General features: G+C 39.8%; 1 protein-coding gene and 1 long non-coding RNA gene across 2 annotated transcripts; one reads left to right on the forward strand and one right to left on the reverse strand.

The window, feature by feature from the left end:
• Nucleotides 1-4,459: 4,459 nt before the first annotated feature.
• kek2 (kekkon 2) lies at nucleotides 4,460-55,367 on the reverse strand. Its single transcript, XM_002051593.4, has 4 exons — nucleotides 54,028-55,367; nucleotides 45,747-45,789; nucleotides 25,685-25,719; nucleotides 4,460-11,239 (listed from the first exon to the last, which is right to left on the reverse strand). The coding sequence occupies exon 4, from the start codon at nucleotides 10,435-10,437 to the stop codon at nucleotides 7,636-7,638; it is 2,802 nt and encodes a 933-aa protein (XP_002051629.1). The 5' UTR covers nucleotides 10,438-11,239; nucleotides 25,685-25,719; nucleotides 45,747-45,789; nucleotides 54,028-55,367; the 3' UTR covers nucleotides 4,460-7,635.
• On the forward strand, nucleotides 21,811-22,484 carry LOC116651575 (uncharacterized). Its single transcript, XR_004304585.2, has 2 exons — nucleotides 21,811-21,922; nucleotides 22,239-22,484. It is a non-coding gene; the product is annotated as an uncharacterized lncRNA (long non-coding RNA).
• Nucleotides 55,368-72,089: the final 16,722 nt, after the last annotated feature.

The following is a 72,089-nucleotide window of genomic DNA, read 5'->3' on the forward strand; positions in this document are numbered from 1 at the left end:
AGATCGACGGCGAAGTTATGTCGCTTTGAAACGTCATATCTCCAAGATTTTTTTAGAGCGGCGGAGCTATGTCGCTTCAAAACGACATAACTCCATAACCACACGATTTTTTTTGGGAAAACTTTAAATGGCTATATCTCGGCCAAACAAAGCCCGATAGCGGCCAAAAAGGGAGGGGCTACTCGGCGAGGTCCGTAGAATACGACAAGATCGACGGCGAAGTTATGTCGCTTTGAAACGTCATATCTCCAAGATTTTTTTAGAGCGGCGGAGATATGACGTTTCAGAGCGACATAACTTCGCCGTTGATCATGGCGAGATTATGTTGTGAATATCGTGTTCACAACCACTCGATTTTTTTGGGAAAACTTTAAATGGCAATATCTCGGCCAAACAAAGCCCGATAGCGGCCAAAAAGGGAGGGGCTACTCGGGGAGGTCCGTAGAATACGACAAGATCGAGGGCGAAGTTATGTCGCTTTGAAACGTCATATCTCCAAGATTTTTTTAGAGCGGCGGAGATATGACGTTTCAGAGCGACATAACTTCGCCGTTGATCATGGCGAGATTATGTTGTGAATATCGTGTTCACAACCACTCGATTTTTTTGGGAAAACTTTAAATGGCAATATCTCGGCCAAACAAAGCCCGATAGCGGCCAAAACGGGAGGGGCTACTCGGGGAGGTCCGTAGAATACGACAAGATCGACGGCGAAGTTATGTCGCCTTGAAACGTCATATCTCCAAGATTTTTTTAGAGCGGCGGAGCTATGTCGCTTCAAAACGACATAACTCCATAACCACTCGATTTTTTTTGGGAAAACTTTAAATGGCTATATCTCGGCCAAACAAAGCCCGATAGCGGCCAAAAAGGGAGGGGCTACTCGGGGAGGTCCGTAGAATACGACAAGATCGACGGCGAAGTTATGTCGCTTTGAAACGTCATATCTCCAAGATTTTTTTAGAGCGGCGGAGATATGACGTTTCAGAGCGACATAACTTCGCCGTTGATCATGGCGAGATTATGTTGTGAATATCGTGTTCACAACCACTCGATTTTTTTGGGAAAACTTTAAATGGCTATATCTCGGCCAAACAAAGCCCGATAGCGGCCAAAAAGGGAGGGGCTACTCGGGGAGGTCCGTAGAATACGACAAGATCGACGGCGAAGTTATGTCGCTTTGAAAAGTCATATCTCCAAGATTTTTTTAGAGCGACAAGATCGAGGGCGAAGTTATGTCGCTTTGAAACGTCATATCTCCAAGATTTTTTTAGAGCGGCGGAGATATGACGTTTCAGAGCGACATAACTTCGCCGTTGATCATGGCGAGATTATGTTGTGAATATCGTGTTCACAACCACTCGATTTTTTTGGGAAAACTTTAAATGGCAATATCTCGGCCAAACAAAGCCCGATAGCGGCCAAAACGGGAGGGGCTACTCGGGGAGGTCCGTAGAATACGACAAGATCGACGGCGAAGTTATGTCGCCTTGAAACGTCATATCTCCAAGATTTTTTTAGAGCGGCGGAGCTATGTCGCTTCAAAACGACATAACTCCATAACCACTCGATTTTTTTTGGGAAAACTTTAAATGGCTATATCTCGGCCAAACAAAGCCCGATAGCGGCCAAAAAGGGAGGGGCTACTCGGGGAGGTCCGTAGAATACGACAAGATCGACGGCGAAGTTATGTCGCTTTGAAAAGTCATATCTCCAAGATTTTTTTAGAGCGGCGGAGCTATGTCGCTTCAAAATGACATAACTGCACAACCACTCGATTTTTTTGGGAAAACTTTAAATGGCTATATATCGGGCAAAAAAAGCAAAAAGGGAGGGGCTACTCGAGGAGGTCCGTAGAAGGCGAAGTTATGTCGCTTTAAAACGTCATATCTCCGCCGCTCTAAAAAAATCTTGGAGATATGACGTTTCAAAGCGACATAACTTCGACGTCGATCTTGTCGTATTCTACGGACCTCCTCGAGTAGCCCCTCCCTTTTTGGCCGCTATCGGGCTTTATTTGGCCGAGATATCGCCATTTATAGATCAGAGAGGCTTTATAAATAACTTGAATTATTCGTTTCAGCTTGAACGTCATTAATTAATTAATTAATGCTAACACTTCACTAATTTTACCTATAAAGAGCGAAGCCGTTGGATTACCCAAAAGCAGAGCAATAGCTTGTCGCAGCTTTGCCTTGAAATCTACATTTAATGCACACTCATTTCCTAAACACACAAACATTTTATAACAAGCATTAATTTTAGTTAATAACTTTATAAGGGGAACTAATGCATGAGTCCGGCCAGCACACATCAGCATATCAAACACTTATTCACGCATCCGCTTCATTGTACCCACGCAAACACAATCACACACACACGCACAGAATCAAGGATTTAGCATTTTTCACACACAATGTTTTAGGCACGCCTAAGACCAGGGCCTAGCATAAGACAGTTGGCCCCGAGCCGTTAGGCATAAAATAGAATTGAAATAACCATACGATAAGCTCAATTTGTGCGCAGCTTTAGTGGCGCATTAGCCATACATAAAGCAAAGATAGCCGCCATATAAGCTGACTGTCGGTGTGCGTGTGTGTGCGTTGATGTGTGCGTCACTTCCGCTTGTAATTGTAGTTACAATGTCACAATCACTAGACCATATAAACGCAAGCAAACAACACTAGAGCAAGAGCCGAAGATGTCGACAGCACGCACACACACAGATACGCAAGCTCACACCCGCACACACACACACATAGATATAGGCGTAAACAACACACAGCGCGCACGCACACGCACACACACAGACATACACATGCATTTGGCCATGGTCCTGGCGCTGGTCCTGCTTCTGGCTTTTGTGTACGCTTTTAAGTGGCACAGCTCGCCCACTTGGGCGCTTTATTAGCAAAGTGAAACTTAGACAATGCCAGGCAGCCGCCTCAGTCCTCGGCTAAGTTTCGTCCTCGTTGCTCGCACTTGCCACTTTGTAAGTAGCCCTAGCCACATACGCACACACACACACACACATAGCAGATACCAGGGAAGACAAGAGCAACTCTCAGCCACAGCATTGCCTTGGTAATATTTACAAGTCACTTGTTTTTATGCCTACATTAATTATGCGCGCTTTTGCCTTTTGCCTTTGGTTTTTGGTAACTTTCGGCTTGTCTTTGATTTTGATGCCGTTGCCACAATTCCTGGCAGGCCTTGGCTTTGGTTACGCTCCGCTCCGCTCTGCTCAGTGGCTCTTATTTCCTTGGTCTTCTTTTTGTTTTTGCCAGTTTTTTTCTTGGCTGTCATCGCAGTTCCGCTCCACCCCACTTCACTCACACTGGATCTGGTCATATTTTTGTTATTTTAAAGCCCGGGCTTGTGGATTCTTCAATAAATTTTGGCACTCATGTCTGTGGTATGTGTTGGTGGCAACTCTGAAACTTAATTGGATGCCGTTCAAGTTTGTCGCTGCTGCTGCCGCTTCTGCTTTTGTGCAGCCCTCTGTGCCCATAAATGTCAGCCAGGTCGAGCTGCATTAACTGACCCAGTTGAGCTCTATCCATGGCTTTGCCCCTTTTACCCACGAGTGCCCTTTAATGGGATTATTGCGCAGTGAAACGTATAATGCGTCAGCCTCGACACTCTCTGCATTTTGCTGCTACTTTGAGCTGGTGGCAAGTAGTTGCAGTTTTTGTTTCTGTGGCCTTGCTATCATGTGCAGTTTTTGGCAGACACTGCGTATGCGTAATGTGCGCATCTTAACTGTGCATCTGTCCCATATATACAGATTTAGTGCTGCTTAGAGATTCTCTTTAGAAACCACTATCAATTTGTATGTGCATTTAGAGTATTAAATTGTTGTACAAATCTATATTTATTACACCTCTGCTAATGCATTAAATATCTTGTTTGGCTCATGTGTAATGCACCTCCAGTTTTCCAGATACCTGAATGTAACTAAGTCTACGGAAATATTCCTGCTGGAGACAGTATTTATATAAACTATATTAACAGCTATATATATTTTAGCTATTAACTATACATAAAATAAAATGTCGCTAAGCACAAAACTAAATCTACCCTCTCTCCGTGATTAACTGTTTCTTCAAAATTTTAACATATAGTTGTGACCAGCCTTACATTGATTCGTAATAGTCAAAAATTTTTCTTTAAATTATTCTCTCTCTCTCCCTCCTTCTCAATCTCTTGATGAGATCCACAAATCACTATTGCAGCTTTTCTTGTCCGCACTTTTCCACGGTTCATTTCACTTTTTGCTCGCCTACTTGACTTTTCGTTTGCATTTTCACCGTCATGCGCCATTAGAATTTTTTCAACATTTTTTAGCTGCATTTAAACCGCAGGAAACCGAATAAATAAGGCTGCAGCTTCGATTTAACAATGAAACTTAGCAGATATTAGCATATTTAGCGCTCTGTAATTAATAATGCATTATTTCATTTTTATTAAATTCTTCAGTTTAATGCGTTTTTATTTGGTTTCATTTGTTCTTAATGCTTTTTACAATTTGCTTCTTTTAAATTTATTATTAATTTAACTTAGAAAATTAATTTTTAGCTTAATTTGTGTATGCGTTTGTGTTTAAGTGTGTTTCTTTGTGTGTTGTTTTATGTGTTCTCTCTCAATAATTAATTCTCATTGTTGTTGAAATATTTTGTTGCCATTTATGGCGTTTCATATTTATTTATTTATAAACGTTTTCCATTACCTAACACTAGCTTAATGTGTTATTTTTATTTATACACCTAAAATAATCATACTTATAATTATCCACCTATTTTTTTAAAAGTTTTTATTTTCGCACTTGCCTGCAAATTCATTCTTAAATATTTGTTTTTCTGTGTATATTAGTTACAGTTTTCTATGCTATTTTTAATTTTTTTTTGCAGTATGTTCTTGTTATCCGGATTTTCAGTTTAATTTTCGGTGCATTTTGCCAACTAACTCACTTGGTGAAATTAAAACTAAATCATTTGCGTATATAGCAACAGTAAGTGTGCGTGTGTGTGTGAGTATGTGTGTGAGCTTCTGTGTGAGTGTGTGTTTGTGTGTGTCTGTGAACAAGGTTTACATCTAATGATTTACTATATTTATTTCATGTACAATATTTAATAGTGTGCTTAAATGATTGCTTCTGTATTTCAACAGTTTTCTGCAGTTTTTTTTTTTTAATTTTTCTATTGCTATTCGTTTTAGTTCTTACAACATATGAAATTTGCTTTCCTTTTGCTCAACTTTTCACCTTCATCGTTATTAGTTTCAATCTTGAAATATTATATTTACACAGAATATTTAGAAAATTGCATGAAGACTTGTATTGTAATGAAAACTCAATTTGTAATTTACCCCAAAAACATTTTGAAACGTATTTGGATAATGAAAAACATTTAAACCTGTTAATATACTTATTTTCGGACAGAACGTTATTGTTTTGATTCTGCAAATGTTGTCAATAAAAATGTTTTAAATTATTTTAAATTAAATTTGAACAAATGCAGCTAAAATATTATTAAGAACGCGTTTCAAAACTATATAATATTTAAATCAGTTAAAATAATTCTATGTACGTTTTATTTTTAGAATATATGAAAATTTTTTAAAAGTTGTTCGTCACTTTCCGCTTGAATCATTCCCTTTGCCATTTTTAACACTTGCTGTAACTACATGAACTTACATTGTTTAAACATTATGTTATTTGTTAAAATTAAGCAGTTTGTTCTTAAATTTGTATTTTATTTTACGGCTACTTATTTACGATATCTACTGCTCTGTTACCCGGAAATACCTGTGCTCTGTGTGGCAAGCGCCTTTTCGAATTGATATAAGACTTGTCCGAGAATTTGTTTGTTTTGTGAGAGTTGCCTTAAAGCTAGTCAAAAAAAAAACCTGAGGAAAATGTGTGTCAATGTCTTTACTTAGGACAAAAACAAATACAATAAATAATTTAAATACAGCTTGGTGCTGCTGTGGCCCAAATTAAAATTTCATAAACTAGAGCACAATACAAAAGGAAACCCTTAATGCCACTCGCGATTTGGCCGGAACACTTGGCACTTCAGCTACACGGCATCCGCCTTCTGGCTAGGATTCAACAGCACCGTGTAGGCCACTTGAGCTCATTCCCAGTTCGGTCCAGGTTTGAAATCCTTTGTGTCACCAAGCAGGTGTCGTCATGGCAACAACACACGAGACACTTGAGTCTGGAGTGCGCAGACGAGTTGCCACTGCATTGGGGCTGCGAGTGGAGCGGGCTGGGGCGGTTGTAACATGTGACATGTGGGCACAGGCAAGTCAATTGTCAGCCAACAACGCCGCCAAAAGCAACTCAATCGGCAAGCAAACAAACCCACAACAAACTCATACAAACACAGGCACACACAACACAACACAACAATAGTAGGTATAGGCCTAGCATTTCTTTTGCTTTGCTGGTTTCTTTTAAAAAGGAACATTTTGCGCGGCCCTTTTTTATGGCTTGAGAGCCCGGGCAAGACGCTGAAAAGTTTATATTAAATGAAAAACTTTTTCAATTACATCAACGGAAATAAAATGCTGCCAGCTTGCCACTCGAGGCACGCATAGCCATAGCTGGACGGCCGGGCGGCACGGTACAGAAGCAGGAGTCTGTCCTAACAACAACAACAACAACAACAAGCACAACAATAACAACTGCCAAAGCTGAAGTCAGAGCCGGGGCTAGAGCCGGGGCTGGAGCCGGAGCCTTTTGTTTAGCGTCGCGTCTTTGTTTTTCGGCTTTATTAGGTTAGGTCGCCTCTGCCCTTTTGTTATACCCTTGCAGCGGGGACAAGCAACTTGCGCAAAAAGTTTGCCAACAAAAATATTAACCATGGGGTCACAAGGTATATATACAATACCATTAACTTTTCCTTTCAAGTTCTTTCTATAGGGCATTGAACTTTCTAAACAAATGAGTTACTAATTGAACCTTGATCAGTTTCTATACAAAATAAATTATTTTGACTATCGAAATATTTTTTAAAATATATTTTAAAGTAAAAGAGAAAAAAATTGGACTTTAAATAATTTATCGGGCTAACTTTTCAGGCAAACAGCAGCAAATGTCTACCATCTCGGTGTACCCTATTCCAAGGGCTCATTCTCATTCCAGGTTTATTAAACTTTTTGTCAATTCGGAATACTCTATTATATGAGGTTCATTCTGTAAGAGCATATTAAATTCGGTTCACTTAGCTACTTGTCAATTCGGAATACTCAATTTTAAAGGAATATTCGGCAAGCGCATATTTAATGCGATTCACCAAACTTTTTGTCAATTCGGAATACTCTATTATTGATGTTTATTCTGCAAGGGCATATTTAATTCGGTTCGCTTAACTTCTTTTTGTTTTCTTCTGCTGTTGTAGTTAGTTTCAGGTTGGGTTGAGTTCTCGTCTTTTGTTTTAACTCGGCGACTGTTGTTTCATCAGTTTGTTTGTCGTGAGCTAACTGCATGAAAATATACGGATACGGATACGAGCACAAACTAAATTTATTTAAGCATGCGCATGTGTGAGTGTGTCATCAGCGCGCGGCTATTTACAGTGCCACTGAATCGTCTAAGGCAGCATCCTGGCCGGCAGCAGCGCCACGTTGTCAAATGTCGCTAGTTTCCTGCGCATCACCCACGTAGCCCTCATCCGGACTGTCCGCCAGCGGTCCATTCAGCTGCTTTAGCTTAGATGCATCCGCTGACTCCGTGCTGTTGCCGTTGCTGTTGCTGCGGCCAGCACAGTCCGTCTCGGCCATGGCCGCATTCGAGCCACTGGGCGATGTTTCGCTCTCGTCCAGCTCCGGTATGGTGGCGCTGCCGTTGACCGCATTGCTCTCCAACGTGGGTGCAGGCGTCGCAGCTGCTCCTGCTGCTGTCAGCGCTGGCGTGGGGGATGGGCTATGGCCGTAGCGCAACGGCTGTGCATGATAGCCAGGCAGGCAGCTCGGCCACTGCTGGAAGGCTGGCAACGGCAGATCGCTGCTCTTGTAGCCCTCGGGTGGCGAGGGAAATTGCTGCTGCAGCTGCAACTGTTGCTGTTGTTGCTGCTGCTGCTGCTGATGCTGCTGGGGATAGCCCTCGGCAGTAAAGCGTACGTTCGGTAACTGATACTTTTCGTAGGCAACGGGAGGCGCGCGCTGTACAAATTCCGCCTCCAGGCTATAGCGCAGGCTGGCATTTTGTGCAGCTGCCGCAGCCGCAAATTGTTGCTGCTGCTGCTGCTGTTGCTTATGGGCGCGATTATGTGGAAGCGTGCGGTAAAAGTTCTGCTGCGGTTGTTGCTGTTGTTGGTTGTGCGGCGCGGCTGCCACCTGTTGGACCAGGTGCGCGCTGCTGTAGTCGTAGGCGTAGCCATCCTGGCCCAAAAAGCAAACCGGATTCAAATGTACATCCACCTGGTGTGGCGATGTGGCTGCTGCTGCTGCAGCTGCTGCTGCGGACGCAGAGTTCAGCACCGATTTCAGCTGCATGCCACGCGGCAGGGTCGTCATGGCGGCAGCGAAGCGTGAACCCATGCCCAGCATAGTATGCGCATGGGGCGTGGCCGTGGCCAGCTGATAGCAGCCCTCATACTGCCCACAGTCGCTGGCTGTCTCATAGTCTGCAGCGCCATCCAGCGAGACGGCCGTCTTCAGCTTGTGCTTGACACTCTCCGCATCGTTGACCAGATCTGGGTTCTTCTCCGGGTAGTTGCGCAGCGACGCAGGTGGCGAGCAGTAGGCGGCAGCCAGGCCGTTGCTCAGCAACAGCGGGGGCGAGCCGGCAGCAGCTGCCGCAGCGTTCATTATGTTCACGTTGAGCTGCAGCTGCTGTTGCTGCTGCTGCTGGTGCTGCTGGTGCTGTTGGTGCTGTTGATGCTGCTGGGCATGGGTATGTGAATGAGTATTTGGCGTGGCATAGAGCAGTAGATTTTGTTTCATTTGACCGCCAAGAATGAGGCCGCCAGCGCTGCCAACGCCGACATTGGCAGAACCGCCGGCAGTGCCATTGCTGGCCTTGGTGGGTGTCAGATTGTCGCTGAGCAGCAGCCCGGCGCCGCCGTTTAGGCTATCGCCATCATTGAGTATCGAGGCGCACTTCATCATGCCGGTATCCTGGCTGCTGGCATTGGTCGAGTCGGTGGCGCCAGCAATGCTGGTCACCTGGTCGCATTTTTTACGCTTGGCAGGCTCCGTGCCACGCTTGCACTTGACCACAATGGTGCAGAGCAGCACGGCAAAGATGATGCCGCCACCAGCACTGCTGGCCACAATGTAGTTCATGTAGTCGCGCGGAAAGGAGACCTCATTCACCACCGGCGGCTCCTTGATGATCACGCGTAGCGTATAATTGCTGAACGTGGTACCGGCTATGTTTTGGCCCACGCAAGAGAAGGTGCCATTATCCTCGGCACCCACATTGTAGATGAAGATCTCGCTGCGTTTCTCCTCAGCGCCACTGCCGCCGCTTTCGTCTATATAGTAGTACATGTGCAGATTGTCCAGCAGACTGTCGTTGCTCATCACCTGGCCATTGAATAGCCAGAGCACCTTCGGCTCGGGTATGGCGCGCACCAGACATGTTATGGACATGTTGCGGCCCTCGCTGACCTCCGTGTAGCTCGATTGCGGACTGACCTCGGGCAGGCACGCGAGCTGTGTCCGCTGCAATCCCTTGATTATCTGACCCTTCAAACGCGCCGGCTCCATGCACTTGGGCTCCTCGGCCAACGGCGTATTATGACTAACCAGCCAGCCGTATACGTCCAGCAGGCGGCAGTCGCAGTTCCAGCGATTGCTATGCAGACTGATGCCGTGCAACGATTTGGGTAGTATATGAGCGCCCTGGATGAAGGCAATGCGATTGCCATCCAGGCGCAGCCACTCCAGATTGTCCATGCCCACAAAGGCCTCGTTCTCGATGCGCTCCACCTGACAGTTGGATAGCTCCAGGGTGGTCAGAAAAGACAAATGCCTAAAGGCTGAAGTCTTTAGCTCGCGAATAGGATTGCCGCTGAGCGAGAGGCGCATCAGCGAGCTGTAATCTTGGAACGTTTCGCTGGGCACATGCTGCAACGCATTCTCGCTCAGATCCAGCTCCACCAGATTGGTCAGTCCGCGGAATGCCTTCTCGTGTATGCGTATCAGCTGATTGCGCGACAAATAGATCTTTTGTAGATTGAGTAGGTCCATACGCAGGAAACGCTCGCTCTGCAATACCTGAAGTCCGTTGCCGCTAAAATTGAGCACCTGTGTGCCCGGATCCATGCCCTCAGGCAGGCTTGACAGCTGCTGTCCGCCGCACTCAACCGTCTGCTTGCCGCCCTTCCATTTGCATACACAAACATCCGGCGGGCAGGCCAGGATGCACTGCACCAGCAGCAGCTGCAGCAGCAACGGGAGCTGTAATTGCAATCGGCGTGGCATTGTGTTACACAGTTTGTCTATTGGCTTTGTCTAAGCTTTATGAGTTTTTTGTTATTTTTTTTTTGTCTTGGCTTTCCTATTTTTAGAAGGTTGTGCGACACTTGGTCACGTTTGCATGTCAAATTAGTAAATGAAGGTGACGTTTTTAGAGTTCCTCTTCCGCGTCACGCAAATATCATTAGCGACATCTAAGCGCAGTCGTTGTTATATAAAGTTGATCTCAGCTTCTCGGCTACTCGGCTTGTCTGGCAACGAATCACGTTGCCTACTCGAGTGTCAGGCAATAAAAGCGCTTCCCGCTAGCCGGCTGCTGGGCCGCCATTATTATCAGAGTGCGAGTGCTCATCATTGTGTCCACGTCGCTGCTGTCATTGCTGATGTGGCGCTCCTTTTTGCCGCAACTGTTCTCAGTGCCACACCCACTGTCGCTGCTGTGTCTGCGTCTTTTGTATTAATTTCATAAAAATGCCAGTCGCTTGATTTTTGCTTGGCAGGGCCTGTGAGTTGGCAAGGCTTTTGTTATTGTCGCCTCTTGGGTCCTGCGGCTTTGCTTTACTTTACTCTACTTTAGTCTACTTAGGCGCTCGTCCTTTTCTTCTTAGCCCTTCAACGGTTTTGCCGTTGACTGAAAAGGTTTTTGTCCTTAATGAAATTATAACGCAATTCATTTGTTGTTGTTGCTGCCGTTGTCTCTGCGGCTGCTGTCGTCGATCCCTTGCCGCATGCTTCGCATTGTGTATGCGACACGTGTACAGATTTTTGTTGCTGTCGCTTTTACTGCTGCTGCTTTGCTCGTTAGGCGCTGCAAGTAAATTGAAGTAAACAAAATAAACGGTTAGCTACAACCATCTTACTCAAGTTTAAATATTTGCTTTTAAAATATGTCAAGTCCATATTAAATTCATTATTGCTAACTAAAATTTCCACTCTTAACAAGTAAACATATTGAAGAAAGCTCTAGTCGTCGTATTTCGACTCTTTAAACTGTAGACAGAGTAACAGGCTAGTAATCCCCTACAGGGAGCACATTATGTAGAAAAAAACCCTATTTATTATTTATATAATACTGTTCCGTATCTTAAGAGATTTAAGTAATTTCTCATTTGATATATGTTAAAAGATTTACATCTATTTTAATAATAAATATAATTTGTAAATTTACCACTAGGTAAAAAACTAAAAAAAAAATTGTGTTATTTTTAAATGTTGTTTGCAAAATTAAATATTATTATACTCTTTATATTTTCAATATTATTGTCAGTTAAGAAGTCAAATATTTATTAACAGAATAGAATAATAGCTTTTCAGCTGCTTGTAATGCTCGTAAACAAATAAAAAGTACAATTTTAATTTTTAATATCTCCTTTCATCAATATACTTCTCTTTTTTTGCGTTTTCCTGTACATCCGGCTGCAAGTAAATAGCTTCGTTATTTTTGTTTGAATTTCAATGCAATCCTCAATAAAATTCTGTCTATAGCATCCTTTATTTTTGCCGATATTCAGATAATTACAATTTTTATTTTTTTATCGTGGCATGACATGTGCGAATGAACGTATGTATATAGGAATGTACGCACTTGTATTTATGTACTTTATTTCAGGTGATTTATTTTTAATAACTTTTCCAGGCAGTTGGCAAATATTTCATCGCCCGCACTTGATTATTAATGTACTTTCATTTGGCCCACTCGGAGTTCGTATGTTTATGCATAATGAATCCGGCGGATTGATTTCAACTTGAAAGTGAAATGAAAAACATGGACAGGATAAACTCATTCATATCCTATCGCCAATATGCAAATACGAGCAAATGAAAATGAAATCGCACAGCTGTAAAAACCAATTCCATGCAATTTGTTGCCTTTAATTGCATTTCGTGTTTTGTTAATGCTGAAGGGAAAGAAATACACATCCCCATAGGCGCGTGCATGCGTGTCTGTGGGGTTTATTATTTCTCGTTGTGCTGATTACCTGCTCATTATGAACCTTATACCATTTGATATATGTATAGCGAGGGCACAGCTGTAGGCTGGCCATTAAATTACCTTTGCCCCTGGCAGCAGCAGCAGCAGCAGCAACAAGCTGACATTTATATTTGTCCAAATTAATCAGAGGACATTAAAATGCCAAAAGACAAAGGAAATGACAGGCAAGCAACGTAAACCAGAATGTAAATAAGCAAGAGCACAGACAATCGAACGAAGATGACAGCTATAAATCATGCAACATATTGCACTAAAGCCACTTTAGGTAAATAACATATAAATTACACTAGAAATTGAGCCAAGTGCAAGTGGCCAAAAGCTAGGCAGCCAAGCAGCCAGTCGCCGGCCAAGTAAATCGGTCGAAAAACAAGCTATTCGAAAGAGACGCAGCAATTGTGTAATTCGAACCAGCGGATACACGAGCACAGGCAAAGAATTTCAGCAAGCCAGCCACGCGCTTCATTAGCCACCCACAACGGGCGCAACGGACTAACAGTCAAGCTATATTGACTGACTGACTGACTGACTGACTGACTGATTAACTGGATGGTTGGTATGGTAAACGTGTGCCGGCTGGCGCCAATGCAAATGCGTAATGGATACTTGGCTATGCCATCATTTTGTTGGCCAACAAATTGACTTGATTTGCTTTTGCCATGGCAGCGGCACCGACTTTCACCTGAACTCAGTTTTTTCAACATTATTAATAACTAGGCATTAATCTTGGCCATGTCGTTGCCAATGCCGCAGCTGGCTTGGCCTTTTAGTCAAATGTTTAGCGCTTAGCTTGTAATTGTAGCTGTGATTCTCTTCGCTGCTAAACAGGTAAACGTGGTCAGGTTTATTTATGGCAGCAAAGCTGCTGAAAAATTCATGAACTGTGTATTTAATGAGAGATTATTTTATATCAAGGTTTCTCGTATCTAATGTTAATTACCAAAAACCACTTCGAAACAATTGTAATCAGCAAATCGTTTATAAAATCACGAAAAAGAGTTTAAAATCAAATAACTTGTTATGCAAACAAGGCCAAATAATTTGTTTTAATGCTAATTAATAATTGAAAAGATTTAAATAGATATTGATTTTATTATTATATTTTTTTTTTTTTTTTTTATTTTGGTAATGCGCTGTGCTCAATAAAATTCGTTTATTATTTATTCTAAATTTGCATCTCTCGCAAAGGAGATTTAGTTTGCTTTAGAATACGATTAAACATATTTGCGTTGAAAACAATTTATTTGAAAATAAATGTATAAATTAAAAGATGTATCAAAATATTAGAAAACATGTTTATATTGGCCGTCCATAGTTGATATTAAATTAATTTTCACAAACGCATATAAACGGGCGCCCTTTAACTATGCATAAATTTGGGAAAAGAAAAGAAAAATCAATTCCCAAATAGACAAAAAATATTTTGTTGTGCTTTGTGCTTATATAGATGCTGTTGCGCAACACTCTGAGGACGTTTGTGAATTGCTGAAAGAAATTCTAATTTAATTTATGCTCGTACAAATACAAGACATTTCGCATTTGGCTGCCTTGGCATCAGTTTTGTACACATTTTTGACATTTTCATTTGTCAGTTATGAAGCAGCAGCAGACAACACAGGACTCAGGGCATTGGACACGGAAGTGTGCGTGGCTGGATGTGTGCGTGCGTCCTTGTGTGCTCGTGTGTTATATCCTTATCACAAAATGATTTGACAGTCGAGAGCAACCGCTAGTTGAACTGTGTTCGTGCGTCTGTGAATCTTAAAAATGTCATGAATTTTATGTTATTTAATAGAACCGAATGAGACGGATGCTGAGTAAAACCAGCGGCAAATCGTTGAGATTTGTGCCTTGTAGATCGCCAGCAAGTGGAAATATTCCGGCTGCCTCTCTAATAACATTTATTTCATTTTATTTTATTTTGTTTTATTGATCCCATGACCCATGTCTGTGCTGTGCATTGGCACGTCTTTTGAACTGCTGTCATTGAAAATAATTTCAATTTCATTTGAGCTCTGGAAATCAATAGACGTTCGCAGCCAATAGGCATTTCATAGAAGACATAAGCAATTGTTTATTTTATATTTTCTTTTGTGCTGCATTCCCTTTTCCATTTTTTATTGGGCGTTAATAGTCGTCGCCTTTTGTTATACGCTGTGTTTACTTAATGCAAAAAAAATGTGTGTGTGTTGTGTGTGTGTATTAAATATGCGAAAAGAGTCGATTGGGCTTTGGGCTGCAGAACGAACACCGACACGTGCCGCGCTTTTGTCGGTACTGGTTGTGCCTGTACTTAATTTATTTTTTATTTACAAACTGCAAGCGACTTCAAGCTAAGTACTTTATTCGGTGGCGTTCTAATTTCGGTGGAGCAGCGGTTAAGTAATGCCGAGTGCTTGTGGCTTTTATAGATTTCCGTCTAAAGTGCCTGCTAATACGCTTAAACTTAATTAAAAACTTATCAACAGCTGCGGCAAACAATTTGGTTGCCGTATCCAGCCGTTGCCCTTGGCAACCTAACCAACAGGAAGTCGTCTTTACAGCGACAACTTGCAAAGACCCTGGCCAAGAAGTGGGGCGCCTTTTCGGCTCCAAAGACGCAGGGAAAACTACGTACAACTATTTTTATTACCGCCTGAAGAGAAGTCAACCTATATAAAGTTCGTCTTTGGATCGTAATTGTATTTGAAATGCATAATAAATTGATTAAGCAATAAATGCAATAAATGCAGTTGATTAAATACATATACATATGTTGCTTTATTTTAGTTGAATAATTAATTCAGATTTGATCAGGTTTAAAAAAAGGATGTGTTACTGCGTGTAGCCGTATCTAAGCTTTGCAAAAAAATCGTTTTGACGAATAGCTGCCTGGATGTGTGTGGACCAAGTAATTAATAATATATTTATGTTTGCTTTTATTATTATTTATTACACTGCGCGACGAAAACAGTTCTAGATCGCCGTGTTGAAAGCACTGCAGCAGTGGCAACTTCCAAGTGGCGTTGCAAACATGTCATAACATGTGAAAATTAAAATGTACATGACAACTTAAGCGGCGTTCTGGCGCAGGCATTCGCAAGCTACCACCGCACCCCACTCGCACGGCACAGCCAAGAGCACTTAATTTGGCATGTTGCCTACTGTGCTGGCCCTGGCCAAGGTAGCGTGACAGCAATACAGCAACAAAAACAACAACAACGACAACTGTTAGAGCAACACAAACAGGCACAGGTGCAGCCACAGTGGCGGCAGGACAACTGGCAGGACAACCACAGCGACGAGTGCCATTCTGTAGCGTGCATAAATTTTATACTACCTTAAAAAAAGGCACAGCGATGGCCATAAAACTTCTACTCGCCAAGCCTGCCACGAACTGGCTGTGCAGCGAACTAACAGCGGCAACAAAAAAATAAAAAAACAACATTGCAAAAGGGCGCGGCAAATAAAATTACGCATGCAATGGCAAAATAATAAAATATGCATAAAAAATAAGCTGCAGCAAAATCTGGCCCAAAAGCAAAAAAAAAAAAAATAGTAATATGCCAGAAAAATAATATTAAATAAAAGAGAATTCCAGTAGACAGCGTGATGCCCTGTATTAAATGAAGGTTGAAGGTGAGATATTTTATGTTTATGTTAACAATTTTGTCATAGCAAAAAATTTATAGAGTGTAGCTTTTTCCAAGAGAAAATGGCTAAAAAAAAGTGCCTAATAAAGTGAGTAAGGCTTAAAGAGAAATTTGAACGTGAAAATATGAACTGACTAGAGCGAAGGTATAAATTTGCAAACTCTAAATTTAATTTAATTTAAACTACATATAGCCAAATCAAAATTAAACAAGTGTAGTAATTTTTACACAAGCACATCTTTTATTCAATCATATGCAAAGCTCGCATGTGCTTTTAAAACATAATTCTGAGCAGCTTATGCTTATTATTATACGAACTACTGTACTGTAGGGTATTCACACAAAACGTTGATGGTAGAACGCAAATAAAATGGCACGTCTTGCGTTCGTTTTATGTTAATTTCTGCCCACTGCACACAAATATGAATTTGAATGCGTTGAGCAACAAGCATTTCGAGCAAAGTGCAAACATGGTGCGCGGCTTTCACTTAAAAAGATGTTTACAACGCGCGGCAGCAGCTGTTGCGGGCTTTAAGAGACCCGCCCGCATCTGCTAAAAAGAAATCAGCTAATTTTCATTTTATGCTGTGCCAAAAATGAAAAAAGAAAACCTAACAAATGCCGAACAGAAATACATATTCGAGTGCGGCAGACGCGCACACACACAGAAACGGGCACAGCCTCTAAAATTTTAATAGCTCACACATTATAAACGCAAATAAACGGCAAACGCCGTTGTCGAGGCAGCTGCCATTTTGTTTGAGACTCTCTCAAAGGCACTTTGGACTTGCTTTTAGCAAGCATTTGATGTGTGCCTTAATGTGTGTGTAGGTGTATGTGTGTGCTATATGTATATATATATATTTTTTTTTATTTGCATAGCAGCTTAAGTTGTTAGAGCATGTTCCACTTAAAGGAAAAAGTTCGCCGCCAAGTTTCACAGCGTCCGGCCTTGTAGTTGGGGTGAGTTGTCCTTTATATGCTGCTGTTGTTGCTGCTGCTGCTGTTTTTTTGCTGCCTCTTGCAACTTAAAGGCACTAAAGTTGCACAAAATTAAGCATACTTTTAGGCATTCTCAGCCTTATTATGATTGTCATTACGGCAAGCACCATGGGCTTAAGTATATGTTGCTCTAATGTTCTAATCCATTTGTCCTGCACCTGCTGCTCAAACTTCATTTTTGTTGCCCAAGGCGTGTGCACGGTCTAAAACTTTTTTCATAGAGCAAACAAAAATTATCAAAATCATGACACGGCAAAAAGAAAAAAGAAAACTTTTTAATTGCTTTATAAGTTTGCCTTCACCTTATACAAGGTTCATTCACATTCTGTTTAGCTGGCCAAGGTTAGCTGAACGCAGTTTATAAGAAATTTGATGATCGATATCATATTTAAGGCCAGAAGGATAAGCTAAGCTAGAATGTTTTGTTTCACTAGATTACAAATTGAAGCAAAACTAGTTTCAATAAAATTATCTTACTTAATGGTAAAGCATATTGGTTAAATATGTTTACTTATATTTCAGCAGAGAACCCGTGCTTCCCAGAAGAAATTCGTTCTTCTAAAAACTTTTTATGGTCGATAAATATTTGTTCATGAAATGTACAACCCATTGATTATATTTTTATCTATTAAAAGATGTAACAAAGTCATCAAACTGCTTTTAATTTTATTGAAACTTAAAAATCAGAATAAAAATTTGTTTTTAAAGTAAAGCCCTTGCTAATGGCAGCTTCTTTGTCGAGATAAAAACGCTGATAGCAATAATCTTCAATCATTTCCATTTTATTATCGCCGTCTAATGTTTAATTATGCACTGGCTGATGATGTCTGATGGATTTTTCTTTGGCGCATAAACATAACGCAGTTTATATTTTATTTATTTTATGCTGCTTTCTTTTTTTTTTCTTGCCCCTTTTCTGAAAACCAATCATAAAACCCTCTGGTAACCCAGGCTGCCTAACGTTTTTATTACATGACGACATATACCACACACACACACACACACACACACACACACACACACACACATACATGCACACACACATGCACAGCCGCCCACATAGACACTCACATGCGGCTGTGTAATTTGCCATAAAAAAGTGGAGCACGGGCTCATAAGTATTTGTGCAATTTCAGAGAAATTGTCAATTTGCGCCCCAAGCTCGTAAGTCTAAGCCAAACGACATCGCCCGTAGATAGGCAGGGAGCAAGGAATCGGAAGCTGTAGCTGGAGCTCGAGCTAACACCCGAGACTGAGGCACGCAAATACGCGTTGATATTTTTATGGGCGTGTGTTTGAGTTGCAAAATCGACTGTTAACATTTAACGCTGCAAATTCAACCGCATTTACGTATTTGGGTCCTGGGCTTTATTTGATTTTCATTTAATTTGGCAAGCAGGCGGCGGCGCGCTCTTAAAAATTGGCATAACAATTACGCCGGAAACGGACAGCGTGTCAATGGAGACGGAGAAGAAGGCGGAGTAGTCGAATCCGGACGGACTCCAGTTGCAATCTGCAGCGCTGACAATGAAACTTCAATGGCACATAATTGCTGTGCACACAGAGACAACAAAGGCCGCGAAACGGTCGACGGGCGACGGAAGACAGGCGACCGGCGACGGACGAAGGGCAGCGGGGAATTGTGAATTGTGTATGCTGAATGGATGAGTGGCAGGGGAACGGCTATTGTGCACTAGTGCAACATATCCTTGCAACTAACGCTTCCGTTTCCGTGCCGTCAAGGCGACGACTCTTCGACTCTTGTTTTGTTGTTGTTGCTGTTTTTGTTAGAGGCCACTTCTGGCCGCCTTTGTTGCCGCTCATCGTGTGAATGAGTGCAATTAGCAGTGCCAGTTGCACTCGTTTGCTTGTTGCCAATGCAGGAGCCAGAACAGAACCTCGGTTCGACGCTGAGCTGTCGTAAGGGGTAGCATTAAAAATGAATTGCTCCGTGTCTGTGCGCACAGACAGCGATTGTGATTGTGTTAGTAAATTTCCAAAAAAAAAAAAAAAACCTGCATAAATATATATTGCCTGCTTTAAGGGCTATGCAAATAATATTCATTTTTTATTTCAACAAAAGTTATGACTTTTAATGTTATTTTTCTACAACTCAAATTCGACTCAGCTATTTTAAGATCCCAAGTGGTTTTCCTTGTCTATTCAAAATGTGCGACAATAAAAATATTTATATTACTTGACAAAGGTGTTGGGTGCTTTTAAGAGTATATGCTTACTTTCGGGCAACCCACAGAGAATATGAAAAGTTTAATTTAATCTTTAAGGATTAATTTAAAATCCAGCCGAGGCAGGTCGTTGCAAAAGAGTTTGCTGAAATTCGATCTGCATTAATTTATTTTTATATTTACATTGTATTGAAATTTGTGCGCATGGAAAAATTTTGATTAAAATAACATTTCTTGCCTCAAATTGAGTGCTTTTGAAGTGCCTGCGTTCTGCCCGACAGGAGGCAACATTTTCCAGCTTAAGCCCCATACGAAGTAAGCGGAGAGCAGATGCCAAAAAAGTTGAACAAAAAAATGTTGTATAAATTGTGTTTTTGGGCATTTGTGCCTTAGCCTCGAATACTCAGTTTCTTTGTGTGACCGCCTACTAAAGCGAATTGTTGAACGGCCTAAGAGATTTTCGCTTACCTTTTTGGCTGAACTGAAGCCGCTTGGCCCTTTTGACTTTTGGTCGCTTTCCTAATTTAATTTGGTCCAGTCGACCGCGCCATAACCTTGATGGATTGTTTACTTAATTAATTTAGTCAGAATTTTCAGAAATTGTATTTGTCTGGTAACACTTTAAAGTCTGAAATAAGTCATTCAGGCCAAGGCAAGTGTTATAGGCATCTGCTTAGCATTTAAAGTGCTTTTGGTGCGGATTTGCCTTGGACGCAATTAGTTCTTGCTCTACGTTTCCTTTGAGGCCACAGACAACACCCACCCTCAACTGCCACGCCCATCTCTATCTTCATTATCCACTCTCCATTTTTTATTGCTTCTTGCTCATGATAAGTGTGCGCTCAATTATTTTGCCATTGATAATTACTGTTGGCTCTGTTCTGCAATGCCTTTTAATGGATTCACTCAGCTCTGTTCTCCCATAAAATGCCATTTAGCCTTGTTGCCAACTAAAATGGGCAATCTTCTAGAGATTTCTCTTTAAATCGATTTTCAAGTGCCGCATCCACCTCTGACTCATGCTTTTCCACTTTTTTCTTGTATCTTATGTGTTTGATTTCTTTGACCTAACAGGTAAAAGAACTTAGCCCAGAGATATCTTAAATTAAAGGATACGATTGAGAAACAGGGTCTTAACTTATTCGAAATTAACTAAAAATATAAGGATGTTTTGCGGATAAAGAGAATTATTATTTAATAATAATAACATTATAGACCCAAATTTTCTAGGTGAGCTAAATAAATTAAAAATTGTCAAACTCAGTAATAAATAATTTAATTCTATTGCAAAGCGCTATTAAAACAGGGCTAAGTTTAAAGCCAATGCATAATGTGAATAAATACAAAACAAAACTTTATGATAAATTTATAATAATACGTCTTAAATAAGCTATTTCTACGTGTAATACAAGATATTATCTTACACAACAGTACTTTTATTCATTTTTCCTTTGTATAAAAGCACTGTAACTTTCCGGCAGCAGGGTGTTATCTTTTCACGTGTCACCCATTTACGTACCACAAAAGATGTTGCCCCCAACCCTCTTGGGTTGTAGCTTCCCCGACCGCAGCGAAAGCAAGGCGTTTTTGCTTGTTCTATTGCCGTAACAAATCCATTTTACCTGTCAGCTTTAACGCGTAAGCAAATGTCAAAACGGCTGCTGACTAGAGCAGGGCTCCACCTAAAGATACCTGCATACCTACTAATACATATACATATAAACATGCAAACGTGTGTATCTAAATACATGTGCACACATGCATATACATTTAGGTAGCTAGCTGTGCGCATTGATATATTGCCAAGTCGCAATTAGAGCGCAGACCGCAGAATGAAACTCTGGCTGCCATGCAAACAAGCCAGAATGCGGACGACGACAGCGAGAAATTGTTACTAAACACAAATCCAAAAAAGTGAAATACATTTTCATGCAAACAAAATCAAGCACACGAATTGAATACCTCTGCAAGAGCGGAATTACGGAATTGCGAGTCTGGTGTAACGAATCGCACGCGTATTAAGTCCAATCAAATTGAATGTACCGATTTCTTTGCTATTTGCTCCTTGGACGTGTGACAACGAAGCGACAAAACTGCAAACCATGTAATTCGTGTTCCGTTGTCATTTGCAATTCTGTCATGCTTGCCGATTCTCAACCCCCCCCCCCCCCGCGCAGCTCGACCAACTAATTAAACGCATGTGCGCTGCATTCCCAGACCCAGAGAGTCGGCTGGCATTTTATTCATTCCGGCGCTAATTAGTCTCAGAGTGCGCGTCCAGGTCGGCCAACATGCGTGACAATCGCCTGGGGGCAGATCAAACGTTTGACTTTCCAATCCGCTGTTGAAGCACTTTTTTACACTTGCCCCTTGTGTCCCCAGTTAATCCAAAGAGACGCAGTGGTCCTCTGTGTAGCTCTGCTCAGTTGAAGTTCAGCATTTGCGCTGGGCCTGCGATTGCTTTGAAGAGGGCCTCTTCACAAACGCTTCGCCTTTTGATTTATATGCGACGATATTACACGCGTACAGAGCATTTCGAGATCAAAGCATTGTCAGTCTTGTCTTTGGGGAGCACTGTCATGTATGCTAATTGTCCGAAGAGAAAATGCATTCGTTTGCTTGAATCACTTTGTGCTATTCACAATTCTTGGACCTTGCATAATGCTCGTAACTTTTGTCAGGTATATAGCGTACATATTAAATTAGTATTGCTTTATAATGTGTGACCAGGTAGAAATTACCTCGACGGGAATCTGCCCTGTTAAATATATAAATGTGCAGCTTAGATTTATAATTGGAAAGTTCCTCAATACCATAAGCAATCTCTACATCAGCTTTTGAACTTAAATATTTAAGCTTCTCATTTAATTTACTAAGCCAAAAAACAAACCCAGTCAAAATAATATGTTTCCCAATGTATATGCCCGCCCCTTAAACGAACTCCGCACTATTTCTTTAAACATTTTCAACGCTAACAAAAACACCATCTACTTACAGCTTCAGTTTATTTGCCTTAAAGAGCTGCAATGAGGTTCAGTCCCGGTTGCTTGATCGCCCTGATCACATTATTGGTGCATTATACAACCGCAATAAATATACATTGCCCGCCATGGCCAAATTGCCACATTCTCGGTCTGTGCTGCCAGCGCACAGGCCTTGACGCAGAATCAGCTAAAGATTAACACCTAACACAGCGAAATGTTATTCCAAGTGCACAATAAAAAATAAAATTTACCAATGAAAGTAAGAGAAATTATTGAAGTTAACTTAAACTAATATATTTCTAAATTCTTCAAAAATAACCATCAATTAATAGCATTTCATACAATGGACATACAGAATTATGTGTTCATTTGCTTCAATTTAAAAGGTCACCTAAATTAGCTAAAATCGGGAAATAATTCCCAACTGCCAAATAATTTGAAAAAACAAATTCGTAGCTTGTTTACTTCTACTAAATTTTCCTATTGCCCAAAATCTTGAGCAAATATTGGAGACAAAACTGGAGAAAGAAACAGTTTAATAGACCAAAGAGCAGAAAAGTACATTTATCTGAAACAAATAAATGGTTGTGTAATATTGAAAATGTACTTGGCTGACAGCGTTGCGGATCAGATAATAACTTTGGAAAATGTAATGTGTAAAATAATAATAAGAATGAAAGCATGCAACAAAAGTGTGTAGCATTCTGTGGGTATATGTGGCGGTTCTCGACCATTTTGCATAGTCAGGCCCCAAAACACATTTGAATAATGAGCGTCGAGCGAAGCAGTTTTATAGCTGCTTTTGCTGCAGTGGCTGGTGATGTTGTTGTTGTTGTTATTGTTGTTGATGTTGTTGCTGCTGCTGTTGGCTGAGGTTGTCCCTTGGCAACCAGCCTGCTGCTGGTGCCCCTACCTCATCTGGTTGCCCTGTTTTTGGTCACTGACATTTTGGGATTTTGTGCGCAAATTTGAGTTTTAGTTTATGCATGCAGCTGGCTTACAACAACCACAATAATAAGAGCAAGCACAGCTGCTAAGTCAGCTTAGCTCATGTTTTGGGCTGCAGCTAAACAAAAGTTTGCGACCCACTGCTAATTATGCCGCCCGGACCTGAAGTCTGAACTCGAAACTCGGTAAGTTAAGATACAGATACAGATACGCGGCAGCGAGCAGCTTTTTGGCTCGACTGGCAGCTAATTTTTGGCAGCTGTCAGCAGTGCGCCACATAAATCCCTCAAAGTCAACAGCATTTCGCCCAAGTGGCACATCAATTCGCGTGCTTGTCAACCACAACACACAAGCCACATGCACAACTAGTACACGCAAAGATGCTGAACATGCCACCAGGCGAACACACATCATATTGCAATCGTCAGCTGTGTCACCGCATGCAACGTCGCTTATCGCTCAGCTCTGTAATGATTGCAACAGCCCCAATAGCCGCGAAAGCCCCAATCTTATATCCACGCACCCCAGTCTCCCAGTACATGTCTGTTATGCATTTTTCATAACGCAATTCATGTTATTCACGCGCTCGCGACAAGTCAAAATCGTTTTTTCACCCCCAAGCAACAAACATTGACTGCTTAGCACAGTGGGAAGAAGCTCAACAATTTTCTCACGAAAAATTTGTTTAATTTTTTAATAACGAAATCGTAGAATTTCGTATTAAATGTTTCTTTACAATGTATCGATAAATGTTTCGGCTCATTTTGAAAAGAGTTTTATACGAGAAGCTTCCAAAGTACATTGGCTACTTCAAGTGAGCTTAAAAAAATAATCTTAAGTAACAAATAAATCTCTCCAAATAATCCATCACGTAAACAAAGAGCTTTAAATATATTTAATGGATAAAAAGAAGCTTTTATATGTTTCAAAATCTAGAGTACACACACGCCAATAAAATCCATGTGACCCCACTATATGTCTAGAAGAGACTCGCATCTGCTACTTTAAAACATTGTTACTAGTTCTTCTTGAAACATTCATTTTGTCTCACTATACACAATACTTTCTAGATAGGTTCATGCATTTAAATAAGTAAAAATATAAAAAATGGTTTTAAATTTAAAATTAGATCTACGCTATTAATCAAAATGGCTATTTAATTATTTCAGTGCTATTGGCAATACTGTCTGAACGCATTTCTGCATTAAAAAAAAAGCCCCTCATTTAGTTTTTTACCACTGTGCGTATGTCATATAAAGTGTCACATTAATCATCAAACTACATGTCGTTCATGTTATTTTTGTATTCTGGTGCTGCCGCAGGAAGCACGATCTTAGTGTGGAAATCCAAAATCCAGCAAGCAATTAAATTGGATGCGCGCATCAATATAGAATATGCAAGAACAGCAGCAGCAGCAGCTCCCCTTCAAAAACAAGTGCAGACCGCATAAATCAAAGTGTAGACACCCAAGCTCCATGACTCGGACCCACCCAAACGAGATGCAACGATTAGGCAAAGTCTCACGCGCCGCCCCAACGGAGGGGTTTATTTTTATCAGACACAGACTCCGACTGCGACTGCGATTCCCATTGCAGGCAAGCGTGGCATGTTAAATCGTCTGCGCCATATTTAAAACAGCAGCAAATTAATTTATTTTTTCACGCCATTCTATGGAAGTGCGCATTAATAAACAATTAAGAGTTTTTAATTGCAGTTAGCCTACAGTCTGCAGGTTTATTTTAAGTGTATTTGAATGGGTAGAGTCGGCTCTGCCAGCTGCTACCCAAACTTCCTACCAAGCCAAGGAAGGGAGCGCTGGCCAAGGAATTTCATTATTGATAGAATTCCGTAAGGCATTTTTCGGGTTAGGCAGATAGGAGAGCCAACTGGGAATGTGACACAACCTCAGACTACATTATTTAGCCTAACTGCTGGTCCCAGTTGCTGTATCGTATTTATGAGTCACAGCTCGTTGGCACTTCAAGCGAACAGCCTAAGCCGCTTATCTCTGTGCCGGCTGGGAGGGAGCCACCCTCCAAAGCCGCTTGGCAATTCCTGGTATTAAGTATGCTACGAATAGGCGTGAAAATTAGCTACTCTTTGTATGGAGAGATGTGTATGAAAATGTTACGTTGCTTCCAGAAAGCGGATATAAATTAAGCTTTGTCTACGCTTAGCCATAGATAACTGCACCTATAATAATCTTAGTCATGTACTAGGCCCTGCTATCAAAGGGCATAATAAATTAAATGTTCTATATGAATGCTTTCATATTGTTACATAACATTTTCCATAATTTATCTATCTTCATACTTTAGCTACAAATTGAATATCTATTCAAATCTTATATGTTTGGGCTATTGAGTGCTTTAATTGACTTCAATGGTAAAGTGAATATGAAATGTATTTTAAATACATAAAAGGTTTTAATATTTGTTGAAATAATTTGTATTTACGTTATTTCCATTTCATACTAAATTTGTTGTAATATTTAAAATATTTCATACATACCTCTTAAGTTCTGTTGTACTTTGAATCAACAAGAGCTGAAAGTAAAGGAGAAGAAAAATTATTATCTACTATATCAAATTCATATACAAATTCAATTAGTGTTAAGGCTTTGATTTGTATAAAAGCTAGAGGAAATACTCATGTCTAAGAAATAGTTTTGCTGCATGCCGTCAGCAAAGGAAACTTGGTTAAAAGAATGCCACATTAAGCAGGCTTGAACGATGCTGACGTGCATGAAGAACGGCTAGATACTCGAGAAATGCGAAAGCGGGCGAAAGCGAGTGGGCTGTGTGATGGGCAGAGGCATGACAAGAGCCAGACATTGAACACGAAAAAGGAAACTGGAGCGAAGACATTAGCCTGAAATGACAGCAACAAGATGCAAGATAGATACTCGGCTTATAGCTCTATTTTCCAACTGTATCAGCGGCAAAACGAGCAGCACAGCGCAAGAAAAAAAAACAGGGAGGAGAAAAAATAGGAAATAAAACATGAAAACAAGTAAACAACAAATGACAAGCTGTCGTGAAAGTATACTAAAGACTGCGAGGCAGAGGTGTAGATACTGTGCGTGTGTGTGTGCGCGCGCGCAAAGTTGTGCCCATTTAAAGTCTTAACAGTCTAAAGTTATAGCTGGCATATATATTGAAAAACGCTTTTCTGGCCCAAGGACTGAGGAACACACTCACATCATTCACTCGCCCACTCACCCACTCACTCACGCACTCATTCGACAGCTGCTAGTTGCGCGAGCTACTCGTCTATGCAATATGCAGAGAAGATGGCTTAAATGGAGACTTTCATCATGGCCTCTGCCAGCTGGCCGGGCTTTTATTTTCCATCGCTCGTCTTCTATTAGAGAGAGAGAAAGTCTTGGCCAAATGCTTTTCGTGCCAATGTTTCAACTTAAATATTTATGTAAGCGCGGCATTCATGAGCAATATTTCGCAATTGCTGCACAAGCACAAGTATTTTGCTTTTATTATTATTGAAATAGGCCAGCAAACGAGCTTATGCTAAACATTTACCCGTTGCCGCTCTTCCTACTCCTGCTACTCCTACTCTGCTTCAGCTGCACTCTGGAAATGAAAAAGCAATGCCACTGGGCCAAGAAGTTGCTCGAAATACTGGCTGGTGCGATGGAGGCTCCATGGAATTTACGAGTTTGCTCAGCAGTTATTGGATCGTTGATGAAACTGTTAGTGGCACAGCCAGATGCAGCAAGAAGCCAAATGAATAAACGGCTGATGATATAAAGAGTTAAATGCACTTTTCATAAGAATGAAGCATTTGCAAATTTCAATAAAAATACTTTGCCAAATTGGGTTTGCACTCAAAAGTATGCTTTGCCAGGCTGCTGCGGAATTTCAATTTTTATTATGAACCGAAACTAAAATCAAGCCAAACTCGATCTGAATCAAATTTTTGCGCACAATTTATGAGAAAGACTCAGCCCAATGGCATAAATAACTCTGAGCCTTCTCTGCACTCATCTAAACACATTTGAGTAGATATTAAAAACTATAATTTCAAGAGTTTCATTTAAATTATGAATTATATAGAAGCGAATGTTTTGGATGTGGCAGGGAGTAAGCCGAACCACTAATCTGTTTTTTAACCATATAGAGGATATTATAAATTTGGCATTAAATGTGCTATGTATATATATATTTTAGTAAAAGTATATATATTATAGATCATTATCTTTCTATTGAATGCAGTCCATAAGTCGGAACCGAGCGGATCGGACCACTGTATCATATAGGTAGGGTAAGAAATGATGGCTCGAATAAAAGGTTCTTCTATTTATATACAGGTATCTTAACGAAATTGGGCGTTTATTAGTTATACTCTTCTTTCCATATATATCTGAAAATCTTATAACATTAATATCGGACTGTGCCGGATCTTCGACCAAAGAAGGATATATATATATTAGTAATGATTATTAAAATGATGTTCTATATACCCTTTTATTTTTCCCACCTATTACACTTTAGCATTTTAACAACGTACATTCTAGAATATATACGTTTTGCTTAATTTATGTAATTTACAATATCGATTCAATCGTTTGGGCCACTTACTTGTTTGGCTCGCTGAAGCAGTAATGCGAAAATGTTAAGGACTATAAGTCTGGGCAAAAGAGCTTGGGAGGCGGCATTACTCGGCACATCCGAAAACTCAATTGCGCATGCAATGGCTCAAAGGGCTTAACTGCGTATAACATTCAATTTGCGTTAATGGTATTAAATAAAGTCACACGCACAGAAACACACAACCGCCCACCCACACAGAGACACTATCAGAAGGCATTACAAAACATTATGTTACTCGGTTTCACCTTTGAAAACATTTTCATTGGCCGGCCACTTAAAAAAAGGTTGTGCTACCAAACTTAAGCCTCTCGGCAGGGAAACAAAAATAAAAAAATAAAGAGAAAAAAAGCACAGAAATCAACCTGCAATGGCTGTTTTTTGTGATATTCTTAAATCGCATTAAAAATCATTGGCACATGTTGCAAATGTAGGAGGGTGAGGGAGGTAAGCGTCGAGCAGCCAAAGAAACTACAACGAACGTAAAATAAACAACAACAGTTTCATTTTCAGTTTAAAGCGGGTAAAAAAAAAAACGTTGCCAAAACAACACAAATTTACCGACAGCAAAGCCCTGTGCGCCCCATGGGGCGTGCCAACAAATCAGGCAAAAAACAGGAAACCGCTTCGGTGCTCGGCTGAGGCGTGTGAGCCAAAAGTTGTACTTTAGATAAAGTTGCTGCTGTTGTTGCTGCTGGCTGTTTTTACCAAACATTCGACATGCAATGCACGTAGCTGGCACAACGCACGCCTCGTACAACCCAGTCCCCACCCCCAACCGGACTTACACCTGGATAAAGTTTGGTTGTGATAGACGCATTCAATGCGCTTGTTTCTTGCTCTTATCTTATTTTTATTTTTTGGCCTGATTTCTTGAGCTTCTGTACACACTTTGTTCACACTTTGAGCGATTCGTTGTTTGTGGCAAGTTCATACAAAAAACAACTAGTGTGAAGAGTTTTCTGCGAGGTGCCGAAACTGAAATACCCTTGTGTCACATATCTGTGTAAAAACTCCTCTGGTTAATTTGCAAGAGAGCCGAAATGCTTAAAAGGACTCGACTGTTGATCAAGCCTACTTCAAGGCGCACATTTAGTGATTAAATCATAAAACTCTCTCAGCAAGTGTATGAAAAGATGCTCGTATGTTTAAGCATTTGGCAGGACAAGCATCTGCCCAAAAAAAGTCCCCTGAGAACGCGTCGAAGTGTGGCAGACTTTTAGGCAAGGCCATCGCAATGGAGAAGAAGAATTTTGGGTTTTACTTGCATTTTGTTGTGTGAATCACATACACACATGCACACATACTCACTCACACACACACACTTGCTACCAGACAGAGTAAAATAAAATAAAGTACAAAAACTTAGGCACTTGGAAACTGTTAGAATCTGTGAGTCCTGTTCTGTGTGCTGGTTTTTTTGTTTCTTGCCAGTTTTCCCAGTCTCACTGCAGTAATAATAATAAAGAGAATTGTTATTGTTTTCTATTAATTTGTTTTTGTTATTTGTGTTGTTGTTGTTTGCCGAAAAATTTTCCTACTGCCGCTTCTGACTGCCACTCGACGAAGTCTGCATTTGATTTGATTTGTTTTCTCTTCATATTTGACTCGGCTGTGGCAAATGCCCATGTACAAGTCTTTTGTGAAAATAGGTTTACTTATTTAATATTTCAAATATATATAAAAAATAGATACAAAACCATGCTCATTCGAATGCCTCTCAAGTCTTTAGGCATACCTCTCATTGCTTGACATATTGTTCAGTAAAATTTTTAAGAACCATCCATTTTCTAAACAAAACGGCGGTAACTGGATCTTAAATGGATAAGCGTCAATAATATGCAAGACAAAGATAAAGTTAGAATCTGGAGGCCCAGAGCTGCTCGATTGGCCAAACTAATTAAAGCGCCGCCCAACTTTTGATGAAGATTAATTTCAGTTTAATATCAGCGCAAAGTTGGCGCAAGGCAGACAACAGCTGCTTTGTTGAATATTTTATAATCATATTTTGCATAAAATTGATCAAATTCACTTACAATATTTGTACAATAGATGGTTTCTTAACATATTGCAAGCCATCAATTGGATAAAATTTCTTGAAATGGAATGATATGAAAATGAAAAAATGTCAAAACAATCACTTGTAGTTATTTATTATATGCTTTAATTTTAACTAATAAAATTTTAGTTTCTGCAATTGAGTACAATAATAATTGACTAGACTCAGAAATGGTCTGCATATATCAACTGCACGCGGTCATAATAAACAAAAGTCACTTGTGCTTTATTTGCAGTTGAACTATCTGCAAATTCCACTAGAATTTTCCTATGAATAAAGCAAAGCCAAGCACGCATACAGAAATAAGTAGTACGTACTGTGATCCAAGTAAGCTGGCATTAAATGCAAGCTCATGAGATACCCGAAAGTAAGCCAAGACCAAATGTGGTTATAATGAAAACTAGCTCATCTCGTTCACAGTCACATTCACATATTCAATGGCCACTCTTGTCTGTTAGACAACTCGCATATTCGTCTTTCAGCCAAGGACACTGCCAGCTGCCTTCATCGCCAACACTTTGTCGTGCTGGGGCTAAAAACAGCAGCCACACCAGCAGCCCATTACAACTACTTAAGGTATGTAAATAACGCGATGTGCGCGCGGGCGCTCAAAATAAGCCAAGGCAAATCATAAGCAAGCTGGCAGCCAGTACCTCTAGTAGCTAACCCCATTCTTATCCCCAACCTTAACACCTGCACCACGCACCCCCTCGCAGAGCATTAGCATAATCGTTATGGTTATGCGCGACGTGTGCATAATGGCTAAATGGGTAGAGCGGGGGCTGTGAGCTCTAAACCAGCGACACGCACATATAAACTATGTTAAGTGCGCTGACATTGTGATATATAGTTTTTTCTACCCTTACTGTTTGAGTAGAAATACTTGTTAAACAAGTTTGTATAAGAGTGCGACTTCTTAAAAACAAATATACACATTAATGGATGCACAACGTAATGTAAAAAGCAACTATATAATAGGAAATATTAATAATTAATTATCTTTTTTAGCAATTTAGAATTCACCTAAAATTGTCTGTTTAATTTATTTAAAATATTGAAAGTTATAAATACGTAGAAATTTAAGGACTCGTCAGCATTATCCAGATTTTTGTTTCATTACAAATCAAATACAATTTTCTAGGTAAGTTACACTTAAAAATATAGGGTATCAAACGGAACAGGGTGCATAACTTTGTTTATTCTGCACGCTTGTTTTTATTTGGATACCCAGTACACCTCAAGTGCGTGGTTTGGCCTTAAAGTTTGGTGCTGGCGTTGTGTTTGCTCAGGTGCGCATATTAAGTAGCCGCCACATGTGACTGTGTGTGTGCAAGTGTGTCCTGCCTTCCGAGGCATACTATTAGCGGCGACCGAAATACGAGCACATACACATAATCAGCACGCACACGTACAAACATAATAAATAACCAGCAAAAGTAACAACAACAAAAACAACTCGATAGCAGCTTAAGAAATCAAGAGGCTGACAGCCGCAGAGCTAAGAGGACAGCTAAAGAGAGCGAGACAAAGAGTCATCCTGGAGATCTCTATGTGGCATGTTTAAGATTCAGCACGCATAACTTATAAAATAAAAATTAAAATTCCAATTGCAAACCTCAATAATAAAACACTTTTAAGTGCTGCCGCCGCCGCCGCCGCCGCAGACATAGCCCGAGCACAGAAATAAAAGGTAGCGACGAGGCGAACGTCGCCAACGCGTCGTAGGCGCCAGGCCTTGCCTTTTTTCCAGCGTGTCCTGCCAGCTGAATGTGTGTATCCGTGTGTGTGTGTATGCATCTCAAGGAGCCACACAAGTTTATTAAAAATTTCGCCAAAAGGCATCTATCAGTTATGAGGCGAACCCGCGCAGACAGTGCGCGACTCATTTCAATGAGTTTCGTGTTTTTCTTGGCCGTTTCTCTCTATCTCTCTATACATCTGACCACCCCTAGAGCTTACTCAGCGTCTGTCTCGCTGTTTGTTTCTCATTCTCTCTGTCTCTTTCCCTGTTTCTCTGTGGCCGCCAGATCTTGTAATTGGCATTCCGTACGCTGGCCAAAATGAAAATGCTACGTGCTTTCATTTCACGTTACGGCATTGGCAAACGGCAACGGCAAGTCGGATAAGTCAGCACGGCCTGAACGGTCCATTGACCAGGGAACAGTAGGACCTGCAAAATGATGCTTATTTACAGCGCTGGGCTTTTTAATTCTTTACGTAGAAAAATCACAGGACTCGTATATCCTTAAGATATTCGTTTCGCTTCGTGTGGCATTCTTACAGATGCGCCCCTTCCCACACATGTGCCACGATAAAAGGATGCGACCCGTCGCCCCATCGCGAAAATCGATAACCCACGCACATATTGAACTCCTGAACCCGCAACGAAAACGTCCCCACCACCCCAACGTATTGCGTAATGCATATTCAACGGAATAAATATATTTTTTGGCACGCCTGAAATTGACAGCCAGCAAATTTCGCTGTCAACCTCATGCTTCATGCGTCCTTCGATTGCTTGCATTGTATTGCGGTTTCTTTTTCTTTTAATTTGAGTTTTCCTCCTTTTTTTGATGTGGCATAGGTGAAAATACGCACAGGTGCTTCTCTTTGAGATGAGTTCAGGGGACCAAGAAATTACAAACTTTGTTGTTGCCATGGAATGATTGTGCAGACAGGTCTTTGAGTCGCTGTTTTAAATGTACATAAATAAAAAAATAAAAAAGGACTTAAGAAATTGATGAAACAGCGGCCGTAAACACAACTCTTGGCGAAATTTCAATTTGTTATACCCTGTATTATTTTCAAATGATAATGGTGAGTCAATTGTGAAACCTCGCGGATTTGTTATTATATATAGAGCTGAGTGGCAATACGTATAGTATTAAACAGCATCACTTTTTTCCATTATGTACAATCCATTAAAGCCATTTATTATTTAACTTAGTTTTCCACACTGGAATACATTAACGATATATTTCATTATGAACACTTTATACAGGCAAAAAAATGTTGATAAAAATAACAAATAGATATTACTTTCAATAAAAGGAGAACATCTTGCTAATTAAGATTTGCATGCAGGGTATGGTTCCGTCGAGTACCCCGACATGCAGGCTCATGCCATTCACATTTTTGATTTCATGATTTTTAAGTGAAAAGTATAAAAAAGAGCTTTACACCGCCTGCTTTTACAGTCATCTGAATTGCAAATTTCTGTAAAGGTTAAAACACGCTTACTTCTTCTTGATAAGTTTACTTTTGCTGATTGTACATAGATATTTTGTATTTTTCTTAAACAATTCTTTAATTGTATATAATAGAGTGAACATGATTTATGTATCTCAACATGAACAAGTGTTCACATATGTACTTCACAGCCCATTCATCAAATGGAGCGTGGCCCAGTCTATTATATGGCGAGTCTGTTTTATTCAGTTTGGGTACCATCTATCATTCTTTACTGTCACAAACCTTTCAGCCGCCCAATTTATAAGCAACCGATAAAATACTTGAACATTTTTGACGAAATTTTACTTAAATATGTTTAAAGGCGGCATGGGGCGCCCGGGTTCCATCAAATTTATGAGCACTCGTCGCACTAACTCATAAAAATCGCATCTATAAAGAAACATTTTGGAACAAGAAAACAGGAGACAACATTTTGCATGCGAAAAGGCTTTCGGCACTGAGAGTCGCACGTGCGGTGGGCGTTGCCATATTGTACATATAAAGGTCGCAGTCTGTAGCTACTCAAGTTGAGTCGGTTGCCTAAGCCGGCTTGGTGGTTAACAGCGGGCTGCTCCCAAATCCGACGACGCACTTAAGCGCCGTTCTTCCGGCTGCTTACACAAACAGAAAGAGAAACAGAGCTCAGAGCACAGACCGAGCCGGGTCTGGACCGAGTTTTGGCTGGATAGGAGCAGTCGTGTATTTACTGGACTAAGAACGCAATAATATATCATCTACAGTTTATCATTGCTATGACGCCAGTCTGAAATTATTATCCAGCAAATTTATTGCCAAACAATAAACGCGAACTGCATGTGAGTGCGAGTATCTCTGGCTGCTGGCTGTGTGACAATGCTTGGCTCTGTACCAACAACCAGTAGCACCAGCAGGAACAACAACAACAATAAAAAACGACAACAATAAGAACAACCAGCAAATACAACAATAACAGCATCGACGTTCAACAACAACATTTAGAATGACAGCCTTTTTGACGGGCCTCAATGACAACGAACAAAAACTCAACAAACAAAACAGAATAAGATACAGAGAGACAGAGAGGGAAGGCAAGAGAAGGAGAGAAGAAGTGAGAGAGGGAGGAAGAGAGTTTGGGAAAATAAAAAGCACGAGAAAGTATTTGTTATAAAATGGCAGACATTTTATACCCTGTTATCAATAAGAAATTAATGTTGTTGATAAACTAAGATGCTGAGAATAAATTGTGCTATTTGAAATTGTCAAAACTAAATAACACAATAACAATAAAGATTTGTATTAAAATAACATTTGTTTATTAATATTGTAATAAAAATCCTGTATATATTCTGAAACATGAAAATTTTCAGAGTTCTTAGAAACATATGATAAACGTCCAACTTATTATTTTCTTTACAAGACTAGTCAAACGGATGCGTGCGAATTTGGTACACACATTACGCATACGCCTTATCGCTGATTCAGCGCAAATATTACGTATACGTCCTGGAGAATAATTGAGAACACATATTACGTATACGCCCAAAAATAGGAGTATTTATATATTTATATCTACCAAAATTCTAGCAATATTTACAGGGAATTCAATAAACATGAATTGTCATTTTAGTATTTTCGCTGCTGCCCCAGCAACAGTCACATATACTAAAATAAATACACATACATGCATGATTTTATATATTCATGGCAATCTCGAGAGCTGTCACAGACTGCGTCGAAGTTGACGCGCGCATATTTTTTACTATTACCAATGGAAAAAACAAAAATTTGTCAGCGTCAGGCAGCTGAGCAGCCGGGCAGACGGGCAGTCGGGCAACTAATGCCAAAATCAAATTGCTCCTGTCCTGTCAAGTTTTTGCGTAACAATTTCTTTTTATTTTATTTTGCATAGCGAGACAAATAACAGAAGTTTGCTAAATTGTCATCTGCTGCTGGCCTCGTTCCGCCTTTCATATTCATATTCAGTACATACCATATATACCATGGACCGTAGATCCCTTTACCATTCTTCATATTCCGTATTCCATGGTCTCGGAACACTTTACGAGTATGTTTTACCCTTTGCCTATGCTTTTATGACAGGCACTCACATCATGTTTTCCAAACGTTCCTCACATAGTTTGTTGGCTTGAGTTCTGAGCATTTGCTGTGGGGGTCGGGGCGCAGATTGTGGGAATGGTTGGGCGGTGGAAATTGCCAAACATTTTGCGCATAAATGACAAATGCCTTTGATGGCATAAAATATGACTTTGAAAATTGTTTTGCAGCATATAAAAAGGCGTTGGTGCTGTTGACATCCACATGGACATGTGGACACTTGTGCCCCGCAGCCCCCGAAACCCTCACCACACTTGCCACAACTTATGTGGCATGAGCGATGGAGGCCACTTTCGTAAATGTGTTGATGGATGTGAATTTTTGTGATTGCAGTCCCATACAAATAGCATACAATTTATTTGCCTCAACTAGCAAATGCGTTTGTTGCCCAGAAAGAGAGTTATTTTTAGTCTAAATTACGGGAATTTGATTGCATTTGATTGCAACTACGAAAAAGATATAGTCCTGCAGAACGAGCCAGAGCTAACAAGTTATATGAAAGAAGAGTTCTCAGGAAAAGTGTCTTATTTTTGGCATCAGTATTTTTAATAAAAATATGACTTTATTTAAATATTTATTTATAATAATAAGCGATATATGCTAGCGTTAGGTGCATCAGTTGAAAAGTAAGGCCAAATGTAAGTCGGTCATTCCTTAAATACATTATGTCTGTATGATGTGAGCACTGTCTCCGAGTTTCCCTAACCTCTGTTTCTTCGCACCTCGTATGTATACTTCAAACTGTTTAAATAATTAAACAAACAATATTGCTTTGAAAAGGCATTACCCATTCCAAGAAACCTGTCTCATACCAATTTGGCACTTTCACGCATGTTTCGCATTAATTTTGCCAGCCCATAGCCGGCAAAGTGACTTTGTTTTCCCGCATTGCCGATGCCCCCGCTCAATTGACTGACAATTGACTTGTCACGGCATCAATTATAATTGACAGCACCTCATTCTCCGTAGCAGCCACAGCAGCAGCAGACGCAGCCCCCACGAAAAGCCATTTGCATTTACAAAGCGAACTAATAAGCCGAAATGTAAGTTTCCTGTTACGCTTAACCGCAGCCCTACGGCGGCTCCAAAGCGTAGATGGAACCAGCAATGTCCATATTCAATTTTACAAACAATGCCAATAAATACGCTTGTAAATGGACGCGTTAAATATTCAATGGCATAATGCTAATCATTTATTGGGCGCAAATTTCATTAGCAGCGCGTTGCCGAGCTAACTGTCACAAGCTGTCGCTTCTGAAAACCTCAAACTGAAAACCCCACGAAAAGCCCGCAAACCGACAGAGCTGCCGAAAAAGGTGACAGCCCAGCGCAGAACTAAAGCGTGCACCCACACACACACACACACACGCCAAAATAAAACCAACGTGCCACGTAACATGCCCTTGTTGCCCCACTGCTGGCTGCTGGTAAGCAAACATTACACAATTTTGATTGTATTTCCGTTTCGTATGCGAACACAACAGCAACAAAACGGCAGCGACAGCAACAGGAAGTTGCGCTTATTTCCGTTTGTTTACCTTTACGCTGTACCTTGATTAAATGTCAGCCTGTGGCAGGGGGCATTGGATTTGCGGTAATTTGGCCGCGGCAACGCTCCGCACCGCTCAGTTTTGCCTCAGCAAGACGGCAATTTAATGTTGAAAATGCGCGCATAAAAACCCGAATAAAAAAATCAAATAAAAGAGAAAAATATATTATTTACGCTGTTATTTCTATTTCGGCAAAGCTGCAAAATGAGCACACATTAAGCTAATCATTGGCACTTTGCCGGCTGTTTTTTTGGAGCTGCCCTCGCCAGGCTGTATGCCTAAGTATCAGCTACTAGGCAAGTTAGGCCAAGTTAGCTAATGTAATACAGGAGAAGAAGCATCTATTTGCCATTAAAGATAGGCTCATTTGGCTTGATGTGCAGCAATAATTACAAAGCATTGTTAAAAGCAAATGCATTAATAGGTAATTTTAATTGTGATATGCTTTTCATTAGCATTTAACAATTAGCCAGTACAGGAATGTGAATTCAGAATTGTTGATAAATACAATATTTGCCCAGAACATCTGCAAAATAAAAATGTCTTTCACAGAGCAATTAATCAGGCCAATTTGAATACTTGTTGGTGGCAACAAATTGACTTTATTGTCACTTAAATGTCATGCCATATGGTCATAATAAAAGTATATGTACATGGAATATGTTATATACAGAAATCAATAAAAAATAAAATTGGTTGCTGTATGAATTGCATTTTACTTTTACCGTATTTAACATATAAAATTGTAAAAATTATTACAAACTGTATTGCAGAAGCAGCTGGCAGTTATTTAATAGGTTCTTGCTTGGGTGCATGAAAATCATGTAATCTATGAATTCCTGGCAACATAATATATGAGAAAATTATTTTAAATTTGTCCGTGCAATGCCGGAGAATTTAAGCAGAGCTGAACAATGCCAGAAACTCAATTTGCACATAAAGCAGAAAACCGCAGCGACAGCAACCTTGCATATGAAATATATGTATATACAACACTTGGTCAGCTTTACATGCATGTGCATGTGTGTATGTTGTTTATTTGTATTTATTTATTATTAACAGCATTTTTATCACTTATGCAATTGTTGTAGGGGAGAGTTCTTAAAGTAATGGTGGCTTTAATTTACATTACAGTTACAACGCTGCAGGCGCGTGCCGCTAATTAATGGCCTGCAATTTGTGTGGACGCGCCCAGAAAAGTATGCTATGGAAATTGTGTGCCAGGCATTTGTAGGTCACCGGGAGAATTCAGCAGCTGCTGTTGCTGTTGTTGTTGTTTTTGTTGGTTGTTGTTGTTGGTCGTTTGTTTGTCTGTTTGGAAATTGTCGTCGTTTGGCTGTGCCAAAAAATTGTTTGTTGATTGTGTGTCGGCGCATGCTTTAGCATAATTTATGTTCGCCAAATTCTGTGCAATTTTTTATTTGCCTCCAAGTTGTAATTCTTTTGTTTTCAAATTTCTGTTGCGCATGCATTAAAGGCAGCCATGTGAATGTTTCATTTGTCGTATTTACATGTCTACCGCTCAAACACACATTTGCATAATTGTTACTCAGACACACATCCACACACACCGACAGACGTTGTATTAGTCTCGCAATTGGCTTTCAATTTTTCGTATTAGCAACTGACGCGAATTATGTGTGACCATAATTTATTAATGCTTGGAGCCTGTAAACGAACACAATGCCAGTGTTGGATAATTTATGGCTGAAACATGCAGCTGCTCAATTTCAGACCATGTGTTCATTTATTTATGCTGCATACATTTTCGAGCCGAATTAAATAAGTAAAAAGCAAATCCAGTGAAATCGTTAGATTTTAGTCAAAAACATTTTTGACATTTTAGAATGGATGCAATCATATTTGATATTAAAAGCCTTTCAAACCATTTAAGCCACTTTAAAAAAGATCTAAGCCCTTTGATGCTGCCAATGACACAATACCTAAAAGTTTAACATTTGGCAGCAGGTTTTATCGTTAAATCAACTATTTTTCGTATTCGAGTACGCTGGCATATACATATATCTATTTCAGTCATATACTATATGAAAACATGCACATAAATGCTCATTCAAGCGTTTCATAATGGAAAAATAGATGTGTGTATCTGGCAAGAGGAGCAGCCAACACATTTGCTTCAGCATCAACTCATTTTCACATTAAAGGACGCCAATGTGGCGCGCTGGCAAAATGCCAAAAATGAGCTCCAAAGCGCACACACACACACACACACACACAAACACACACAATCTATGTATACATATGTGCTGGAAAACTCCGTATAAAGCCATCGCTATATGGCATACAATAAATGTATGCTGCTAGCACTAGAGAGCAACTAAATTATCACTAATATGAGCCGCTACGGAGGCCCAGGATAACACTTCCACTTTCAGCGTGTGTTTGTATGTGTGTGCGTGTGAGTGCGTCTGCTGGGCGTGGCAAATAAACACATCAGCTAAAATGCTTTTTACTTAAATTAACAACACTGAGCAGCTTGCTTCGATTTTGGGCTAAGCGGCCCACCAACCAACACCAGGTCATTAACTTAAGTATGTTAAGTATGCTGTGTGTGTGTTCGTGTGTGTGCCAGTGTGTGTGTGGAAATTCGGCTGATTGCAAAGCGCACTGAAAAACACGTATTGACTGACAAAACGCCAAGCGGAAAATCAATAAAATACAAGTAAGTAAATAAACGAGATCCTCAAAAAAAAAAAGGCGAAATTGATATGCTTTTGCAAGCTTAAAGATAAATCGCACGAAATCAACAAAAAGAAGCGAATAAAAAACAATTGTGGTATGGGAAACACTGTCGCTCTGCTTGTAAGCTAACTTGTGGCGGGCTCATCGACTTGATAAAATATCTCAAACTAGATCAGACTTCGATTCCCCAAGCGAGATAGTTGTCAGAATTGCGTAATCATATTAAATATAATGATTCCTTTAATAATAATAATAATATGTAACCAAAATGACAAGCAAATTAACAGGTCTTTTTAAACCTTTCTTTAATGGGTATCCCTAAGCTATATAGTCTTCTATAAAGTACACTAAGAATATAGCAATTTGAAATGCTTTGTTCTGATTTGTTATTTAAAGACTATGCAAAGTGTAACAACATTCTTACAGCATCCCAGTTAGGTTCAGCTGTTATGTAATGGAAACATAGCCATTGAAAGCGAGTACCCTTCATCGCCAGGGTATAACAATTCGAATGCTGCCTGCGTGCCTTATACTAGCTGGTATGGCATACTTAGGCAATCGGAGCAAATGTTTTATCGTCACTTTGCCACACACACCCAAGCACACATATGCATACATATACATATTCCCACATATACATAGATGTGTATGTATGCTTGGCATACAAAATGGCGCCAGAGTCCTTTTGCCTTTGTATTTGGACCTTGCGTTTGCCTCAGCATCTTTTGCCTCAATCTCAATCGTCTCGAATGGCCATCAATGGAAAGTTAAGGCATGGGATTAAAGAGACGCAACGAAGGAAGACAGCGGCATATCATGCTGCTCAAGCAAATATCGAATAAACGTATAAGTATGTGTGCGTGTGTGTGTGCTGTATTGTAAATTTAAACGGTATTGTACGAATCAAAAGTGCGTCAATTATATGGTTACATAATTACCACTGCCTAGCAACCAAATCAATGGGCCCAAAATAATTCGCCATCGGCTCTCGCAAAATAAACAAATAAATTTAACGGAAAAGAGCAAAACTTTTCCACAAACACAAACACAAACAGATACAGAAACAGAAACAGAAACACAAATGTCGAAAGTTTACAATGCGCAAGTGAAGCCGCCGGCTAAACAAAATTGAGGGCAACTCCGTGGTCCTGGGCGCGGATTTGGCGCTGGGCATAGTCAAAGTCAAAGCCTCGATGGCAACAAAAGGCTCGACGTCACAATGCTGCCATCTTCTAAATTGCCACAAAATTTATTATTATTGTTTTATATAAACAGCAAATGCGCGAAAATAAAGCAGAAGGCGACTGGCGGGTAGCAGGCGTGGTAGAAGCCCATTCCACTGGCTGAACAAATGCTAACGCTTTGTTGAGTTTGTGTTGCGACCCGCTGAAATCAGCCATCATTATACACAAATCACATTCCATGCCCCAGTTTAAAAAATTTAAGCAGCACAAAAAAATGTTAACAGCATTAACACTTTACACAAATGGCCCAAATATTTGCCAGCCACAGTTATTTGATTGGCATTTCCGCCATTTGTTGTAGTTTTTCATTATTGATTGATTTTATTTGCATACAATTTATTTTATTTTCATGGCATGAGCGCTGAATATGCATCGTTTTGTTGGGTAGAGTAACACAACTGCAGCTAAAACCTTCTCAAAGAAAATTCTAATGCAAATGTTTAAGATAAATAACGAGCACAGACAACAAATTCATTTTTGAGGTCCACAAATAATGTTAAAAATATTATATGAAATAGTTTATGGAATTCTCTTAAAGTTCTTGTTATATATAAAAAAAAAAGTAAAAATTTCGTACGTTTAACTATTTTTTATGTATTGCAATTGATTTGATTTTATTGCTTTTTGAATAATATTTCAATTAATATTGCCTTTTTATTTGCTCAATATACTTTAAGCCTGTATAAATAAATAAAGCAAGAACCCAAAGAATCATTATATACAGGACAGTATACAAAATTGATGATGACTTTATAATATAATTTTCCTCTTTCTTTTTGATATATTTGATAGGTAGTTTTTCTGGTAAATGCAGCTAACCAGATGTTACAATAAGATTTATTCAATGAACTGATTGATGAATGGCTAATAGAACTCACATAAAAATATATATTTATTTATTTAACTCAAACAATAAAATGCAGTAGAGTATCGTTCTTGGCTTGTTATTTGCATGCACTGTCGGGCATTCATAAGCACTCGAAGCGATTTATATTTATTGTTTCCGCTTGGCATCGGCTGAATGCAAAAAGCGCATGTCCGCCAGCTGTCCATCAGAATGTGAATGTAAATAAAATAAGTAACGCATTTGCGTTTTTAACATTAAATCAATCCGCTTTGACTTTGCTCTGGCCCGAGGGGCAGCCACAAAAACTGGCCAAAAACACAAAAAAGAGCACTGTTCAACATCCTGCGCCGCAGGACTCTCATATGGATGGCGTGCAGAAGGACGTGTACAATATTTAATTAAAAAGGCAGACAATACTCATCAGACGCAGCATGTGATTGGTTTTGGCTTGCCAAAAGGGTGTGGGGGAGGATTAGTGAACTTAAGTAAATTAAATGTCATGGGATATGCCGAACTGGTGCTCTTAAGCGCCTCGACGACTTGCCCCACAGAAGCCCCGGCGACGAAAACTGGTCTTTAAACTGGCGACACAAAGCGAAGAGCAATAAAAGCTGTGGGATTGTTGTGCGTTTTGTGTGTGTGTGTGTGTGTGTGGAGTGTGTGTAGCTGCGGATAAGGATGTAAGTGGTGCGAAGGGCGGCAGTGGCTGGTTGGGTGGTTGACTATGAGCTGCACGAAATTTACATATTTTAAATAACTTGTGGGGCTCACTAAAGAGACTGTGAGGGTTGACAATGGCGACCCCAAGACAACTCCAATTTATTTGCAATTTGTTTGAAATTTATATGAAAGACACTCACAGGGACACGCCCACACCAACATAGGCACACCCCATGCCACATGCCACATGCCACATAATTGCACTCATAAAATGGGAACAGCTCAGCGCCTCGGCGTTTGCCGATATTTATGCATATCTAACTGCACACAGACAAACAAACAAATTATGTACTCATTTGAATACACATTCTAATGCGAATCACGTTGACAAAAATTCATTGAAGCGTGCAGCATACCCAGGACACACCCCCAATCAAAGTTCTGGCTACCTTGACTTTCGAACTGTGTCTCAGTCATCCAATCAAGTAACATAGAGTCACGGGGCTATATGCGCATGTGTGTATATCTGTGTGCGTGTGTGTATGTGTTTGGCAAGGACACAACTTATTTTGGCACACACACACAGAGGCAAAACCGATACCCAGTTAATCTATCAGGACATGGCACAATGTGTAGAAAATTAAATGTGCGCCCCTCCAGAGGGGCAGGCAGTCATGTGTGCAGTTGTCCTTCGAGCTGTTAGTGTGTGTGGGTGTGCGTGTGTGTGTGTGTGTGTGCGTGTAATGTAAATGCAAACTAAATACAAAACAGGCTGAGCATTAAGTCGATTGCTTCAAGGACCTTAGCGCGCGCTCTAACAGAGATCCTGCCAGCAACAGCTCCAGCTCCAGCTTCAGCTTCAGCTTGGCGCTTTGTCATTACCTCTGGCAGACAGCCCCCCTTCACATGCCGCCTCATGTGTTGTCTGCAGCTCCCACTCACTTAATTCTCGCTTTTGCTGCCACTTCAAGTGTAAATGAGTGGCTCACTCCTCATGAGGCTACCCCCAACCCGGCTCTTAGCCCGTGTATCTATGTGACTGTGTGTATCTGCGTGTGTAAACGCTGAGGCTGCTTTTTAATAAGCAATTTACTTTTAGCTTAACAACGCTCAAGTGCCGCCGCCTGTAATGAAATACGCGGGCTGCCTAAGCAGGCGGCTTACATAGTAATATATACATGCATACACACACAGACATATATATTTATATATACGTATGCTGTGCGAAAGCTTGCAATGATTTTTCTCTCGCACTGTTTGCCAACGATAATTAATTTTTTGGCCCGCCTGCACCCAAGTTAAGACCTTGAGTTTTTATTCATTAAAAATAAATTACAATGTTTCTATTTACTTATATGCGGCATACTTGTTAACCTTAGAAACGAGCTTAATGTGGGTTCTTGGCTCGCAACAAAAAGACTTTGCCAAATTACTCACAAGTACTTAATTCTATTTTTATCAAGTCTGAGTGGAAGAGTGAAAGAGTTTTTTATGAAATTTTTTAAACGCGCCGTTTGCCAATGAAATTTGTTGTGCTGTTATTAAATTCAACAGCTTTAAATAATTAGCTTAATGCACTTGAAATTCATTTGATATGCCTTTATTTCATTTGAAAATTGTCATTCCTGCGAATATTGTTGGTGGCATTTTTCATGTACTTGAAAATATTTCCTAATGAATTACATTTTCACTGGAAACACTCAGACGACAATCTCTTTCCACGAATCGCCCCCACAACAAATAAGCTTCTTTCCAAGCTTCTGTATTTTTGCAAGGTTATAAATTTTGATATGCCCTTAATCACTTCTTTTTGCGAGTGATATTTCAAAGAAATCACTTGACATTTGAAAACTGTTAAAAATATGTTTAAGAAAAAAAAATAAAATAAAACAACAGCTAGACAGCTTTTATATCTAATAAGACTCCACAATATCGGATTTTCTTTAAAAATTGTCGAAACATTGCAAATAAATATTTTGTACAGGGCAAAAACAACAGAAATAGGGTTTATCTATTCACCAAGGTTACTTTCAGCACAAAATATCGATAAAGCTTCTGATTGCTTCGGAAAAGATTTAACAAAAAAAAATTCAGAGTCTAGCTCTCATAAAAAAATATGCAGACGCACACACATACATATATGGCTATAAAAATTGAAATACGTTCTATTAGGGCTTAAAAGCAAAAATATATATATTTTTATAATTAATCAGTCTATGTAAAAAGCCTTTAGCTGCACAAAGCTTAAAACGACATGTTTCGATATACAATACACGAATAATCAATTACACTTTAAAAGGTGGATTGTAGAAGTGCAAACTTGCCTTTCATTACGGTATCAAGCTGTCGCTACAAATAATGTTTATTTGAAAAAGTTACTCAGTGAGCCGAGGCCTCACCTTGTCTGAGTAGTATAGAGCACTGCCCAACAAGTTCAAGTAGTTCAACCACAATTGCGACCCAATTTTAGATGCCAGGACATGTCGCTAGGCTGGTCAAAGTGAATCAAAGTGAAAGAACTTGGCCGCAAATCATTTTAAGTTGCTTTTTATTGCCACTGTCGTGGCGTCTCCCCGCAAAATGTGGCCACATTTGAGCACCTGCTGGGCACGCACGCACCTGAAGTTGGGATATTTTTTTAGGGCCCAGCTTTGGCCAGTTGCTGCCTGGCGGTTGTCAGGTGCGTTGACAAAAAGTGTACTTCATTTTTATATGGCCACAATTGCGGCGTTAACATGGCAGCCATGTTTAAGCTGTTCATAAATCAAATTGGTTTTTATTGTGCTGGCCATTTGTCAGTGCACCTTTTACATGGTCAACGCTTTTTGCCATAATTTCCATGCCGTTGAGTTAATAAACCACAATCGAAATTCTGTTTGTGCCGCCGTTTGCCGTCCCGCAAGTGCATAAATATTATTTTTAAATCTCAATGAAATATGACAGACAACTTTGACGAATGGTTATTCGCCTCCTGCACATATGCATACGCAATTTTCATAAATAATTAAATGAATTGAATGGCCAAATACCCAAAACCGTGACGGCCCAGGTAAAACAGGCAAACAGACAGCCATTTATGACAGGCCCGAATGAAAGCCTGCCTGAAAGCCAGCCAGCACGAAATGAATGCGAAAAAATTAAAAGTTACTTCAAAGCTACGACACAGCTTCTGATTTGCATATTTAATGCTATTTGCATAAAGAACGTTCCATACCTTTTTTTTTTTAATGAATGGGCATACTTAAAGATTTCCATCAATAAGTTTCATGAATCATATATTCATCTATCATAAAATGAATAGTATATAAAATATTTATATGTATTTATAGTTTTCAGAATATTGTCAATATTTTTTGGATTAAACGATATATTCAAAAACTAAGAAAGAGGTTTAATGAAACGTATATAGAAGTACTCCGTTCAGAATAAATATATTGCTTAATAAAAATAATCTGTCAGAAAATAATTTTTCGAAGTAATTCAAAATAATTTGATAGGCCAGATACTTTCCCAATTCACAGGGTATCTATTGTTTGATCATTAAGAAAAATATGCATTTCACATTGCTTCGGACATACCTTTATCGGTTTAATCAGACTCGGCTTAGTCGTCCTCTGTAACCTGCAATGAAAAAAATGCAAAACAGAGAAAAAGGGTTTCATATTAGAAATGTTTATAACTTTTCGGTTTTTGCATGATTTTGAACGCCTTTTCATAAAAGACAAAAAAAAAAGAGACAAGGAAAATTGTCGTTGAGCTTAAATTTTTGGAAAAAGTAAAATGAACAATATGCAAATATCTCCTCGGGATGCTTACGGAATTTAAATTTTTGTAGCTAAGCCTTAAAATATGCGCGTCGTTCTCTGAGGCCGACCCTTTGTATGACGTATTTTGGGCAAGGACACGGCAGCGAAAACAATAAAATTAAATATTCTATTTAATGGCATTGTTTTATGCCAGACGCATGGTAACTACTGTCAGAACGAAGGACACAGGCCACAGGACTCAGGACTCGTGCCAGTATTCTGTCCGAACAGCCCCTTGAAGAAACTTTTGCTGCACACCAAAATGTCGCAAGTTAATCTTCTCGCTTCCAGGAAATCGTCGAATTAGCTCATCGGGTGTCAGGCTCAATGCCTGGTTTTTTGAATTTAAAACAAAATATCTACGCATAGAGAACGCGAGCAAATTGCATTCACATTATATCAATTTTATGGCCGACCCCATATCTGGGGGCTATTATTCCTGAACGCCCTTTGTGTCCTCGCCAGGAGCATGCAAATAAAATCTATAAAAAAAGATTTTATTGACGGTCTCGACTTTGGTCCGGCAATGTTGCCCTTTTATTCTAATTTTCGTGTCTCATATTCTCCTTTCTTTCATTTTTTTGCCCCAGTTTGTTGTTGGGCTTATCTTTTTTTCTACATGCAGTAAAAAGACCGAGGGGAGGTTTCATATAAATTAAGCAGATTATATGAGCTAGATAGGATAGAGTGCGTATGTGTGCGTGAGCGTGTGCATATAGCAAATGGAAAACCAGATTGGAAAAAGGCAAGAAAGTTACTTTAAAGAACTCACGATCTCTACAGCTGTTCAGCTCGTTGAAAAGCTCGCCTCGAATCGATGACACAAATAATACCTCAATTAAGCTCCATAAGAAAAGAATTTCGTAGGCGACAGCAATTTGGAAATTTTGCAGAGCTCCAAAATCATAATGAAAAACAAGCAACATTTTCCCGAGCATTCAGCGCGCCTCAATTTATGCCACAATATTCGACTCAATAGATATTTAATACTCAGCAATTTTTCCACCAAACACAAAAAAAAAAAGAACTGTAATGGAAAGAGGAAAACTCGAGGCCTCGCCAACCGCAGCAGCGGCCGCGTACGCAAACAGCGCGTCGAACTTTTCCTTCTGCCTCGGATCGAAGGTCGTAATGAGTGGCTGGCTGGCTATATAAGTAGTAGTAAGAGCAGACCAGATTCTGCCCACGCTCCACATTTTGTTTACATAATATTTTCATGTATATTTTGCCGCTTGTACATATTTTTAAATGATTTTCTTTTTTGGGGCCTGCTTTGCAAACTTTTAAAGGCGCCTTCGCCATATTACAACTCACTTTGCCAGAGCTTGTTTCAGCTGTTGTGGGTGGCTGGCGGTGTCAAGGGTATACGGGTGTGTGTGCGGGTGTGTGGGTGTGCGGCTTAACTGCCGCCTTGCTGGCCCCATAGCATAATTGCGCTGCTGCCGCCGCGCCGTGGCAAATGAAAAACGCCTCGCAATATTGAAGCTGCGAACTTTTCAAGTGTAAGAAATTTAATTTCGAAATGTAGGTTTAACGAACGGAAATTGCTTTCGCTGCCTCAGAATGGCGTAAGCCCTTGGTGTACATTGTTCTCTATATTCCACATTTTCCTCAATGCTATTGTTGTTCCTCTTGGAGCACGGCGTAGCGCAACAGGGAAATGCAAAGAAAAAACAGAAATTATAAAAAAAGAAACATAAATTCAGCTTTTTGCTGCTTGTTTTCATTCTGCAATTTGTTTGCTTAACTTTCTGATTGAGCTGGTGGCTCATTGCGGCGCATTACGTCAAAGAAAATGAAATTATTTAATGTTTTACATTTGTTCGATGGCCCACACAATATTTATTTTTCACCCTTGGCCCGCTGGCCTCAATACATTTTATATTTTTCACTCTCTCTCTCCTTTTCCTTTTATTTCTCAATGGGCGACGCGTAATTGCGACTGATTTGTTTGGCATTTTGCACGGCCATTTGTTTTCGTCATGGTCAGCTTGAGGCCCACCAGGATGTGGGCAGGAATGTGGCTCAGCGCTGCGTTGATTAAGCCCGTTGGGAGTTAGCCATGGCAAGCAAATGGGGCATAAGTTAGAGAAGCTGGCGACCCGGAAGCTATACCAAAAATATATTTGCAATTGTTGTCTGCAGAAAAATGCGTTAAACATAAGATAACATTAGGCAGCAAATATTTTTAATAAGTTGAGATGCTTTGAGAAATTAGTCTGTTTTACAGAAATTTGAATCGAAGATAGATTAGTGGAGCAAATGTTTGAAATAAGTAGAGATGCTTTGAAAAAGTGGACTACGCTGTATCAGACTGCTTGGAAATGTAAAAATCGAATATTGAATGTAATTCTACAGAAATTTCAATCAATATTAAAATTTAATTAATTATTTTTTCTGTTAATTTTAGATCCACGAGCATAAATTCATTAAGATTTCTTGAGTCAGAGCTAACATATTATTATGCTTCAACTAAACTTTCACATTTTCATCAAAAGATTTCCGAAAAAGGTAGTCAAAACTATCAATTTTAAAATTAAATTATTTACAAGCTTAACTTTTTTATATTTATTTTTATAATTTCACTTCAAACATTAAGGTTTTTAATTTCATGTCATTTGTATTTATATAAGCCTCAACAATTTCGTTTAAATTTAATGAGCCAGCTGTAAATTATTTACACTTAAATTAATTGGAAAAAAACACACATATTTACATATATAAAGTGTAGTATATACATACATTTTATGCATTTAAAGTGAAAATAAAAAATTGCGAGTAACAATTAAGTGGCGAGCCGCCATTTAAGCCCATTATTAAAATGTTACATGCCATTACGTTCGAGTTGCGTTAAATGTCAGTTAGTCAGCGAAAATGCCAAATATTTGGCCACATTATTGACCGATTTGCAGTGCATTTATTGGCCAATTACCAAGCCCACTGCCAAGGTTAAGCCAAAGCACTTTGCAGCCACTTTTGGCTTATTAAGCCGTCAAACTCGACCTCCGCCCCGCCCAACCTTTACCCTTGGCGGCTGTCAAAGTGCAGCTGCAGCACATTGCGCATGCAAAAGGCCAAAAATGCCAAGAAGTGGAAATTTACTGGCTGCTCCATTAGCCATTTGGCTGGATTTTGGGCAAGTGTAACGCGAATAGCACTCACAAAATTTGCACCGCAAAGTTTTCCGAAAGCAAAGCACAAACTTTGCCAAATATTGTAGCTAAAACTGGCAATAGAATAAACGTTGACAGGGCGTCCATTGGTGGCGATAAGCCCTTGGAAAATCTAGTATGAATACATTAATAACATTAGACGCAATCCACCCCTGCCCGCACACACACACACATACACAGAGAGAGAGACAGCACGCACACATGCAAAACAAACTAATCAAACTTAGGCCAGCAAACAAAACAGGCAACAAAAACAAGAAGCCAAAGCCAAAAGAACAAATCAACTCGAAAATGCGCAAAACAAATTGCTTCATTTTCAAATGCTGCTGCTTGGACTTCTTCCACAGCTGCCTGTTTCTTGATATTTTAGAAAATTAACCCGGAAAACGTGCGGCGCCAACTCGTCAGAGTCAGCCGCAGCCACAGCAGCAGCAGAAGCAGCTGAGCACCCCCATGCGCAGCCTTCCTGCTTCTGGCAAAAAAATCGAAAATCAATTTTGGTTAATGTGCCCGGGCAAGTTGGCTGCTGGCTGCTGGCTGCTGGCTGCCCGGAGCTCCATTGCCAGCCTCTGGCATGCACACATGTGCCAGTTACGCCCCCTTTCGAGATCTATCTTGGCAAATCTGAATGCGTTGCTAGCTGCTTCTGCTTCGGGCTCCTGCTGCTGCTGCTGCTGCTACTGCCGCCGGTGTCCATAGCATATTTTTGCATAGTATATGTAGTTTATGCAAACATTTTTACTCGCACAGCCCGCCCGCATAAATTATGGCATTCTCGACACTTTGCAACACTGCGAAACTGTCTCGGCCATAAAATTAGATGCGCATATAAAGGGTGTGGCCCAGAAAGTGGCCCGGCAATCGCTGTTTACTCTGCATGTCATTTGTGGGCAAAAAGCTGGTTAAGACACTCCAATAAATGGACGTGCTTATTTGGAGGTATTTAAATAAGTACAGTGGTCCGCATGCTTATTTTGACGCAGACTTTTTTTGTTCGTATAGAGAAACCATAATGTATATTGCATCGTTAAAAAACAAAGTTAATTTCAACTAATATTAAAATCAGTATTTTATAAAGTTTTTACAAATATGTACAAATCTGTATGCTTATATGTATGTTTGGTATGCATGGATTTTATAAGCCCTTGAGTTCTATAAGTTCTGTATATTTTGTTAACGAAAATTGGTGAATGTACATAGGCCAATAATTTTTTAAACTTTTGTATTTGTAATTTATCGTATTCAAATTTTAGATGGTTTTAATCACCAGCTGTTACCAAGTATTGACACATGACCATAATATCATGCAAAATTATTATACAATTTTTTGATTCCCACATTTAAGGTCAGCTTATTAAAACCAAAACTCTGCAACACTCTGCCAAAAGTTGCTAGATCTTTTCTTTTTATGCAAAAAAAAAAAGAAGATTTAGCAAATAACACTCTTGAGGTCAACTTAAAAATTGTAGTCATGTTTTCTTGTTTGGAATTGAGCGTTTCCCATACTTAATTCGTTGAAAACAGAAATTTAAATTTCCAATTATCTTAGCCAAAAAATATGAACTTATTCTTTATTTATTCTTTTCTGTCCAGTTTTGTTTTTCACCCAGTCAAACATGTTTTTGTTCAATTATTTGTTTCCCAATTTATTATTTGAAATCATATTTGTCTTTCGTGTTATTTATGTTTATGTGATTTGGTTGGCTCTGGGGCTTAAGCTGGCGTTTACATTGCAAAACTATTGAAACATAGAGAAAATATAGTTTACCAAATTGTTGTAAAAGCATTTTTATTTCTGCAATAAAACTGGATATGTGTGACTCGTTTTGTATTATGTTTAGTTGTGAAATATGTTGTACACTTAACGTTTACATGTCATGAAAAAACCCATTTAAAATGTTGAATTTCAAATATGTAGCACATGATTCTTTAATTTTCTACAATATTCATAGGATACGAATACGATTCTTCGTGTAGATATCGATTTCTGTATTACTATCGAAAATATTTATCGAAAATATGTCAACTTTATACAGTCTATCGAAAAGATGTTTTGCAAAACGATTAACTTTTTTCATAACATCGAAAGGATGCATCCCAAAATAAATATTTTTGATGTTGTCGAAGAGTTGTATCGAAAAACGATTAATTTCTAACGACAAGATGTATCATGAAAACTTACTATCGAAAATATGAAATTAATAGCGATTCTTTTTTTTCCTACTATCTTTTTATATGTCATAGGATACAGGCTTAAAAGGTATCTCCCAGGCAAAGTACGCTTTGCCAGATCTGTTCAGTTTGCCGCATGCATTTCTGACAATGTAGCTGGTTTTTATTGATGTAAGCTAAGCATTGCAAAATGTTTGCTATTGTTTACTTGGTTAACCGAACGACGGCTTCCCAGCCAAGTTTGACTCTGTGCTTTTCTGGCTGCTTCCGTTTCCGGCATAGTTTTCGCCAGCTTGGCATAAATATGCACAGTTTTCGCTGCTTTCCCACGCACACATCAGCCGCTGTGGCAACTGTGGCCTGAGCACGAATCCGCTCTGTTGCCACTCTTCAACCGGGCCCCAACGCACCTTGGGGAGGCGGGTTCGTCTGTCTGGCAGAAGCATTCCGTGTTGATTTTATTGTATGAGTACATTTGCCAGCAGCAGCTCCGGTGAGCCGTTAACGGCGTGTCGTCATTATCATCGCCATCATCGCACTCCCCGTCATCATTGTCCTCGTCAACATCATCACCATCATCATCATCATCATCATCATCATCATCATCGTCGTGAACACTGTCCGCCCATCATCAGCGCTGTGTGTTTTTCATATGTGCACTAAAATTCTAACGTGTGTGAAGTGAAACCCTCCTCCACCCCACTTCATAGAGAGGAGACCAGGATGAGACGCCATTTTGACTTTGTTATTGTTGTTGGCTTTGGTTACCTTTATAACGTGCGCCTCTCATGCTATTTACTTAACAATTTACTGAATAATTTAAACGAGCTGTGTGCCGCAGTCTTGTTAATGTTGTTGTTCTTCTTGCTATTACTCGTACACTTCCTGTTCGCACCGTTGCCCCCCTCTCAATGGGCCCTGAATTATGAACATGTGCTTTTCCCCCCTCGCATAGCTGTGAGTTTTCATGGCGGATAGTTGTCCACCCACGCGCAGACACATTTTCACTATGTCTTGCGCTGCGTCTCTCTCGCTGACATTTAATATGGAGTATCTGTGTGTGTGTGTCGGCCGCGCTCTGTGTTGATAATGTGCATAATAAGCCTTAATTAATGTTAAATAATGAATTTTCTCATTTACACGCCCAGTCAATGCGGAAAAGCCAATGCCCCGGGAATCCTGCCAGCCGCCCTTCTACTTCTTGTGCGTATAAGTTTTCTGTGGGCTTCCAAATATTTACAGGTGCCGCTTACCGTCTACCGTTCGCCAATGAAAAAGCCACTCCAGATATCGCAGCCTCTCAGACTCTCAGCCTCTCAGTTCCAGGCGCCTGCCCGCTCCCTGCCTTTGTTGTGGTTACTTTTTGGGCGCGCTCCAGTTTAAAATTTACACAGCCGCAACAAAAACATTTTAAACTGTGCAAGTTCTTTATTTTATGTTATACTTTTCCATTTTTTATTTTGTTTTTTCTTTTTTTTTTTTTATGTGTGAGTTTGGCTTGCTGTTAATTAAAATTGCCATGAAAAGGGTTTGTTTGCCTTTTATTGGGCTGTGGGGCCAAAGGGCCAGTTTTAATTTGTCAGAAGGTCACGTGGACTCGAAATAGGTGTCTGTGCCCTGACCCCAAACGTATTTGTTAAACTATCAATCAGTGCTAAGCGCTAAACTAAATTTCTATTTAACTTAATTAATCGCCCAATTATATATAAATAACTGCGTGGCTTTTTCTTGTGCTAAAATGGAATTTAATTGTAAATAAACTAAAAGCTGTTAATTGCAGCGTGTTGTGCTTAAATTAGTAATTTATTATTTTTTATACGGGCCTAACAATATGCAACTAGAGGAATGATGGTATTCAAAATACTATAATAAATACTTAATGTGGGTTCCTTTAGATATTTAGTTATTTTGCTTTGAATGTAAATCTGCCCAGCGCACTCTTTAACTCTCCTCCCTTCGCTCTCCCCTCTTCAATTCCCAATTTAATAATCAATAATATATAATTGTTTGGCTGTTAAAAGATTCCGAAATTAGAGAGGAGTATTAAAAGCATGTGTCCTTTTCTAAACTATATTTTATTGTAAGGATTGAGAAGCAATAATACAAGTCAACATGCTCTAGCTAAAAGTGATAGACTAGAGGATATCCCGTACTTGGCTTCACAATAAACAAACAAATCAAAAAACGACAATGACAAAAATGAAGTGGAAAATTGTTTAATTAACAAATAAAAAAAATGATCATCAGCTTAATCGAAGTTTTATAATGATTATTGAATTAGTTTTCTCGTTGTCAACTTCCAGCAGCAGGTTAAAGTTGAACAAAATACAAATATGCATTCAATACACCCAAAAAACAAATACTAATTTCGATTTGCGAGCAGGCGACACAATTAGACGAACCAAATGCCGCACAAATACAAATACAAACGGAAACGCAAATACAAATATTCAGATACCAGATACCAAATATAGTTATAGATATGGATGGGCAGTTGGATATATTGCGGTTGGCCGGGCAAAACTTGAAACATTATCCCCGAGGTTGCGCATAAAAAGCTTAAAACTCTCAAAATTGCCAAAGCAATATTGTTCAGTTTTATGCACACAGACAAGCAGACGGACGCACAGACAGGCGGACGGATAGATGAACGGACGGACGGAAGGACGATTAGTATTAATGTTGGGTAGAAATTAGAAATAACATACCCGGAGACCAGCAAAATGAGTGTCCAAAACTTTCGATGTGCTCTGAACTTTTAGTCGATGTGGTTGTTAGAGTTGTCGTTAAAGTTGTTGTTAAAGTTGTTGTTAAAGTTGTTGTTGCTGTTGCTGTTGTTGTTGCTGCTGCTTTGTTGATGTCACATTTGCGATGGGAGAAAATCAATGCGGCAATATTATATCCTTTTTATGTGGCAGCACACACACAGTCACCCACACACACACACACACACACACACCCACACACTGCACAGCACATGCGAAAAATGATGGCAGGCAATGAGCACAAAAAAAAAGTGAACGACAGCCGCCGCAAAAAAGGGAAAACGGAAAAACTCAGAAGAAAAAGTTGCTTAGCTGGACGCTTTTGTTGTGCGCAGCAGTTGATTAGCCGGCGCCCAACTTTTCATATAAGTATATGTATGTATATAGTATATATATTTTATTATTGCAATCTTTCTTTTTATATGAGCTTGGATTTTATTGGTTTTTGTTTTTCGCACTCAGGAATTCCTTGCGTCGATGTGTGGACTGTGTTTGATTTTAATTGAAAGTATTTCAGTTTTTACTGCTGCAGATCTTTTCATAAGCCTCTAAAAACACTGCTCAGATATATGTACATATATATAAATTTTTTTTAGTTTTCCTTTTCGTTTTGCTGCTTTCCACTCGTATTTCACTTGACTGCTTCTGGGTGGCCACAGCTGCTGAGTGCCATGTCAATCAAAATCAATCAAATTGCGTTACACTTGTCAACGTTTGCTGCTGCCCCTCACCAACACTGGCTGCACTTACACGCTCGTTAGCATTTACACATGTTCCATCTTGTCGTTGTTGTTGTTGTTGTTGTTGTTGTTGTTGTGGCTGTTGTCGCCGCGTGGTTAGCTCAATTTGCGGGCTTGGAATTCACGTGCTAAATGCATTAACGGAACAAGTTTGTCACAAATTTACGACGTGCTCGCTGTTGGCCGGCAAATCGCGTACCGTCTACCGTTGATCGTTGGAACGCGACTTTTTCAACACCTTCGAAGGCAAATCCTGGCCTGCTGGCGTTGCCACTCCACTGCACTTTGTTTAGTTTAATTTATTTGACTATCTTCCTTATATCTTTATTTTTTTCTTTTTTTTTTTTTGCTGCGGTTTGACCTAGTGGCCGCTTTTTTTATTGGTTGCTTTGTTTAACATTTGCACTGTAACGGTAAATGCAACGGGAATTTGATAACTTTCAAGAACTGCGCCACGCACGACGCCAGCACACCCCGTCCGTCTGCGTGAATGAATATGTCCGCTGTGTCTGTTGTTGACGGCGTACGCTTTGAGACTGCTTGGCCGCAACGCTCCGACGACTTTCAGCAGGCACTCGCCTGCCGGGCAGAGCTCAGCGCCAACGTCAGCGTCGTCGTCATCGTCATAGTCGTCGGCATCGTCGTTGTCGTCGACATTGGCGTCGGCGTCGACGTCGTTGTATTCTTCGCGTTCGTGTCTCGGAAGCTGTTATACGTGCAGGCGCACTCATTGTTGGCAGCTGCGTCGCCAGAGAGCTTCCAAGAGAGCCGCTCAGCAAGAGCGAGCTTCGGTGCGTCTGGTCCATGGGCCAACGAATTTTTATTTTCATTCTCGTTTCGTTTCATTCTCGGTTTGGTTCTGCTTTTTATTTTCTTTTATTCTTATTTTGATTTTTATTTTTAGTGCTTTTGCGGTATGTGATTTATATGTCGCCCGTAAAAATGCATAATAAATGCGGGTTATCAAATTAAAATTAAGCAACTAAATAAAGAAAGCGCCGCAGCTAAAAGTAATCGCCGGCTAAATGTGCCACAAATAACATTCATTTATTTAATATGCCAGGCCTGGTGGGTACAGTATTTGCCATAAAGCATACTTTTTCGTAATGGCACAAATTATTAGAATTGGCAGAAATTATTTTACGAATAAAGCTAAAGATTTACGTAGCAAAAACAATAAAGTGACGAATAATCAAATAAATTGATTAAACAGGAAGGCACAGTCGCTAAATATACATATTTATTATGACCATAGAAATTAGAATTAAAATTGACAACAACAAAATTTATAAGAAATAAGTATAATACAATGCACCATAATTTCTTTTATTCAATTTATTTAATTTAATAAAATAAAATTATAACCATAAAAAAAATAATTTAAATAAAAAATAATATTCTGCGCTGTGAAGCTTTTTTCTATATATAATAATAAATAATTTACGCAGAATAAGTAGCATATTTAAGATGACTTGCATTCCTTCATTTAACATGTGTCTATTTCGAATTTAAAATCATATTAATTTTAATTAACGGCACATTAAATTCAAAATTTTAAAATCGTTGGCTGCGCAGTCTATAAATGATATAAATTACCGTTCATTATGTTTAACTCGCTGAAATGTGGTTCCATTACTCAAGTGTCGCTCGTCTTCGTCTTATACGAGCAGCTAACACCCAGTTATCACTAGCTTCTCACTTTCCACTCAGCGGGTGTGTATTTTTATACAGCTGCTGTCCTGATAAGCACTATCAATGCCATTTTGTTTACATATTTGTTTCCGCTTCCCCACACACACACACACGCACACTCGCACACACACACATACGTGCGCACGAACTTAACAGTTGTTGGTGAAATTATAAGAGCCACTGTTCCCAGTATAATTGGTGGCAGGCAACCAGTATAAGTGCAGCATTTGTGTGCCTGTATAACAGCCTGAAACTGTGCTAACGGGCCTTTACTCTCGGGCAGCGAGTCGGCGCTCTGTTCGAACATGGAAACTCAACACACAGCTGACTGCCGCCAGCGACTTCACCACAAAATGCACAGCTCAAAGCTGGGGCTGCAGCGCGTGGCGCCAGGACCAGCCCGGACACGGGGACACGGGCACACGGGGACACGGCCGTCGACTAGAAGAAATCAACAAACACTGCAGGCCAAAAATATTGATTCACTGCGATTCGATTGGATTGCTTCACTGTTTGCCAAGTGGGCGGTGTGCCTGGTGCCCCACCCACTCAAGCAACTGCTCGCAAATATATATTGCTTTATAAGCAGCCCCTGTCTGCGCCCTCCCTTGGCGGTTGCCTTTTTAAAATTTGGTTTTGCTCGCAGTTCTTCGATTTCGCTGCTGCTGTTTTGCTTGTTGGCCACAAATAACAACAACAACAACAACAGCAACTAAAACAAATAACCAATGAAGCAGCTAGCAATGTTTATTGTTATTCTTGGCAGCTGCCCCTGCGGCCATTCAAATCAATTCGCTGGCCGAGCAGCAGCAGCAGCAGCAGCAGCAGCCGCAGCTCCTTATCCTTATCCTTATTTAAATTTCTGGACAAAGGCAGCGCAAAACAAGCCAAGCATTGCATATTATAAATGTCAAATATGCGGCAGGCAGTAATCTTAGTAGTTAAGTGATGAAGGAGGGGGAGGGGGGCACACTCTCGCTGCTAATCAGACGACTTTAGCGACCGCATTAAGTATACGCACCGTGGTGCTAACTAGCGCCTAGTGCACGTCTGTGCCTGCATATTTTTGCAGGCGAATTAAAAGTATTTAAGTTTTTAATGCCCCAACAGAAATGATCTTGTGCACGGCATATAAATTACCGAGCAGCTTCGCGAGGCGCCGCGCCGCCCTGCCCTGAATTGGGCCAACTTCAAAGGCCTCGCACGTCGTTGTCAACGACGACAAGGATGAGGATAAGAACGTGCAGTAGGAAGGCGGGGGCTGCGGGCTGGGGTAAGACGCTGAGCACTTTGCCAAAGTTTTTACTTGGCTCGTTGGCAATTTTTTACTTTGTTGCTTTATAGGGATTTATGTTTAATCGGCCAAAGGTTGCGCGCACACACGCAGCCATGTTAAAAGCTCCTTTGTTTCACCCGCAAGCAGGCAAGCGAGAGGAGAATAGAGGAGGGGAAGGGGGGGGAGAGCGCCTCTCTGGCGAGAGAAATGATTTTGGCCCCTGCGTATCTCGACGCAAGTGTGAAATGTTGATAAACATTTACCAGACTTGAATAAATTGCCAGCGGGCTCCTTGCGATTCATGTGAGTCCTGCCTAAGTGGGCCAATACCAGATGCCAGCCCGATCCGCACGTAACCCCTTCCCCTAAATACCAAAAACCCCAGATGCATAGCTTCTAGTTGCACAATTCCTGCTTAGAAGAAAATGCTGAGTCGACTATGCACAGATGATAATATCGATAACATTTTACGAAAAAAAACTATTGGTTGCAATGCTGCCTTAATGAGTTTTCCAACACTGTATTTTTAAGCTGGAAATAAATTTAATAAATTAAAGTTAAGGCTAACCATGCAAGAAAAACTAAGTGAAATGCAACAGTTCTTGTGATAGAAATCGCTTCGAGCATGCAACAGTCGATAACATTGTCAATAGTCGTAAGAAACCGCTATTTACAACATTGGCGATCGCTTAGAGCCTTTTCCAACACTATTGTAAGCAAAACTGATAGTTGAGTGCGAAATGAATGAAGCTTATTGAAATTGAAATTGAAAGCTAACAAATCCAAGAATTTTAGTGCTGGAGAATACCGATAACAATTTACAGCACTGCCGATTCTTCAATGAATTTACCAACACCGTATTAAAGACTAAAAAAAATGTTTTCATTTCAGTGAAATTAAATATTATATATAAAAAATAAGCAAAACATTTTTTGCAATCTGAATTTTTCATGCGAACTTAAAGTGTATCGCTTGCTGTCTTTTTTTTTATTCTTCAATTTTTCTTTTGCCGCAAACCTGACTTCCCAACAGTATTCAATAGTTAAAGCCAGCACTTTACCAAAGCCCTTTGAACGTTTTTTCCGCTGGTTCGCTGATTTGATAAGTCAATACCCGTTTTGGCAAAGTTTCCTGTTGGCCAAGTTTCTTGACCCTTTGCAGTCTCGACTCGGGGTTTGGGCAAATACGCGAACTTCTCGTGGTCTTCCATTAGGCGAGTGGCCGTCACTCACGAGCGCAATCAAAACAAGTTAATTGAAGTCACACGGAGTCATGGATACGCCCACGAGCAACTAGTTATGTGTCCATGGCTGTAACTATGATCTGCCTCGGGGGCTACCGCAGCATTGATTGCGTTCAGGGCTGGGCCGCACTTTTTGCGAGTGTAGCAAAGCGTAGCATACAATTCGGCGCAGGCCTTTGACTCAAGTCTAGACAATTGCAAAGAACGCACAAGGAAGAACCCAACTAGCTGTGCTTTTTACTTTTCCAGGGACTTGCAAGAAAGCAACACGAGCTGCTTTTCCTTTTATTTGGCGTCTGGTATCTGGCTGCTGTTTGCTCTTTGACGCAGCTAGAATTTTAATTTCCGCACGTGGCCGACATGCCAAGGAAGTTGCTTGACAAACGGCATAGAATTTGTGGGCTGCCAGACTGCGGGGGGTCCTGGCAGTTATTTTGAATTAAACGCTAGTGTCGCACAGTGACATTTGTTGTAGCTGCACCTGTAATTACCTGTGCCGTGCTCTAATTGAAAAGCCAGTCAAATGGTACAAATTTCGACCTTGCCGCAAGGATTCATTGGCATTCAGCTACTTTCTAGTTTCAGTTCAAGTACAGCTTTGAGTACATACAACAACTTTTTGCTGGTACAGTCTGCACTGGCTGCGCACGAACAAATGAACGAGCGGAGGCATTGTTCAATGCACTTCAAATATTTGTACAAATATTTGCCAGCTCTCGCGTTCTGTTCCAGTTGTTAACGTTATTGTTCTACAACTTTTTATGTAAAATATTTTACGCCCCTTCTCAATATTTGCACGCCTGCAAACAACTATTGGCTGGCAGCCATCGCATAAAGCCTCTCTTTTCCCCAACATTTATTTTGGGCTTTTGTTTCGATTTCCAGTCTAGATTTCTATTACCACGCGCTTCCCATGCGCTCTACAAAAAGGGTTAAAGCTGGCAAAGACTCGCAAATACTCTATAAAAGTACTTTAATGCATGGCAAAAGTAAATATTAATCATAATTTATGCATTTATATAAAGAAGCATTCAATCATTAAAGTCCTTGTCTCTTTCTGTTTATCTTTTGTTTTCGGCTAATCTTCTGTTACTCTTGCTTAGCAACTTTTATTAGCCTGCGTGGCATTGTGCTTTAGTTTATGTTTAGTTAGAGCATTTGTTAGTCACATTGCTGGCATTCTGAAAATTTCATTCTTATTAATACTTAAAATGCGCTGCGTTGTCAGCCTGAGATTTGTCTCTGACTGCAGCCAAATGGGAAAACTGTGCGCTCAGCCGATTTTTGGCACGGCTTGCATACCAAATGGGCGCAGCTTACAAAATAAAGCAACTATTCGCTGAATTTGTCAGCCGAGCCGCTATCATATCGAATGTGCATTTTAAATTGAACATTTTGATGCTGTCACCAAATACCCGAGCAGCAGATAGAACAAGTTCTATTAAGTTGCATCAGCTATGCATTAATCTTTAACTAGAGTTAAGAATTTAATACACTTTCATTTCCAATAATTCGCAACTGTTTCTTACTTAATTATGCGTCCCGTTTTGGCTACGTTCTATGCTTATTTTCTAATTCAACAATCAGAATCAGAAAACAGACTTCCATAAACTCCCTTTGCCATTTACCATACAACACATATTCTCGCCTGACAATTTTTAATTCCTGTGTGATTCGATTTCATTTCCATTTCAATAAATTTTTAATCGCTTACATGTGAATATAACTGTTGTCGTTCGAAGTCCGATTGAACCCAAATAACTTTATTAAAATTAATTATTTTTAATTAGATTTATAAATTAAATAACTTCCATTCAAATTAAGACAGCTCTAAGCTTCGAATCAAATACGTTTTTCAGCTCGAGTTAATTTTTGGTCATAATATTTTTGACACATTAACATTTTCATATATTGGTTAAAACTCCTTAACTTGTTGAAAATTACAAGAGCAATGCAACGAATAGCCAGTAAAAGTGCTTTAAAATTTGATAACTTTTGCTCTTGGACCGTGTCCAGGCCACGTCTCGACTCGAATCTGATGCAACTAAATGCAAAATACTAATTGGTCAGCTGCTTGATATTTGCATGCACTAAGCTCGCAAAGTGGGCGGCTCTCAACCGAAATTCTGGCGCTGCAATTTTAACCAAATATTTAGAGCATAAGCCGCAACAAGTGCAGTAAACAAGGGGCATGCCACATATGCAACTATAGATGCACGCAGCCTGAATCTGGGTTCAGTTGCTGATCTTCTGGCGGGCCACTTGGAATGCGGCTTGAAGTGTGCAATTAGCAGACCTTTGCTGGCAAAAACACAACTTAGAAGTTAACAGTGGCTGAGCCAGAAATAAAATTGCAGCTAATTGCGAGCAATTGAGAAACTGCCACAGCAAAAGTGCAACTCGGGGGCGGTGGGTCAAAAGAGAGTGAGTATGCGAGAGGGGACTAAAACTTTATGTTACTGGAGTGGCAACAATAAATGCTGCAAAACATTTCAATGGGCAACCATTTAAAGCAAACACACATACACACACACACACACACATATTAAAGTACATATACTTATACACATACTTGTGCTTGAGCGTAGATATAATTTGAAGATTTTCACAAGTGGCCCACAACTGCCAAAAAGACATGAAGGTTAATTGCGTTGCTCTATAGCCAAAAGCAGAGTTTCTATCTGCATCTGCATTTGATTATACGTGTGTGAGTGTGTATGTGTGTGTGTGTGTCTGTGTGTATGCCTTGCAAAATAAATTACATTTGTGCTGGCTGCCAAGAAAATTGAAAAATTCTGCATGGCTGGCAAACGTTTGGCTTGCAGCGGCAGTCACAGTTGCTGTCGCAGTCGCAGTCGCAGTCTCAGTCGCAGTCACAGTCGCATTCAGTACAAAAAATGGCGTACATACAAAGGCTCACATACACACACACACATGCACACACATACGCACATGCATAATACATAGACAGTTAGGTAACTAAATGCATATGCATTTTGCATGAATTCAACTTGAAACCTGAAACTGTGGGGAGACTCTTCTCATCAAGCACTTACACACACACACACACACACACACACACACACACACACACACACACACGCACACACATCTGCCCTGAATACCAATTTCTAATAGCAAATTCTATATATTTTTTTATTTCTTAATTAATGCCATTTTAGCTGCTTGTATCGTTTGAGAGTTTAGCTTAAGACAAATTGGAAACAATTATCAATATCTGCACATGAAATGCATTTTCTTGAATTTATTTAAATAAATAAATCCATCAGCCTATTCATTAAGAGTAAGCAATACATCAATAACCAAACGGGGATTATATTTGAAATGAATCCCGTTTAAGTAAAAATATATAACAATAATATTTTTTATTTGCCTATGCATTTCACAGCTCGTATGTCCTAAATGTGCAATTGATTGAGTATTTTTACCCCACAACAAATATGCATATCTGAAATGGTATCTAAAAATGAGAACAATTTAATAAAACTGTATATCAATTTCAATTGGAATGTTATTCGAAATAGTTTAGTTCGACCTCGTAAAACCGCATTCACATTCTTTTGCATAGCGAAAACGTAGCCGAAGCACGCAAAATGTTTATTAAATAACTTCTGTTTATTTTTTTTTTTTTTGTTTTAAATGTTCATTAAATGTATTGATACAATAGCTTAGCTGGTATTCCAGATAACATTTTCACATTGAAAGCACGGAATTCTGAAAAGGATATTTAGAGGGAACTCACGCTGGTCGCCTTGGACTTAAATATGATATAATATACAAATAATCATATTACCTTTCTCGATATTTTCTAATGCATATTTTATTTTTTTTTTTTTAATTATTTATTATTATTTATATATATATATATATATTTTGTTTACTTATTGAGAGCTCTTTAATTTGACTTTCGTTATTTTAAACTGAAAGTTTCCATGGTATACCGCAGCCTTACCTTACCCCAGCCTTACGGATGAGATTAAGCCGAGTTATAGGATAACAGCGGGCTTACCCCGGGCTTCCCAAAATCGTAACAATTTTCAGTATTCCTAAAATTTCTAATTAATATGGTTTTATATTTTAATTTGTTCTTTATCGACAATAACATTTTCCAATAATATCTGAAGTTCATACTTAAATGTTAAAGCTTGTCCGCATCTTCAATAAATATTTTCGAGTATTATCGAAAATTCTATTTTATTATGTAAATACACAATTTTCTTGCACTTTCATACTTTTCGAATGTACTAAACGATTATTCGACTTTTCGATAATAATACCCTGTAATTTATGCTCTTGCGTGGAAAAATGCATTAACTATGCGTTTGTTCGAAGTCAAAGGCCAGAGTGGTTTACATGTCACTGAGGGATCTGGGCGGGAGCACAGCGAAATGTGGTAGAGTTGCGTGACCATATTGTACATGTTGCAACATTATGTATTTTGGTGAAATGAAATGCATTGTCTTTTAAGACCCCATTCACATGCCACACACATAAATTATACTTAACAGATACTTCTTTTTTGGGGTTGTTGTGCTACTCAAAGCTACTCACGGCTTGGTCGGGCGGGGCATGCCCCTGGCCGACCCTATGCAGGTTGCAAGTTGCACGTTGCACGTCGCTTTGCTGGCCATTTGGGGTTGGGTTGGGGGCAACTATTCTGCACTTTGCACTTTGCACTGGGCGCCAAAGTTTTATGCCACTTTTATCTGGCAACGCGTAAATATTCGTTAAAAGTTGAAATTTAATTTTATACCCTGGGGCAAGTTGCTGTTGCTACCGCTTTTGCTACCGCTTTTGCTGCTGCTGCTGCTGCTGCTGCAGCATCTTGGCTGCAACTGTGGCCGCCATTTCGTCAAGTGTAGCGTCGAAAAAGTGTGAGAGAAGAGTAGAAGAAGAAGAAGATAAAGATGCTGCAGCCAAATAAATTTCACGCGCACCTTGACGCTGTCTCAACTCTGGCTGGGGCGGGGCAACGAGGGCGCGTCTGCTTCTGGTTGCTTGTTAGCATTAAATTTATGTCTTAACATAAATAAAGCTTTTCTAAATAGTTTGCGTTTTACGTGTACTGTATTACATATAAGGACGTTAGCGAGCGCCGGCGCGGGATTAGTTCGTCCACGCGGCGCATCTTCATCTGGCTCGCCGGGCGCCGAATTATATAAAAGCGCCAGGCGTAATTTTTCGGGACACGCAATTGAATTCACGATTACGTCGTTTAGATAATTTCGCAGCGCCTGTAATGGCATTTAATATTTATTATTATTATTAATCCGCATGCGCCGCAGCTACGTATTTGGAATTCCTACTTCCTGCTTCCGTTTTGGCCCTGTTTGGTTGTCCCTCTCTCTCTCTCTCTCTCGCTCCATGTTAATTCTTTTGGCCAGTTCAATGACTTCATCTTCATCTTAGGCCTCTGCCAGACTGAGGCAAAAATAACATTTTATTATTGATGTCTTTATGTTGTTTATGTGTCAACAACAAGCGAACTCGCATAAGCAGAAATTTCATTAAGTACATAATAAAAATTGCCCAACGGCATAATGGCCAACAACGCAGCCCGGGCCCGCTCGATGAGCACTATTATTAACAAAAAGTGCTGGAACTTTAGTTGTGGCTTTAATACAAGTCGGAATGTAGGCCGAAAGCTAAAACAGCGAAAGTTTTCTTGGTATGTTTTGTCTGTGTGTGTGTGTGTGTGTGTGTGTGTGTGTGTGTGTGCGGCTATTCTGGCCAAACAATACTCAGTCGAGTTGTTTGTACATTTCCCAACTAGTTATTTTACTTGACTTCTGCGTTAAGCTAAAAGAATTTTTCTCATTCAAAGGATGAAAGTTTTTATCGCTATTTATGAGATTCTTGAGGAACAAACAAATTCTTAGAATTAAACATAAATGTGAAACTAAATGCTGCAGATGTATTTGTATATGCAATAAAGCAGATGCTGCCGTAAAAAGAAGGCCAAAATCTTATTGTCTTGCATATTTATATATAAAACTGTTTACTCCGACTGACTGACTGACTAACTGACTGATTGTTGATCAACGCACAGCCCAAGCCTTAAATTCTATAAATCTAAAGTTTTTACTGTAGTTATGTTAAGATGGGGTCTTACTAAATACCAACCGCATGGGAGCAAAAATCCCAAAAAACTGTTGCTTGAAAGATTTTGTTTAAAGCTCCGACGCGACTTAAATATAGGCATGGACAAGCCCGGCTATATTCTATATATATATTGCCTTCTTTATGTTAAGTAAAAATGACCTCTTATAACACTTGTCATGTCCAGCTAAAGTCTAAAATAAAAGTACTCGCAGACAACATCGCGCACATGTCATGCAGAGGGTCCTTACTGTACGATGCTAAACATAACTAAAATCAATCTGAAATTAGGGCAAAATCAGACAGTACTGCCTTGACAGACATAACTGCCTATTTTAATTTTGAAAATGTAAAAGACAATCAATTTGTATAATTAATAAACTTTGCAATGCTATGCATAATTCAGAGTAATTGACTTGAAAGCGAACTTTCCTCAATTTTTACCATCATATAGCGCCGTATTGTTTGTGTTCGTTTTAAATCAGTTAAGTTAATGATGATAATTATACGTCACTCAATCGCGCGCTGCTGTCGCATTCTTTCATTAATTATATATAAGTACAGTGCTCCCTACCTGCCGCCAACCTCTCCCCTGCTCGAGCAGGTTAATTATGGACTGGCCACAAGCTGTATTTTAATCGAAAAATTGTCACAGTTGATTGTCAATTCGGTGATTGGCGCGTTAATGTTGCCGGTTCTCATACTCTTAACAATTTGTACATTTCCATTTTGATTTCCATTAGCCTCATTATGTTTATTTCAAGTGTCGCTAATTTATATTAAAAACAACTGCCAACTGTTTCAGCTGTCAAAGTTTGTGCAATTTATATTAAATTACGATCCAAGTCTCAAGTAAAAATCAATTAGAAAACATTCCATAAAGCGGCTGGCCACAATTTCCGTATTACTGAGGGCAGGAGGACGCATTAATAAATGCCACTGGGCGACAGAGGGCGCTTGTAGTGAATTATTTTATACTTTGGCTGGAAAACATTTTTCAAAACCTTTCAGCAAACAGCAGCAACAACAACGACAGCAGCAGCAACAAGAAAACAAGTGCAAAAATATTTTTATAATTTACAGTTGACAGCTACAACAATGCGGAGGGGCACACAGCACTGGCTCGAAAATGTTTTGAAAGAAAAGCTGGCAGCGCCGATGCTCATGACGCGACGCGGCAACACTGCCGGGCTAAATAAATAGTTGTGCAGGTGGTGTTAATTGAAAAACTTTTGCAACACTAATTAAAAGTTTCTAAACAAAATTGCCATGACTATGGATATTGCGTATGGTGTTCTGTAAGCCGTCGGTCGTCCCATCATCCACGCTAGGGTGCATCATGCCGCGAATGCTGTGGACGAGCTTGGTAACTGATCCAGTTGCAAGTGCTGTGCTCCTGCCACACTTTGTCAATTGGGCAATAATAAACAAGAAGGTGCGAGTTTGTATTGCCCGTCGAGCGCAATTTATGAAATGTCAAATGTGACAATCGAATTCGATTGACTCGTTTGTCAAGTGCTGCACAGGGCAAAAGATAAACAAGGAAGGTAAAGTTCCTAAAAGTTTATTTTCATTGTAATTGGGAATTAATGAGGACAAGTTATGTTGGAAGTTATAAACTTCAAATTTGTTGCACGCATAAATTGGTATATAATGTTGATTTTAAATTATTAACAACAAATAAGAGGCTCTAGTCGGGGGACCGGCTAACATGGGCCTAGAAAATTATTTCTAGAGTTAAAGCTTTGGATTTACGAGTCCATTTATATATATTCCTGGTCGGAGGGTATTCTCGAGAGATACTTCTTTCTGCCTTTTTAATATAAATTAATACTTAAAAGCGTCCGTAATTATTTGTTCTTGAAAAATTTAAATATTTCATACACGTTTAAAATAGGTCGATGTATTTGATATAATTACCTAAATATATATTACACAATTTCCATTTTTCAATTCGATTTTTACTGTTGAGATTTTTTAGGATTTAATGAAATATTGTTGTTACTACTTACTACTATTAATTACTTAAATTGTTTTCGGGCCTAGGATATAAAAATCTTTTCAGCCACAAAAATAAAGGGACTAAGCCACTAACAGCGCCAAATCTTCGTCAGCTAAAAATCTCATCAAGGCGGCCGTAACAGAAAAAACTTAAGTGGCTGTTACAATGCGTTTAATTTCCGTGACAACGTCCTGCACCTTACCGCCACATCCTTCGCAGATCCCCAACTAACGCTGGACACTCGTCCTCTACCTCAGCTGTCATAACTTTTGGCACAGGATAGTAACACATAAAAAATAAAAACAAAACGCAGGCAACAACACCAAGAGGGAAAAAAACATAAAAACACGCAAATATTTTGGGAAAAGCAGCGATGTTGTCCGTGATCCACGTCCCACATTTAAAATAACTTAAAGGACTTGATGTAACTGCGACTGGTACTGGTTGCTGTTGTTGTTGTGGCTGCTGCCTCACTGACAGGCGCTGCGTCACGGCACGCCGGAAGTCTTTGGCAATAATAGAAAACACACCCAATTTACGTGAAAAATAATTCACTGGGCGCAGCAGCTGCTGCTACTACGCCTGCCCCGACTTCCTTTGTGTGCCGTGGGGAAGTTCACCTATCACGGCCCCCTGTCGCGTTATTTTGTCAACTTTTGCGTTGTGAACCACAAGTCAAAAACAAACCCAAAACAAAACAAAAAGAAAGTCGCAAATCAGAAATTTCCAGCACTTGCACGTGCCGCATACACAAAAATATTCCCAGGGCCAGCGAAATTCAAATGATAATCTGGGTAATGGACACGCCGTTTGGCCGGAAATGACTTAGTGTTTTATTTGGAAATTTAACATGGCGACACTCGGAAGAAGGTGTAATGAATTTAATTGGAAAGTGCGTGTACAGGAAATGGGTGGCCATTTTATGCCAATAATGCTTAGAACTCGGCGACATGAACATGTTTTTTTTTGTGCCACGCGCCACAAATTACCGCCAAGTGCCACAAAACGCGCTAAGAACACGCCGGGGACTGATTTCTACCCAACAAACTGGGCAAACTGCTTTATAATATGTTCTAATAGACACATAAATTCGACAGTCTATTGGCAAAGCATGTGCTATAATTAATTAACCAAATGCCGATGACAGTCACATTTTTACATTCACATACAAAACTCACGTGTCCCACAGCTAAGGCTGTGTGTATGTGTGTATTTGTCGGCTCGAGCGAAATACATTTTTTTATATAGATCCCCTGAGTGCCGTTTCGAGCATTTAACATGTGCGATAAATGGGACAGGCGCCTGGCTAATACATTCCTATTAATAATAGACTGCGGCAATGCCATTTGTCATGCAACCAGGGCAAGGACTAGCGCCACACAGAAACAGCGGCTAAGACCGAGATAAAGGCTGAGATAAAGATAAAAGTGGGTGGCTATTGTGGGGCGCAAAAGGGGCAAAGCCACAATTGCCTGAAGGTAAACAGCTACATAATTCTCCATTGAGATTGTCGATTTCAGTGCGCTGTCTGTGACATTTCGATGAAAAATTGCCAATGCGTACACAAAATTATGACTTGATAAATTTATGAGAATTATTACCTCAATATTTACACACAACCTTTGAGGATTTACTAAAACACACATGCACAATCTCAATAAACCAAATCTTCAACTGTTTACAGAGCTCCAAAAAAGTTATTAGGGGAAAAGCAAGCGACGAAAATAGGAAAAAATACCTTCTTAAATTTGTTATTCTTCTAACTAATTTTTATACAAGTTTTTCAGAAATGAAAACCCTAGTTGTCACTTTTCATAATGGGAACTGAGTGTCGTCATAATCAAATTATTCAGGCAATTTTCGATTATTTGTGAAAGTGAATTTAACAATAAAATTGAATGTGAAACACATGTACAGATTATATATATCAAGAGATAGAATTCAATTTTGTAGCCAGTTTGCTGTCACAGGTGCCGCTGAGCGTATACTTAATATGCCATTTATTTTGGCAGACACCAAGGCTAAGCAAACGCAATGCATTCAAACACATGCGACACGCACACACACACAGCCATAGACATAGACATAGACAACAAACTATAGATACATTCTTATAGGTATACATATATATATATATATATATATATATACTGTAAAAGTTTGCAGACTGGCAAGCGCCTTGCATTTGTTTGCCATTTGATAGTGGATCCCATTGTCGACGTCTTCGGCTGCTGTTGAGAATCAATTTGGCAAAAGTCATTGCATTCAATTGTTACTTGACAAAGGACAAATGGTGTTGATGTAGACCAGCACACACACACACACACACACACACACACACACGCGCAAGTGCAAGTGCATAGATGGTGCTACTCGGTGATTATTTATTTTGGACACATGTATTTTGAATTTCCACTTGGAGTCGCCGTAAATTGTTGCCATTGCGTTTGCCAGAGCGTTTAAAAAGTTATTGGCCAAGTGGTTCTGGTTGAAACAACTTTTCAATTGCTTGCCAAAATACTAAAATGAGTGCCTCAGCCCAACCCAACCCGGCACAGCCCAGACAGACAGTTGGACTTGCAGCCCAGTCAGACAGAGCGAGGTCCATAACATAAATTTGTAAAGTGGTGGCATCGGTTAGTGCATAACTTTTGTGGCATGCCAAAAGCCGCAAAAAGCAAAAGCATTGCTGTCATGAATAACACACAGACACACACACGCGCACACGCACACAGTTACTCAGCGTCTCTTCAAAGGCATTTTATGTGGCATACTTTTGAGCGCAGTAAAAAAAAAAAACATATATATCGCTAGCCATTGGCGGCGCCAGCAGGCGGCTTTAGACTTCTCAGATTCGCACTTGTGTGAAAAGTGAGTGACAGAAACACACACATACAAGGAACATAACTTTTGTTTGTGCGTATGTGTGGGTGCATACATTTGTTTGAGTCCTTTTGGGTCAACGCTGAGTGCATTGAACCTAGTCGAAAGTAATTAAGATGAAACTGCCCAACATGATCACAAATGCCACAAATACAAAAGCATATTAGTCAGATATCAGTATCAATATTGGACAATCGGCTAGGCATAAAACAAAAACCTTCGAATTGCCAGTTCGAAGCAAAACTGTTGAGTTGACACACGCCTGTCAGAGTCAGCGTTGACTTCCAAATGTCCTGTTAACTAAGCCAGAAAATTAATACGTTGGATAGTTAATAAATTTAACTACGAGAATTTTGAAGAATTTAAAAAGAAGAGATTGTAGTGATTCTATGTCTCTACGCATCTCGATAACAGCAGCTTAACAGAGAAATAACAACATTTGTTTTTGTCTGTTGTAAATAATTTTTTATATATTTGCTTATTTTATAATGTATTCATACATAATTTCTGATTTGTAAGAATCACTAATATGCCCAATTTAACAGTTGGTTACAGGGTGTTAACATACAGCAAACAATATGACCGACAGACAGCTCAACAGATGTCAACACGCAGAGTTGCAGCTGCTGCTGGCCAAGTAAACAACTGCATTTGATGGGCCAGACAGCGGAGCTTGAATATTGAGTATTCGTTTTCGTATTCGTATTTGTATTCACACTCGCGTTCACATTCACTTGACCCGGCAGCCCGCAAGGCATAAGCGCTTAATGAAATTGTGCACTCAATGGTGCGTAACGATGGGAAAGAAGTCAGCAGAAATTGAGGTTGCCGCTGATGATGTGCAGCGTTATGATGTTATGATGATGTTCGCTTCAATGTCACATACCGAGCATACTTTTTGCTGCCGCCTGGCGGCACAAATTAACGTCAACGACGTTAAACTGCTATCGCAGAGCGCATAAACTGCATAGGTGTGCGTGTGTGTGTGTGTGGGTATGGGAGTGTGTGTATGGATGAGACACTGTGGTTGCTATTGGGGATTGCGGATTGAGAACTCAGCATTGAGGATGTTGAGCCAAATCCTGCTGTTGGCTCCTGTAGCTGCTGCCAACATCAAATTTTGTTTAATGTCTGCTTGTCGCTGTGCACCCAGTGGCAAACCTGCCCCCTTCCCTCCTTCTCTTTAACCACCCCATCCGTGGCCAATGTGATTTTGAATATTTAGCGTATTAGCCAAATGGCGCACTTTTTACTTGGCGCATCCGTTGCAACCGGAGCCAGAGTCTAGCTTTCATGCAGCTTGCATACGGACGGGGACGTGTCGTGCTGTTTTTAAATGCCATTTTGAATTTTAACGACCATAAATGCAAGCTTATCTTAAATGCTCTTTTACGGCTGAATTTATGTCTTTGGCTGCTTGCTGCTCTATTCCGTTTTTTTTTTTTATTATTTTGCTTTTGCCTTTGCTGGCAAACAAGCCAACTTAAGATTATGAGTTTCAATTACCTTTGTAGTGCCATTCTCTGTATATTAATACGTGTCCTGCGCACGTCCGACTTGATGCTTTGCCAGATCTGCAATGTGCCTAATTGACCACTTGTTAACATGATGTTGTTTAATTTGCTGCACACTTCAGGCGTCTTAGAAACTAAGCAAAACAAGTGCCAATACAAGTAAAAGCAAAGCTATGCAATTGAAATAAAGTATCTTTGTTCTCGGTATGGGCTTGTTTAAATACCAAACAATGACTAACAAAAGCGTTAAGTTAATGTTTCTATGCAACTTATTTTCTTTTCTATTGGCATAAGAAGTGCAATTAAAATAATTATTTAAATAATCGTACAACGTTATTTAAGTCAGCTCTAAAAAACAGCTCTTTACTACCTTGTCCATTTTTCAGCCTGTCTCCTCCTCCTTTGATCAAGCTGCCGCCTCCTTCAATATTAAGTCCGCTATCTTCTTTATAATTTTATCCCAATAGCTTGTATTTAGTTTCTTAGTCCTTCTGTACAATTTAGTCTTAAAGTCAATTCTTCAGAGCCTTGCAAC

The sequence above is a fragment of the Drosophila virilis genome, chromosome 4 (assembly GCF_030788295.1).
Source record: "Drosophila virilis strain 15010-1051.87 chromosome 4, Dvir_AGI_RSII-ME, whole genome shotgun sequence".
NCBI lineage: Eukaryota > Metazoa > Arthropoda > Insecta > Diptera > Drosophilidae > Drosophila > Drosophila virilis.

Bases quoted from the DNA above. Each gene is read 5' to 3' on its own strand.
- kek2 (XM_002051593.4), bottom strand. From the start codon at position 10,437: ATGCCACGCCGATTGCAATTACAGCTCCCGTTGCTGCTGCAGCTGCTG.